Consider the following 72,089-nt stretch of genomic DNA (forward strand, 5'->3'; position numbering starts at 1 on the left):
TTCACAATATTACGATTTTTCCCCTAGGCTCGTAAAATCATTTTTATTCAATTTCCTTACATTTTAGGCCTAGATGAACCATTTTCACAACTATAGCAGTCCACAATACTCACTTATTCACACACTTGTGACATATTTTATAACTTTTACAAATTAATCCTTTTAGGCATTTTCATCGAAAATTACTTAGTACAAATCGTTTATCACACTCCAAACATTCATATTCTTCCATAAAACATCAAAATACATGCATATCATTCATGGGTAAATTTTTAAACACAAACCCTAGTTCAAAATAATGGTAAAAATAGGCAAATCTTGTTACGAGGATTTCAAAAATGTAAAAATCATTAAAAACGGGGATAGAACGGACTTACAATCGAGCTTGGAAGCTTGAAAAACCCTAGCCATAGTTTCTCCATGAAATTTTTGGCCTAGGGGTTGAAGATGGACAAAAATTGGCTTTTAATTTTTTTTAAATTCATTTTAATAACTAAATGACCAAAATGCCCTTAATGAAAAAATTTGGAAACATGCCTAACCATACACATTTTTGTCCACCAACTTAACCAATGGTCTAATTACCATATAAAGGCCTCCAATTTAAAATTTCATAACAATTGGACACCTCTAACATATAGAACTCAACTTTTGCGCTTTTTACAATTTAGTCCTTTTGACTAAATTGAGTGCCCAAACATCAAAATTTTCGAACGAAATTTTTACGAAATCATTTTGTGAAATCGTACACCATAAAAATATAATGAAAATAAATTTTTTTCTCGTCGAATTTGTGGTCTCAAAACCACTATTCCGACTAGCCCCAAATTCGGGTTATTACATGCTTTATTCAATGTGGAATTAAATTAGGTGGTCGTGAGAGTTTTTTAACTAGAGAATTTGATTAAATAATTTTCTTGAAAAATTAATTTGGAAAATCTAAGTGATTTTTGTAAAAATTAAGTTTGATCAAGTAAAATTAAATTAATAAAATTAATTAAAATTAATATGATATTTTTATAGATTAATTTTCAAGTCAGAAAATTGGTCCAATGGGTAATTGAACTTGAAAATTGGACCTGAGATCATAAATTGGACCTGGGAGCCTAAAACTGAGACTAAGACCCAAAAACTAGTCAAACTGGGCCTAGTATGTGAAACCCGGCCGACGGTCCAACCGGTGCCTAGATCGGACTGATCGAATCGTCACTGACCTAGACCAAACCGACAATAGCCGAATTGACTCAAGGTGTCGTAAGTGTATCGCACCTACACCATCGGACACGACGGTGTCGGTAGCGGTTGGTCTTCGGTGGTTGAGCAATGGTAGAGTTAGTATCCTACTAGGACTTTACTAGAGAATTTGATTTCAGATTAACTATTCCAAAATCATATTATTTTAATAATTTAATATTAAATTTAATTTAATACTTATCTTTATAATATTTTATTAATTTAATATTAAAGTGATTATCTTAATATTAAATTTAATTTCATATGATATTGTAGATAAATATTAAATTGTTTTAACAAGATTTAATATTAAATTAATATAATATTTATCAAGATAAATATTAGATAAAACGATTAAGTTTAATCATAGTTGAGCTCTCTAACCTCTCCCTATATAAATAAAGTCACACACCTGAATTCAAGAGAAAGTTATAGAGAGAAAATTATAGAGAGAAATTACGTGAAGAGATTATTTCATAAATTTCTAGAGATATTTTTCTTATTTACAACTAGGCCTAAAATTTAAAGAAATTAAAAAATTACCCCACTTGTATTTTTTGTGAAAATTTTATTCGAAGCGAGCCCACACTCTGCAGATGTGAGCTTGAAGGTAGCAAAGAAGACTACTCGATTGAAGCACTCACCCTAGACGAAAAGAAAAGGTAAAATTTTGATTATATGTTTATTACTTTATATATCACAACCAAAATCTTGTTGGGAAAATTTTTTTAAAACTCTGTTTTCCCTAAATTTATTTTTCGCTGCGTTTTTCAAACTCATTTTTTCCAACAATAGTCATGTATGACATGTATTAAGTTTATCAGTAACAGTAGTCATGCTGATCATGCAATAAAAAAACACAGTGGTACTAGTAATAGTAACAGTGTATCAATAATCCAATGATAGTAAACATGTATCAATCACATATCATGCATATATAATAACAATTTAGTCAATCAGATCATGGATTCCAATATTATTCATAATATTATGGACTCAATTGAAAGAGATAAAATAGTAAAAATAGTTCGGGGACTAATTAGGGACTAAATTGAACATTTCTCAAAATTCTAGGTAAAATAGTAAAATAGGGGGCACACGGTCGTGTAGTCAGGTCATGTTTGATGCTTCAAGCTGTGTGGAGGGATTACACGACCGTGTGACCAGGTCGTGTAACAGACTGTGGCCGTTTAGAAATTGAAAAATTAAGCTACAGGGGAGGCACGACCGTGAGGCAGGTCGTGTTGAATTTTCTTGGTATATTAGTATGGTCCACACGTCCATGTGGCCTATTTCTAGACACGGTTTGCCCAGATTTGATTGTAAGAAAACACACACCTTTCGCTGGGAGTCTAATCGACGTTCCTTGCGATCAAATCTGATTCGATTCACCTAAATCGGGTTCTTCAAATTGGGTATCAAGATTCAACAATATTAACAAAAGATTTTGGAAAAAACCTTAAAATATCATTTGATCAATCGCAAGAATATCCTTATATAGAAATTATATAAAGATTCGAGATCAAACATCAGGATTAAGTCATACTTACTGATTCTTGGAAAAATTTAAGGTTTTTACTAATACAATTACAAATCTGGTAGAAAATGATTCAAATGGTAATTTATTTTGTTTAGTTGCTAATGACAAAGATTAAGGTTGTTACTAATGGCAATAGCGAGAAAATATTATGCAAAGAAGAAGATGGAAAAGAATAGGTAAAAGAAAGCAAAAATATAGTTTAGTTTGGAAAGGGAAACCATACTTCAATTGTAATTAGGAAAATGGGCTAAATACCTAGGGTTTTCAAACCTTAGGGGGTTGCATGGTAATTTACCCCTACTTCCGAAAATAAAATGGATTTTGGGGATTTTGGCAGTTCAAACTCGAGTATGAGAAGGCGGGATGCATACGTGTAACCATTAGGCCTAAGGCCTATTTCTTGTTAAGTTTTCACTCTGAACAATATATATTTTGGTGTGGTTTTTATCCTAGTTTGCTAAAATTAGAAAGAAAAGAAATGGGAGAGGAGTGGCTTGAACCTAAGACTTCTAGAGAGTGATCTAACTAATTAACCATCAAGCCTAAGCCATTTATTGGTTAATTATTTTAATTAATCTCCTATATTTTGGGGCGTGATAGGTTATCCTATGAGGGTAACACACTTATGATAATGTCATTGGACGAGAAGTGATCGAGTTGCTTTTGTAATGTCATGTCATTAGAGAGAGCTCAGTCATGACACTACAGTGGAATGACTTTGTGACTAAATGAGTTTATAATTAAAACACAAAAAGATAAAACTTAATAATAAATCATTTGAGCGCTAATCGCATATCTCTAATTGATCCCTCTGCTACTTCGTTGAAACCAGAAATGAATTGCATGTTGAATCAAATAAATGAAAAAGGATGGAAATGGTAAAGTTAGAGAAATGTAAAAAATTTGGAAATGAATGTGGTTTTCTCTAAATGGAAACAACCTACAAATTAATTTGTGGTTTTTCGAATTATTACTTTATTAATTGAAGTTCGAAAATGGAAATAAATTAATTGGTCAGAGTGAATCCCTTAAATGTAGAAATATTAAATATATTTTCTCATAGATTCTTTTATGATAACATCATCATGGTTTTAACGGAATTAGAATTAGGTTGAGAAAATTATTTAATTGAGAGTTTAATTTATTTAAATTAATTTAAGATGTTTATTTTGGAAAATAGAAAAACAAGAATTGGGTTTGATTAAATTATAAAGTACTAAGCTAAATGTAACATCCCAAATTTTAGCTTAATGAGAATATAGAATCATATAAAAAAAATAAGGAATTAGCTAAGTGGTTAGCTGTTAAATGTGAAAGCATGAAATTAAATGAGGTCTTAAGTTCAAATCCTTTTTGTTTCAAAATAATTAAATTTTTTTTTTGCAAAATCCCTTGTTTTTTTTAAAGTGTGTCGTCCATGCCTTATTAATATTATTTTTACACAAATTGATTTGCCTTTATTCTTTTTTCCCTAACCCTAGTCGTCCTTCTCCTCTCCTTTCTTCCTTGAATTTCATTTTTTATTTCTTCCTCCATTGTTGTCGTTGCCCATAACAGCTAGTTTTATCATCTTTTTCTTTTTTTTTTGCCACAAGATTTTGCATTTTCTCCTGCATCACCTTGCTTCCACTTTTCCCTATTTTATTCAGCCTTAAATCTGAAATCTTGAACCTCCAAGATCGATTCCTATCGTTACCAAGAAATGTCATTTTCGCTTTTAAACTTGAAATTATATAGGGTTTTTCTATATTTTTTACCAAATTTTTACTTAATTATTATGTTTATCTCGAGTAATTATTATTGAAATAAGAGAATTTTACTTAATTAGTAATTTTAGACATGAATTTGAAAAGTATGTGAAATTATGCTTAATTACATGATTTTCAAGCATATTTTATATTAATTCATGTTAATTTATTAATGCATGTATTTTTTTTCACTATGTAGGTAGGCTATTGGAGACATGATTTAAATAAATAAAAGATGGCCATGCACAAATTATCCATGTGGACGGTAAGACCATGCAATTTTGGGCATGGGGTTGACTACTTGACCCAGTAAAGAAAGGTAGGGGTGTTCATTCGGTTAACCGACCCGAAATTACTATAACCGAATTAACTGACCTTCCAAAAATTTTAACCGTTAACCGAACCGATTTTTTAAAAAAAAATTAATCGAACCGAAATTTTTTCGGTTAATAAGGTCGGTTAACCGAATTAACCGAAAATTATGTATTTTTTATTTTTGGTTAAAAATTACCCGAATTACCCGAATTAACCGAATTACCGAAAAATACCTGAATTACCCGAATTTTTTTATTTTTTATTATTAAAATTTAAAAAATTTATAAATTATTAAAGTAAATTGGGTTTTAGACTTTAGTAAATTGGGTTGTCTTTTAGTTTTAGTTTTATTGGATTTGGTAATTGGGTAAACTTTAGTTTTAGTTTTATTGGGTTGGGTAATTGAGTTTGGGCTGGGTTGGATAATTTTATTTATTAATTTTTTTGGTTAACCGAAAATTTTCGGTTAACCGACCGGTATCGAACTGAATTAACCGTTAACCAAAAAATCATAAAAAAATTAACCGACCCCCGACTGAAAAAATTCGGTTAACCGACCGATTAACCGAATTCAGTCGGTTAACCAAATTTTTTCGGTTTTACCCGAATTATCCATACCCCTAAAGAAAGGTGATAAAAGATGGAGATGTCTATTAAGTTATTAGACTGAGAAAACCGTCCAACAAGGGAATTAAAACCCAATTTCGGCACTTGATGTTGGCTACCCAAAATGTGTTTTGAGATATTTAATTGAAGATCTCTGTAGTTGGAAAATAATCAAAACTCAGCCTGTTGAAACCGTCTACTCTATAACAATTTTTAACTTGAAATTTGAATTCAAATTGAGAAGACTTGTTAATCCCTTTTCCTTGAAGCATGGCCAGCCACATAAGAGAGGAAAGGAAAGAAATTTAAACCTATTCTTGGTAAACTCAAACCCTTACTTTCACCTATAAATACCTTGCCAATCCTCACTTTTCCATCATCCTTCATCACTCAGCATTCCTCTCTCACTCACATTAGTTTTCTCTCAATTTCTTTTCCTTTTTTCCCTTGCATAGCCGTCCATCCCCTCTCCCATCTTTAGCCTCAAAAGCTTTGTCAAAAGCACTCTTTAGCTAGCTACCTATTAAACCCTTAGCAAAAGAAGCTTCAAACAAAACGGATGAGCACTTCAATCAGAATAGATCTGAAAGGCTGCTGAACTGAACAAAGTTGAGCACATCAGTCAGAATAGATCTGAAAGGCTGCTGAACTATCCAAACTCTTTCCTCTTGTCATTTATTTTAAACATGTTTTCTTTGTGTTTTATGTTTTTGAGATCAACTATGAAGTTTTAACTCCTATCTGCTAGGATGATTATATTAATTTAATGAGATTTATTTAATTCATGTTAACATGTTTTGTGCCTCAGTCAATTATGTTTTCATTTAAGATCATGATGTATTTCATTCATACGTGATTGGGTGCACTCAGATTAGCTGACCGTTCCTAACTAGACGATGACTAGTAGAAACATAATTGAAAAGTGTAATGCTTAATTTATGTCATTAAAACCGACTAATTTAAGGTTCATAATATCTTTAGTTAGCTCTATTATCTAGCATGATTTTTAGATTTATGTAATTAAATTGTTGCAAACGTAAATGTCCCTATGACTTTGCATAAATTGCACTTAGATTAGAAATTGCATTAGGGATCACTCTTGCATTTAATTAATCTAATCATCACTATCCAAATTTATTGAGTTTATTGCATCAAATGGTTAATGGTAATTTTCCAATTAATTGTTTAAGCTTATACAGTCCCTGTGTAACGCCCCTAACCCGTATCTGTCGCTGGAATAGGATTTCAGAGCATTACTGAGTAACCATAATCTAAATCATTCATTTCAAAACATTTCAAAAATCATAATATAATTCATCATTAACATGCATAAATTCCCTTATTCAAGCCTTCGAGGCCTAAAAATCACTTTAGAAATGATTTGGGACTAAATCAGAAACATTTGAAAAATTTAGGAAAAAGATAGAAAAATCTTAACTGCAGGGGTCACACGGCTGTGTAGCCAGGCTGTGTGACTCACACGGCCAAGTCACAAGCTCGTGTGTCTAGCCGTGTGGGCATTCCAAGTAGGGACACACAGCCGTGTCCCAGCCCGTGTCCATACCCGTGTAACTCACTGACTTGGGTCCACGGCCAAGCCACACGCCCGTGTGCTGACACACGGCCAAGTCACACGCCCGTGTATCTGGCCGTGTGGACCTAAAATGTACCTTAAACCACAAGTTTACCATTTCCTACTTGCTTGGGCATTAAGCAACTCAAAAACCATTCTTTTAATCTATTCAAAACATGATCAAACACACTCAAAACAGGCCAAAACAATCATTCTAGGTGCCTAACCAATGTACCCTTATTGGTACCACATTTATATCATCAAAATATATCATCAATGCATCATTTAAATAAAAATTTTAAACATGCCAAAATCTATCAATTTGGCCCAGTTCATATCTACCTAAAACATCCATTTATATTCACATATACATGAAAAGCATTGGTTCAAAACAACATGCCAAATTATGGCTTCAAACACAAACATACATTTATATACTCAAACCAACATTTCACTTATAACTTCATTTACAATCTATCCACAAAATAACTATCAACTAGACATCCTAGGTACATGCCAACACAAAAAGATAAGCATCACCACATTTGAGATCGGGATCGTTGCTGGATGTTGAATCGACAATCAAAAGAGAAGTACCTAACCTACGCACGGGAAAAATAAAATCGTACGCTGAGTAAAACTCAGTGATATTTCTATAATTCGAACATTTAAAGACAAGAGAATACAAAATGCACAATTGAATTATAAACACATATTAATGTCTAAAACCACAACTACCATATGCCAACCTTTTGAATTCATACATAATAGCATATCATTTCATACTATATTCAATTTACACATGTTGTCATATTTCATTTGTTTAACCAATGTTCCAATTCACACAATTGCTATATAAATAGCTTTTCACATGTCAAACCACATTTGTTTATACAATGGCATTATCCATTCAATATTCAATTCATGAGTACCGTATGTATTTCATTTAATCACAACATATCTCATTTTTTCATGTTTCAAATCACTATCTCATTTTCAATTCACATACAATATAATTCGATATCTATTACAGAACTTTATTATTTGATTACCCCTATTAACACGACTCAAACTCGGACGGATACACGGATCCAACCAATACACCAATTTGGCACCCAGTGCTTCATCGGATAAGTCCGAAGTAATAACTGCGCCCAGCACTATATAAATTGACACCCACTTTCTCATCGGTTAAACTAAAGTAAATTGGCACTCAGTCCTCATCGACTCAAAGTCGAAGAAATACCTAAACTCTTCCTACCTTATGGCATGCCATCTATATCCGACTCAGCCCGATACAGTTAATAGGGTTCCAATTCACTTTCCAAATACAACCAATATCCATTTATCATAATTGCACATTATCACATTTACACATATATTTATTTCAATTCAGATAATCAATACATTCATAATATATATACTAATTCAATCCATTTCAATCAACTATAATTTCAATTCAATATCAAAGTGCCAAAATACTCACCTCAACCACTTACCATATGCATTAAATCAAAATATAATAATTAGTCACTAGGTTCGGATTATAGAAATACAAATTATGGATTCCGAGCTATTCGACATCAATTTTATCCTTCTCCTTTTTAGTCGAGGATTCTGATACGACGTTAGCTATGGAATTACAACAATTAAAATATATCAATACAACACAATTTAATTTCATATTGAAAATTTTAAATTTTTACTCAATATTTCCTTAAATTCTAATTTAGTCCCTAAATCGAGACTAATTTTTATTCTTCACATTTAATTCTATATTTTCATACAAATTTCACATTAAATTAAATTTAACTCCCTACTTTCAATTAAATCCCTAAATTTCAAATTTTTCACAATTTATTCCCCATTACTCAAAATTTACAATTTGCTCTACAATTTAATCCTTTGTCATTTCTAACTTAAAAATCTATCAATTTAATCCCTAATACTAAAACTTTTTAATAATAACAGCATTTAAAATCTTAATCAATGCTAAAATTACAACATAGGTTAGATAGCCCTAGTTACCGACATTCCAAAAAATATAAAAATTACAAGAAATGAGACTAAATTGACTAACCAATTAAAGTTTGAACCTTAAAAGTCCCTAGGCCGTGCGTGACTTCCTTTCTCCCTTTCTTTTCTTTTTCTTTCTTTTTTTTTTCTTTATTTTCTTTCTTAATTTGTATGCCACTACTAGTTTTATTATTCTTTTATTCCATTTTCTTTTGTATTTCATTTTATTATACTATAATATTATTATAATACATATACATAATTTTTATTTTTATTTATTAACCAATAAGTTTATATATATACCATTAGTGTCGTCCACCACAACAAGGTAAATATATATTTACCATTTTAGTCCCTCTACTAATTTTAATTTATAATTATACTTCTAATACTTATGCAATATAGTCCTTATATTATAATAACTCTTAATTCAAGTAAATTCGCTTAATCAGAACCTAATTATCTACACAACTAACTTCGTAAATATTTATTAAAAATATTTACAAATTTGATTTACGGGAACGGAGTCCCGGGAATGCACTTTCCGACACCCCTGACTATAGGGTCGTTACACCCTGTGGAGACGATAACTCATTTTTACTTATTACTTGAACAAATACGTACACTTGCGTAAACACGTTACAATTCGGTACACCGCCCATAGCATCTAGCTTGTGTAAGATATTTTTTTCTTTCAATTTCTTGTTAAATCAGTTAAATAAGAACCTAATTTCAGATCTGGAATTTGGGGGATTTTTAAAAATTTAGTGGGTATTTTTTAAGCTTTTTAATTGACTTCGGAAGTGGTTTTAAATAAGCCCCAATTTGACCACCGCGTTGGTGGTGCGCGTACCTATGGGTAAGAAAAGGGGTTGTTTTTCTTTAATTCTTTACCATCTTTTTCTAGAATGATCTTGTGTTCTTGAACCCCTCCTAATCAGCCTTGAAACATGTGTTAATTAGGGAAAATCGATCTTGATCAATTGACACTTCAAATTTGACCATTTGGGAAGCGTAAGTGTAGGTAATTGTAAGTTAGTGAATAGATTCAGTTTAAAAATTGGGAAAAGTTGTTAATTGATCAAATAAGGAATTTTTAATCATAGATTAGCTACTTATTTTTCAGTAATAAATTGTGTTAGGTGCCGACATAAACACCTCAAATTAGCAATAAAGCCGAAAGACGTTCGCATGTACGATTCGCCTCAAATCAGTGTAAGAAATCTAACTAGTTTGGATTCGAAAAATAGTTGTAATTGTGACAATTGGATTGAACCCATAAGTGGGTGTTTATGGGATATCTAAGAGGTGTATTAATTGAGTTCTATACTACTTTTTTTAATTTAGGTCTATTTTAAAGTTTATTAAAGAAACTACAAGATTTGTTAATGTGCTACTGTAAAAGAGCGTAAATAAGGTATGGGACCTAAACCCAATAACTTGTTCGATAATAAAAATTATTATGATTTAATTGATGGTTTAGCTTGTTTATTGGGCTTGGCTTAATAACTAAGAAATTAAATTTATAAGTGGCCAAATCAGGTACGTTTCAGGCCCTACCTATTTGGCATGGTAGCATTATTACTAGTTTGACTGAATGATTGAATGATTGACATTGTCATGAATGTTTGGTTAATTTGATATATGTTTGGGTTGTATGTATAGCATGATTATGAATGAAATAAGGTTTATGCTTGATATATTCATACAAGTGATTTGTTATAATATGTTCGAAAGACTGCGATACATGCACACAAAGAAAAGTTGTAAATAAACATGAAATTGTGATTTGTTGAATGATACCATTTTACTGGTAAATTGAAAGTTGGAACTAAAGTATTTGATAATTGAGGGCATAAGTTGAAAATGACAATTAAACGTCAAAGTATTGATTTATGGCTATGTATGAGATTGTATGACATATTGCATGTGCACTGGGGTGGGTTATTTTTTGTGGTTGATGGAGGAGTTCTGTAGAGTAATGGCGGCATATTAAGTCAAAATTTATACGTAGTCAGTGCATTGTACCTGGAGTAATGAGGGGATGATGATTTTATCGTATTATATGTTATTTGGTAGATTTTCTACATTTATGTTATATGGTGGTTTCTACCATATCGAGCTTTGCTCGCATACGTTAGAGTTTGGCAAACGGGTTCTTGGGAACACGTGGTGTGTAGCGGATGGTTTGGGTAGGAACTCAAATGTGCATTATGCCATGACCATGTTACCTAAGAATGTTGTTATTGATGTTTGATTGTGTTATTTAGTTCTATGAGATAATGCTTGAATGTAGGTAATATGCTTGATTGTTTAGGCTTACACTGAGCTTTTTAAGCTCACCCCATTCTTCAACTTCTCAGGTAGTGAACGAAATTAGAATCGGATTTGGTATGCGGACATACGAAGGACTTCGAACTCGTTTTCACACTATTATTTTTATTTTATTTCTAATTAAAATTTTCTAGCATTATTTGGGTTTTGGATTGTAAAATTATTTGAACTTTTGTTTGGGACTGTTTTCATTTTGGATTTTTCATGCATGCATGGTTTCATATTTGGGATTGAATATTAATTATATGTTGAAATTGGATTGAGCATGTCACTAGGGTAAACTTATAATTGGGAATTTTATTCATTTTATCACTACAAACAAGATAAAGAAAATGATTTCCTCCTAAGCAATGTCGTGCAATGTTTTTTAAAAACCACGCAAGTTTTGCTAACTTGACTTAATAAAAGTTTGTTTAATTAAATGAACATTTTCCTAAAATTAACAAAGATAACCGCAGTTTTATTAAAAAAGAGTGTTTTGAAGGTTTCAACTATTGATAGAGTAGGATCAATGCTTAGGTGTCCAATGTGAATTTCACGATTTGGCCATAACGTTTAGTTCGAGTTTGGGAGGTTGCATTTAGTGGTATCAGAGCCTAGGTTCAAAATCTTATACTGAATTTTTTCAAAACGAGTCTACATGCATGCATACATGAAAAGGGTATATTTGGGAAAAACAAACCACAATATTTTAAAAAGTACTTTTTACAGTGAACGACGGAGTCTAAAGTTCCGATGCCAAGTCCGTAGAAACAGTAATGAAACTTTAGTAAGACTATATATATTATTGCATAAAATGTTAATGAAAGAATTATAGATTGAAAATGCATTAAAAGATTAAACAACGTACTAAAGATACTCTTACTCTTGAATTGTAGAATTAAAACACTGAAATGAATACTCGTGGAATGATCACTTATGGTAGAAAAGGCTGTAGGGGGTGATCGTAGGGGGCGACCTCTAAGGGCTCCAATTGAGTCGGCTGCGTCTTTAGAGCCAAAACAGAATAATGAATAGAATGAGGTTAATAGTGAACCCACTACTGAGGGTGGGAATATGGAAAATAGAGATAATAATGACTACGATGGAAATGATCTTGTAACACAGGCTTTATTAAGGGCTTTGAATCGGGTTGCTAGGGCTTCGATGGGTGGTGTTAGTCGTGGGACGATTGCTGAGAGGCTCTGCTCTAGTGTGGCATAATTGTTTAGGGGTATTGCTGAAACTACTACTACAGTGGCTAGGTACTGGATGGAAATCATTGAACAGATTTTGGATAAGCTAGACTATACTCTTGAGCAGAAACTTAAGGGTGTCATGTCCTTGTTAAGGGATGAGGCATATCGATGGTGGCAATCGGTGGTTAGGGGTACACTGCCAAAGCATATTAATTGGGTTTATTTTCTGGAGGCCTTTCAAGGTAAATTTATGGGTCCTCGCTATGTGGAGGCCTGACGGTTGGAATTTATTGAGCTTAAACATGATGATAGGACTGTTTCTAAGTACGAGGCAGAATTTATGAGATTAACCTGCTATGCACCTAGTATGGTGGCATCTGAGTAAGAGAAGAGTTTACGTTTCCAGGAGGGTTTGAGGTATGACCTTAACGTTTAGGTAGCTCCGCACCAAGAGCGTGTGTTTGAGGCTTTGGTCAAGAAGACCAAGATTATAAAGGAGATTAAGCGTATGGAGTACGAGAAAAGGGGGAAACAAAGGGATTAGCCCAATAGAGAGATGGGCCCTACTAGTCCAAAACTAGTGACCTGTTAAGCGAACCAGAGACGCTAGACCACCGTAGAATAAGATAGAGTGGACCCTTGAGAGGGGTAGATCCTAGTTATCAACGTTGTCAGAGGAATCATCCGTGTGAATGTTGGAGAAAAATGGGTGCTTGTTTGGTTTGTGGCTCGATGGAGCATAGGATTAAGGATAATCCTCGTTGGAGTGATCAGGTATAGGCTCCGGTTCAAAATCAGGGCCAAGTGAGGGGTCCAAATCAGAGGGGTAATCAGGGTCCTTAGAGAGGTCGTAATCAGAACTGAAATGGGAATGGTAATTAGTGTCAGAGAGCACCAGCTCAGGGTGTGGATACGACTGAAGCTAGGCAACCTGCCTTGGTTTATACAACTATACGCCGAGAGGATAGAGATGCGGTTAACATTATTGCAAGTACCTTCACTATTTACTCGGTACCTTATTTTGCCTTAATTGATATAGGATCTACCCATTCGTATATTTCTTGTGATATGCCTGTAAAATTGGGGATTGGGGTAGGTAAAACTAAAAAAAATGTTACGGTAGTCAGTCCTTTAGGATCCTCTATACTTGTGAATTCAATTTATAAAAGATGTCCTTTAGAGGTTCAATGAGAGGTATTTCCAGCCGACTTGATGAAACTTCCTTTTAATGAATTCAATCTAATTCTAGGGATGGACTGGTTGGTTGAGCATCAAGTCTGTTTGGATTGTGCATTGAAGAGGGTAACTTTAGTGATGGAGACTGGAAAAGAAATTATTATGGTTGGGGAACGTCGGAATTATTTGTCCAATGTGATTTCTGTTATGGTAGTCGAAAAAGATAGTGAGAAAGAGAGGCAAAGTGTTTCTGGCTTATGTCCAAGATAAAAACATTGTTGATCCTTAAATTGATAACATTCATATAGTAAGGGAATTTCCCGATGTGTTTCTCAAAGAACTGCTAGGGTTACATTTGAAGCAAGAAGTGGAGTTCGGTATTGAATTATTGTCAGGGACAATACCGGTGTCCATCACTCCCTACCGCATGGCACCTAATGAAATTATGAAGTTGAAGTTACAGTTGTAAAAACTATTGGATAGGAGTTTCATTAGACCAAGTGTTTCGTCATGGGGCACAACAGTTTTATTTGTGAAGAAGAGCGATGGTACATTATGGTTATGTATTGACTACCGACAACTGAACAAGCTAACTATCAAGAATAAGTACCCTCTACCAAGGATTGACAACCTATTCGATCAGTTCAAAGGTGCAACCATCTTTCCAAAATTAACTTGAGATTTGGGCATTATCAACTCAAAGTAAAAGAATTGGATATTCCCAGAACTTGTTTTAGGACTCATTATGGAAATTACGAGTTTCTTGTCATGCCTTTTGGGTTGACTAATACACCAACGACCTTCATGGATCTTATGAATTGAGTTTTTCAGCCTTTCCTTGATCAGTTCATCGTTGTATTCATCGACAACATCTTAGTATATTCCAAGATAGAAATTGAACATGATGGACATTTGAGGGTGGTCTTACAGATACTTCGTGAAAAACAACTTTTTGCTAAACTCAGTAAGAGCGAGTTTTGGTTGAAGAAAGTTATGTTTTTGGGTCACGAGGTATCAGCTGAAGGTATTTGCATAGATCCCAAAAAGGTTGAAGCCATCTTAGATTGGAAGTAACCAAAGAATGTCTCAGAGATTCAGAGTTTTCTAAGTCTTGTCGTGTATTATCGAAGGATTGTTGAGGGTTTTTCCTTAATAATAGCCCCATTGACTAATCTATTGAGAAAGAACACTCCGTTTAGATGGGGCAAAGAGCAGCAAGCTAGTTTTGTAAAGTTAAAATCCATGTTGATAGAAGCTCCCATCCTAATTCAATCGGAATCTGGAAAAGGAGTATGTTGGGTACAATGATGCTTCGCATTTCGGGCTTGGTTGTGTTTTAATACAATATGGTAAAGTTGTAGCTTATGTCTCAAGACAGCTTAGACCACATGAATGTAATTACCCCACCCATGATTTGGAATTAGCAGTTGTTATCTTTGCTCTTAAAATATGGAAACATTGTTTGTATTGTGAGAATTGTATTATTTACACCGATCACAAAAGTCTAAAATATCTTCTTACGCAAAAGGAACTTAACTTGAGGCAACGTGGATGGATTGAATTGTTGAAGGACTATGATTGTACGATCGAGTATCACCTCAAAAAGGCTAATGTAGTGGTTGATGCCTTAAGCAGAAAGGCAATGACTGATTTGAAGGCTATGTTTGCTCGCTTGAGTCTGTTGGATAATAGGCGTATCTTGACTGAATTGCAAGTAAAGCCTGTTTGGGTTCAGGAAATCAAAGATAAGTAGAGTTTGGATAAAACTCTAACACCTCGATTTAAACAGGTTGAAAATGGGTCGACTGAGAACTTTGGGATTAATTCTGATGGTATTTTGTGTTTTAGATAGAGGTACTATGTGCCCAACGATCAAAATTTGGGATATTATATACTTCAGGAAGCACATAGCAACCCTTATGCTATGCATCCTGGTAGTACTAAAACGTATCGTGACTTGAGAGAAGTGTATTGGTGGCCGGGTCTTAAATGTGAAGTAATTAAATTCGTATCAAAGTGCTTAACTCGCCAGCAAGTTAAGGCTGAGCATCAGTTTCCATTAGGGTCGCTCCAACCAATTCAAATTCCATAGTGGAAGTAAGAGAGAGTAACAATAGACTTTGTTAGTGGGTTGTCACTGACACGCACTAAGAAAGATTCGGTTTGGTTCATAGGGGATAGGTTGACGAAGTTCGCCCATTTTGTTCCTATTTACACTATTTATTCTCTTCAAAAGTTGGCTAAACTCTATATTTCCAAGATAGTGAGATTGCATGTTGTGCCAGTGTTGATTATTTCTGGTCGGGATTATTGATTTACGTCTCAATTTTGGAAGAAATTACACGAGGCCTTAGGTACTTAGTTAGATTTTAGTATAGCTTTTCATCTACTGTTTGGTGGTCAATCAGAAAGGGTTATTCAGATTCTGGAAGATATGAGGAGTTGTATAATTGACTTTCAAGGTAGTTAGGAAAAATATCTACCGATGGCGGAGTTCACCTACAATAACAGTTATCAGTCAAGTATCCAAATGGAGCCTTACGAAGCTCTTTATGGTCATAAGCATCGCTCACCTTTATGTTGGACTGAAGTGGGTGAAAGAAAGTTGATTGGTCAAGAATTAGTCACGAAGACCAAAGGTAAAATTCAGTTGATTTGAGATAGGTTGAAGCAACTTCTGATAGACAGAAGTCGTATGCTGATTTAAAGCCTAAGGGCATCGAGTTCAATGTGAGGGATTTGGTTTTCCTTAAAGTCTCCCCATAGAAGAAAGTTCTGAGGTTCGGTCGAAAGGGCAAGTTAAGCCCTAAGTTCATTGGTCCTTATCGAGTGCTTAAAAGAGTTGGTCATTTTAATATATTAAAATTAATATTATCTCTTTTACAATTATATAAGAAATTATTTAATATATAAATTAAAAAAATACTAAATAATCTAAACCTTAAATCCCTAACCTCTATCCCCTAAATCCTAAATCATAAAACATAAATCCTAAACCCCTGACCCCTAAACCTTAAACCCCAACCCTTAAACCATAAACCATAATCCTTAAACCCATAATCCGTAACCTTAAAATAGTAACTCCTAAACCTTAAACCCTAAACCATATACCCTAAACCATAAACCCTAAACTATAATGATAATTAATTCAATATTTTAAAATTAATACTATCTCTTTTATGATTAAATAAGAAATTATTTAATATATAAATTAAAAAACAATCAGTCATGTACCCAAAAAACTTTAAAACTATTTTAAATAATATATTTTAATTTTTTTTCATTTTTAAAAAATATTTTCTATATTTTTACATTCAAATTTTTTTCTAGGTGTCATTATTTTTTTCTGAAGAATTTAAATATTTAATTAAAATTAAATTATATTTTAATTAATATAAATAAACCAGTTAAATAATAAATAGACAGATAAAAATGTTTTTTACGGCGTTTTTGATAAAGCACCACTAAAGCTCGATCTATAGCGGCGTTTTTCAAAAAGCGCCGTAATGCTCGATCTATAGCGGCGTTTTTCAAAAAGAACCACTAATGCTCGATCTTTAGCAGCGTTTTTCGAAAAGCACCGCTAATACCACTAAAGCTCAACATAAAACGACGGCGTTATGCTTAATAGTCGACCTATAGCAGCGTTTTTCAAAAAGAGCCGCTAATTCTCGATCTATAGTGGTGTTTTTCAAAAAGCGCCGCTAATTCTTGATTGATAACGACGTTTGGATAAAAACATGTTTTGCTGTAGTGACTCTCCAATAATTACTATAAACCGAGTGCAAAATACAAACAAAAGATAATATCGAATACTCAAAGAAATGTATCACACGCACTCTCCCAAAACGTGTATAGATCCAAGCATATGTGCAACATATTTATAGGCTAAATATGATAGCTTCTCCAATTAGCTTTGTGTGAATAAAAATCATCATTTATGTTGCAATATCAACCATGATAAAGTCCTCCAATCTTTATTAGTAAACTGATAAACTTAATCACTAGTAAAAGGCTTAATGATATTTAATGATACCTTTCCCATCACATCATCCATGATACCTTTCCAATTATTTAATGATATTTCAACAATTTTTTCCATGTCATTGACACGTAATTTTGATTTTTTTACAGGGTTCGGTTCGAGGTAAAAAAATCAAAATTACGTGTCAATGACATGGAAAAAATTGTTGAAATGTCATTAAATAACTGGAAAGGTATCATGGATGATGTGGTGATTAAGTTTATCAGTTTACTTGGATTAGAAGTGATAAAGGTTAGAGGACTTTATCGTGGATGATATTGTAACATAAATGATGATTTTTATTCACACAAAATCTTAGGTTCAGGGTTTGAGGTTCAAGGTAAAAAAAGTACCAAAATTATGTGTCAATGACATGGAAAAAATTATCAAAATGTCATTAAATAATTGAAAATGACCATAAATGATGTAGTGGAGAGAGTCCATAAAATAATTTTTCAAAAGATAAAGATAAATTCTTTGAGATAAATCAAGTCAACCATTACTCCTCTTTCACACCAAAATACAATTAGAATTATTTGGAAAGAACCAAGCCATAGCCTTAAGATCATTTGCAGACAATATAATGCATCAAAATAATCCAAGTAAAAATGCCAACTTCTAAATTTATCTTGAGTTGTCTTGAAGGCATGTTCAGACTGCTATCCAGAAAACTATCTAGACAAGCTAGTGACCATTAAACAGTCTAAGGGGATGTTCGAATATGAGATAAAACTTCAAAAACTGGATAACTAAGGTCCCAATGGGAGATATTCAGCTTGAAAAACCAATGGGTAATTCTTCTTTTCATTATTGCGATCACTTTGCTTATAATATTTTCCAAACCTGTTACATGAACATTGAAGAATAACGTAAGTGATAGGCTAGCTTTGCTTGCTTTGAAAGATCAACTTGTTAGGGATTTTCATGGAGTTTTGACTTTATGAAATGCTTCCTTCCATTGCTATAACTTGAAAGGTGTTCAGTGTAAACGTTGGAACTAGAGGGGAGCCTTATTAAACATGAGTGGCTTGGCATTGGCCGACTTCATATCTCCCGTAATCAAAAACTTAACCTTCCTTAAAGAAGTTGACTATTCTAGTTTCCTTGGGAAACATTTCCACCTTGATGTAGCTAAAAACCAATTACATGAGAATATTTCGCAAAAAATAAGTTATATTTGTCCCAAACTTGAAGGGATTTTTATTGAACTTAATTAGCTTACTAGAGAAATTCCAATGTCAATGTCCAACCTATCTAACCTACAACTATTTGACATTGCCTTAAATGGTTTCACTAGATTAGTTCATGAGAATATAGAAACCTTAGGAATCTTCTAGTGTTAACCATTTCAGGCAATTACCTTGGAAGTTGGAAGTTGGAAGACTTGTACTTTCTCTATTCTTTAAGTAACTACAGTCAATTGCAGCATTTGGGTATAAATTATAATCTCATTTATGAAATGATTCTAGACTTTATAAAAAGTTTCTCAACTTGACTTGAAAAACGTTACATGGGAGATAATTAGATCATTGGAAGTATTCCTCAAGGAATTGGTAATCTCATTAACTTCGATGTTAAGGAGATGAAGGGTACTTACATTGTTAGTGGAATTGCCATTAGAAATTTCTTCATGCAAAAAATGTATGACTTAAAGGTTGAGATAGTACCAACATCTTAGAGTTCATAAAAGAAACGTTTTATTTTTGTTTAGAAGAAAAGAGAAATGAATGAAAAAGAGAGAGAGAGAGAGAGAGAAGGGTCAGTAGCCCTATGTCTTAGGCAGGTGCGAAACTAGGGGTGGCTCCCAAATAGTTTTTCATTTAGGCTCGTAAAGGTAAAATTATACTTTGTGTACAACCCAATATTTTCCCAGTACCCAAAACAAAGACCCAAACCCACCAAAAAATTAACCAAGACCTAACCCATTACAAGCCCAAAACATCCTGGCCCAATACTAAACTAGGAACCTTAGTAGCAAAACAAAATTTTCAAACCCTAGGTGCGCCGCACCTAGGGCTCTCTGTTAGCCGCCACTGTCCCATCGCCGCTCACCTGCCCTCTGCCACCGCCACCAACTCTACCACCGCCGCACCTGCTTCGCCACTTGCCTGCAGAGAAATGACAAGCACCAAAAATAAATTAAAAAATGTTGTAAGAATGGCTATAAAGCCATAACAGAAATTGTAAAGGGGGTTCGACCCTTTTTGGAGAAAAAAATAAGAAGTAACAAAATTTCTAAAGTGATATTTTCGTTATTTTGTTTAGTTATATATTTTTTTCTTTTTCTTCTTATTTCGAAATAAAGCATAAAATAAAAGAAAGAGAAGCCTTTTTACCTTTTTTTTTACCGTCCCCGGAGTGTTTAGAGGCCGAGGGTTTACATCGGAGAGAAAAAAGGGAAATTTTTAGGTTTCCCGCCGCCGTAAGAGCCGGCGGCCGGCACGGTGGCCAACGGCCAGATCTCTGGCTAGTTTTTGGGGAGAAGAGGGGATTGGAAAAAGTGTTCTAAAGTTTTTTTTAAGGAGGGGAAAAATGAAATTTTTGCAAAATTTTTGGAATATATAGGGGCGTGAAACAGCGCCGTTTTGGCCTAGCCCCAGAACGTCCAAAACGACGCTGTTTAGGGATAACCGACCCAAAATCGATCCGACCCGATGAAGGTCCGCGTGTTTTCATACCTAAAGGGTTATTTTCCTGCTTGGTCCTTCTGATTTTGCATTGTTGTGCAATCTCGTCCTTTTTTTTTTAATTTGGCCTCTCAATTTTCTGCGTGTTCCATCTTAGTCCATGATGAAACACTGTGCATTAGGGCTGGGGATATTGCCCAATCAGTCCCTCGTCCTTCAAGCTCGCCCTTTTTCATTCCTGGGGCACGATTTTTATTTATTTACAAATTTAAACCTCGACTTTCATTTTAAAATTTAATTTAGTCCTTTTGGTTATTTTGTTTACTTTCTTAATAAATTTAATATTATTACTTTTATTATTAATTATTGTTGTTGTTATTTGCTCATTTGTATTTTTTAATTATGAAAATTCCGTTATATATATATACATACATGTGTTTTTATAATATATATATACATGCGCATATTTTTATAATTTATCTATATATACACATATATACCTATATATATTTTTACATTTTATAATTTATACACATATCTATATATTTTTCATTTTCATAAATGTATATATATACTTACATATTCTTTATACTTCTAAAATATATATTTTGTATATATTCTTTATATTTTATGATTCATATATACCTATATATATACTTTTAATATTTTATGATAGTTATATACGTATATATGTATGTACATACATACTTACATATATTTTCATGTATAATAATTTTAAAATATGTATACATGTATATATTTTCATATTTTCATAATTTTATACACATATATATCTTTTATATTTTTATAATTTTATTCATTTTATTTATTTATATGTCTATTATTTTTTTTATACTTTAGTTTTTATTTGTTTATTACAGGTTATTGTGCATACATGATTGATTTATATATATATTTGTCTTCTTATTTATTTATCTTTTTGTTTTTGCTTGTATTAGCCCTAACGTATTGGGTTCCAATTTTCTTCATTGAATCTAAATAATCGAGAATGCTCTTTAATCAAAAATAAATAAATAAAAGCTCATTATCGGGAATTCAATACATTGTGTCCTAATGCATTGGATAAGACATGTTGTTTTCTCGAGATGAGGATTTTTCTAAAAAGTAAACAAAGGCAATATTCAATGTTTAGAATTTTGAGAAATTGTGCCCTAACGTATTGGGCCATGATTTTTTCATTTGACTTAAACAATTGAATACCCTTTTAAATTTTATTGCATGAGTTTTTGGACAAGCTCATTTTTGAGGAGGTGAAATATTATGCCCTAACTCATTGGGTATGACATTTTCTCTCCCCGAAATGAGAGGGTCTTAATGGCTAATTTGATTTATACAAGTTTTTTTTAAATACAATGATCGTATTTTAAAATCTTTGCGCATTTTTGATATTAAGACACTAATTAATCAACTAGGTACCAATTTTGGGCGCATCGAGGGTGCTAATCCTTCCTCGTGCGTAACCGACTCCTGAACCCGTTTTCTGGATTTTTGTAGACCGAAAAATAATGTTTTAATAAATCAAACTATTTATTAAAACGATTAAATTGCGAGGTGATCCGATCACACCTCATTAAAAAAGATTGGTGGCGACTCCCGTGTTCATTTTTAATTTCAAAATCAAAGTCGACCTCGTTTTATCAAAAAAATGGTGTCAACACTTTGACCTCCTAAAAATATAAAAATTTAGTTTAATCTTTTAAAAGTTATAAAGATATAGACTATTAAAGTGGTGAAATTTCATTTTTGCTATCGTAAAAATTACAATTTAATTTCGGCCCCTAATAATATTTTCTGGTTTCACCTATGGAAGGTAACGACTTAACCACCAAATGTTACACATAAATAAAGTTAGTAATCATTTCGTAATAAATTAAAGTTTGATGACCAAAACCTAATTTAAACAATACAATCAATAAAATATTTACGGTATAAGATTTTGGAAAGAGACGGATTTAACAACTATTGTTTGGATCAGGACTGAAATTTTAAAGTTGAAAAATTCCATGGATTAATAATACCAAATTAAAATACAAGGACTAAATTCATAACAAACACATAGTATAGGAACTAATAATGAATTTGACCTATTTTTTAACATGGGACTTTTCTTTTAACCGTTTTTTCGACCTTCACTCCACCGCGCTGCATATTTTGTTTGTTTTGTTCTTCACTCATTCTCTTTTGATCTTCTTGGTTTCTGTGTTTGGCGTTGTACGGAAATACTTTCTCCATAGCAATGCCCGAAACGACTGAGGAATCCGAACTTCACAATGGACACCAACCACAAGCAGAACCGGAACCGGAATCAAAAGCGGAATCTCAACCCGAATCGAAAACGGAGCCAGGACCGGAAAACAAACCGGAGGAGGCACTGAAGCTGGAACCTGTTGTAACCGGTGCGGATCCGAACACGAAGGAGGAGGACAAAGAGAGCTCGATCCAATCCAATGACGCGGCCACGCCGTCATCCACTGACCAAAATGCTCGGCCGCAGCTGCGAAAAGATGAAGGGAATCGGACTTTCACGATGAGAGAGTTGCTAACTGAATTTAAAAGTGACGAAGAGGAAGTAGGCTCTCCTTACAGGTACATTTTTTGTTTTTTTTTTCGTTCTGGATTTTCGATTGAACAAGCAACGACGCTCTTTTATTTTATAATTGGTTTTAGTGAGATTATAAAAGTAGAAATTTTTGGATCTGTGGAATTCTCTGCTGATTCATCTCCTTAATTACATATGTGAAATGATTAATCGTAAAATTAGGCTGTTTCTCGATTATATCCTGAATAGACAATTTGGAGAATTTTACCAAATGCAATTGAGGTGTACTCTTGCTATTAAACTACAAGTTAATTTTCGTTAGTTGCATGGATGAGCAACTGTTCTCCAGTGACGGTCTTCCACTGTCCTGGATTCATTATCTTTAAACTTCAGATGCAAGAAATATATGTTTATTTCAGTCCTTCAATTGGTTTTGGATTTCGTTTTTTTGCGTTCATTGTAGTCTTACTTTATGTCTAACTTGATGAAGGAACCCCTAGTATCGGGATCTTTCACTTCTAGAATTAAGTTTACATTCTTTTTCATGTGCCACATTCATGTAAAGCTTAAGCATGCTATATATTGTTCCTGCTTGTATTTCTGGTTCTTCTTCCGCTTGTAAAAGATATTTTTTTCTTTTCTGTGATTTGTATGTTCCAGTCGAGAAAGCACGCAGAGACAATCCAACCAAAACAGTGCTGCAATGGAGTTGGTCAGTAGTGTCACCGGTGCTGATGAGGAGGGCCAGTCTCGCCAACGGGTTCTTGTGTATGCTGCCAAGAGGTACTGTCAGTCTTATTTTCTTACACTATTCACAATTTACTTTGATACTGAGCATGATATGTTTCTGTTCCAGAGTCCTGATATTCCATAGTAGTGATTTTCAGTTTGGCTTTGCAGGTATGCTGCTGCTCTAGAGAAAAACCCAGAAGATTATGATGCTCTTTACAACTGGGCATTGGTTCTTCAGGTTTGACATATTGGTTCATTTTGATTATTATGTCAGCATCATTCAGAATTATATATTAATAAGATTCAATCATTATTTGGCTAGGACAGCCTTCATATCAGGGTCAAGCTTATCATAATGTTTGTAAAATGTTGCAAATTGCTCATATCATGTCCACACTGTTCTTATTTGGCTTACAGGAAAGTGCTGATAATGTTAGTCCAGATTCTACTTCACCTTCTAAAGATGACTTGCTAGAGGAGGCTTGTAAAAAGTATGACGACGCAACTCGTCTTTGCCCGACACTTCATGATGTATGTATGCTTGGTCTTGTTGCATTCCTATGGATTTGTGATTTTTTTGGTTCACTTTCAACTGCCAAAGGCATGATGACTGCTCAAAATGCATAAGTCACATAAGAAGCTGAATACACAAGAAATGAGTTTAGAGCTGCATAAACGCTTCTATATATACACGCACTCACAAAAAGAGAAATGAGTCTATAATTTTTATATAGTTTTTCTGATTTTCATTCACATGACTCTGATGCTACGTCATTACTTGACAGGCTTTCTACAACTGGGCAATAGCAATATCTGATCGAGCGAAAATGCGTGGTCGGACTAAGGAGGCTGAAGAACTATGGGAGCAGGTTCTGACTATATAATTTTGGTATTTCAGTCACGCTAGACATTTGTATGAATAACACTAGTCCTTTGTTGGAAACTCTTGGTGTCTTGTCATGGAAAACCTTTTCCTTGGATGGATAAGATCTCATTTCCTGTTTCTGTTTCATGTTAACTGCATACTTTTATATAATCTGTTTCAGTAAGGCCAGAACCATGGGAGTTGGTTTTGACTGTGGAACCTTGATATATATTCTAGAATTAGTACGGAAACACGTTGTCTTTGTGGTGGTGCTGTATAGAGATCCTTAATAAATAAAAACCTTGACCTTGAGTTTGATGGAGCCTAATCTTATTGTTATGGCTTTGTAGGCTACAAAAAACTATGAAAAAGCTGTCCAACTCAACTGGAATAGCCCTCAGGTATATTTGAAGTAGTTATTTGCTTTAGTCTTGTAATTCTGCTATCTAGAGTGACTCCATTTTTTTTTATTCTGTCAGTTATTATAATGATGCTAAAATCTTTTTCAGGCGCTAAACAATTGGGGGCTTGCACTTCAGGTAAATTATGATTTAGTGATGTGTAATGTTGATTAGTCAGCTTTATTTATTTCCATATCTTTTAAATTAAAATTTGAGTCTATTTGTATGGTCTCTGAGAATGCTTTACCTACTTTCATGTCTTATCACATATTCTTTAGGAACTCAGTGCAATTGTTTCTGCACGAGAGAAGCAAAAAATTGTGAAGACTGCAATTAGTAAGGTACAAAAGTCATTTGGGGAAATCAGAGTGCTTGGATGACTATAGGAACAAGCAGCAAAGTAATCTGACATCTGATATGTCCTAAAAGAATAGCTTATAGTTTTCTTTTCTATTCTTATAATATCCTTTACTTCTAATGCAGTTTCGTGAAGCAATTCGATTGCAATTTGATTTCCATCGAGCAATATACAACCTTGGAACTGTCTTGGTAAGTACCTAGTTCTTAGACTGGAAACTTCACCTATGATTATTTCTTTTTGATATAAATGAGATTAGTTAATGGCTTCATTATGTAAACATTTCTAAGTGAAGCATATCAAAACTTGAAATATCTGTATTTTTAATTGCAGTATGCACTAGCTGAGGATTCAGTACAAACCGGTACTACAAATCCTAAAGAAATGTCCTCCAATGAGCTGTATAGCCAGTCTGCTATATACATTGCAGCTGCACATGCATTGAAACCAAATTATTCTGTAAGAAATCTATATTTATTTGGGACTAGAGAGTTTTCCTAACTAGATAGAGTCAGTTTCTGGTTATATAGGTGGCATAATTATCGGTTGATGAAAAATTTGCAGCATAAATTTTGACTTTCTGCTAACATAAATTTTGCCAGAAAGCTAACGTTATACTTCTTCATTTTCTCTGAATGTTTGAATTTTTAGAATTGTGCAAATTGACTTTAAAGTTCCCATCTTAGTTTTGTGGATATATTTTGTTATTTTAAAATGTCCAGGTTTTGAGCAGTGTGTTTCTTGGACATCAGAGTTTTACTGACTAGATGTAGTCTCGGTTTCTGGTTATATGGGTTGCATGATTATTGGCTGATGAAAATTTTGTAGCATAACTTTAGCTCTTTGTAGTCATAAAATCTATGAGAAAGCTAATGTCATACTTTTTCATTTTCTCCTAAATTTAAAGTTTCAGAATTGTACAATTTGACTTTAAAATTCCCATCTTAGTTTTGGGGATATGTTCTTATTTGGTATTTTTGAACGTCCAGGTTTACAGCAGTGCCTTGAAGCTTGTTCATTCAATGGTCAGTATTTAATCTTTCAACAATATTTTTGAGGTTTTAATTTCTAAATCGATTGAATCTTCTGTTAGCAATGTTGAGTCCTTAGCTGCGAGAATAATCTCTTTTTCTTTTTTCCTAGTTAAGTAGCATTGTCATGGATCTTTTAATTTATAGGAGTAATACTTTGGGGCGTGATCCATGAATTCCACATTTCTTTCTTGTCGGTAAATTGATGCTGTTTTTTACTTTTAATTATCACTGCACTATAACCGAGTCCTTGAGCTGCACAAGAAACTGATGCAAAATTACAGAGAACTATGTAAAAGGCCAAATCTAAGTTAGGGAAGGCCATTAATTTGGAATCTTTAGTTAGCGCTTGGATTACGCTTTTATTTCTTTCCTTGGTCTCTTGATTATGGTTTTATTTCAATTGTTTTATTTCCTTCTAAGACTAGGTTTCCTCTTTTATGTAATAAGATTGGTCTTTATTTAAAAGAACTTATGAAATAATAAAACCCTAAACAGAATTTCTTAAGAAGAATCCTAAGAGATTTGGGTTTATCTCTAAAGAGTCCTAAAGTTTCAATTTCTCTTTGGTGAGTTGAAGGTTTTAGTCTCCCTTTGATGAGCTGAACTATCAATCCCAAACGTGATTGTAACAGTTTGGTATTCAAAGCCAACGATCCTCAGCAATGGCAGATAATGGTCGACAGAATGGCAAGCAAAAATACATGAGGCTTGAGCTTATGCAAACAAAGATAAAATATATATTGGATCATACGTTTCAGGATATTCATGAAAGTATTGCTCTAACCAAAACCCAACTTTTTGATGAATTACATGATGGAATTTATAAAATAATTTCTGGTAAATAGGTTAGCAAGTCTATGATAGATACAAACGTACACCCTCTAACTGACCTAAACCAAACCATGGCTACAGATCTCTCTTTGTTATCCTATGCATCAAACTCTCCTAAACCCATCTCAATAAAAATCATATCAGTTACAACCGACTTTAATTGCTTGTCTTATTCATTAATCCCCCCCCCCAACTCATATCCGACAGCCAGCCATTTTCTTTAAACCTGATCCCCAAAACCATCAACTCCATACTGGAAAAGTTTAATGGGTCTAAACTTGCTGGGTTATTCTTGAAAATATTGAATGCTGGTGGGAAGTTTGAATATATTTATTCAGGGTTGCTAGTAAATGAGAATAACTTTGTAGGGGTCTATGACCTCTATCGCTTTTGACTATTAGTAACAAAAGGGACATTCCACCAAGTTTATCCTGATTTCGAGCTTGAGGACAAGCTCTTTCTCTAGAAGGGAGTAATGTAACAGGCCAAATCCATGTTAGGGAAGGCCATTAACCTGGGTTTTTTTTATTATGTTTTTATTTCAGTTGATTTATTTTCCTTTTAAGAATAGGTCTCCTCTTTTAAGTAATAAGATTGGTCGACTTATGTAATAATTAAACCCTAAGCAGAATTTTTATCAAAAAAAGATTAAAAGATTTGGGTCTCTCTTACGAGTCCTAAGGTTTTAGACTCCCTTTGATATGCTGAATTATCAATCACAATAATTCGTAACAAACTACATGCCTAATCCAATGTTTTTGAGAATTTTACTTTGGCTTGGATGTAAACATATTCAATGATTGACCACCCACGGTGTCCCTAAGAATATTCATTTCAGGTGTTCAAATCATAAGAACCAAAATTTTATCAGAACATTTAATAGCAAATCGTAAGAGCCAAATTTTATGATAAGAAGCAATATTCAGAGTAGTGATCTTGTGTTCAAATCATAAGAACCAAAATTTATTTAGAACATTTAATAGCAAGTAACTGCATCCCTATTCTTTCACCCTCTTCTTCTTTTCAAAGTGCCTGTGTGTTAGGGATATTGTTTTTTCTCATTAGTTCATTTCATGTTTAAATCTGGCACTCACCTGGTGAAGAGAACTATTGAATCTTTATACTGCTGTGGTGGTCATCTTCTGTTAAACTTAATTGAATTTGGTGGGCAAATTATTTTATATTCTGACAGAACTAAATTTTTGACAGCTACCTTTACCCCATCTTAAAGATGGGTATCTGACTGCACCACCATTCGGAAACACATTTCCACCTCATAGTGATTGGAAGAGAACAGAGTTCTTTCTGAATCAAGAAGCACTTCAACAGGTAAAAAGCTGATTGGTTTTCTTGCTGTCCACAGTAAATAAATATGAAGTTTCTTTTTCATTTTTGCCTGGGATTGAGGGTTCATTTCTTCAAATGTTTTTTTATATTTAGTGCATGAAGTTATGTTATTGCACGTCTCTTTTGAGAGGAAGGAATGATAGAGTATGACAAAATACATCATATATATGTTTTCTGTAAGCTGTTTTCAATTTAAATTCCAGGCTGTTATCTACAAAAGGCAAAAGTAACATAAATTGCTACACGAAGAATTAATACCTTTCTCCATGTCCTCTATTTCCCATTGACCAGGTCATCAAAGTTGAGCAGAAACAAGTTTCCCGAAGCCTCTCTGGAAGAATCGTGGATGCAGGAAATACGGACAAAAAGGCTATCAGAGTTGATATTCCAGACATCATTTCTGTATCAGCCTCTGCTGATCTAACTTTACCTCCAGGTGCTGGCCTCTGCATTAATACCACATCCGGTCAAGTTTTCTTGGTAAGCATTATGCTTTACATTTTTGTTCTAATAGCTTTTTTCTTAATCATAATGAAGGAACGATAACTTCCATGCAGATCAAAAACTTGACAATTATTTTATGCCCATGTTTGTCATTTGGATGAAATGTGAGCAATATATGCATGGCAATCTAGCTTTAGTGAGTATTGTCTTCTCTTTGCTTCAGGTTGCTGATTCGTGGGAATCCCTAGATGGGTGGCTTGACGCTCTCCGCTTAGTTTACACAATTTATGCACGAGGAAAAATTGATGTTCTAGCGGGTATCATCGCCACCTAACCATTTCTTATATGTTGAGCTTGCATTCTTTCTTTTTTCTCATTTGCATTTGTTTTCAAATTTGGTTGGATATAATTCGACTCTTATATTATCAAAATTTTTGGAATACTAATCAAATTATTCATTAGGTATCTACCGCAGCTAATGTCATATACATAAACAAAAAAAAAGTAACTTTTTTACCCTTTAATAAAGGAGCCAAAGCAATGGAAACTTGAAGGCAACATCTGGGGTGTGCTCATCTACCCTGTCTTAACTAAGATTGGTTTATTTTGCCAAAAGATGAGTATATATATCTAGTAATCTACTACTCTGAGAATTGCTGGAACGAGCAGCTTGCTTCGGACTTTCCTTCAAACTTTTTATCGTTCTTCATGCTTGAACCTTTTTTTCTAAGAAGGCAGGAATTTCATGCAAATGGGAGGATTAATTTTGGCCAAGGCAAGAATTGAAGCTGGGAGAATCCATAGCCCTTCCCCACATATTAGCCCGGAAGCAACGGCTGGAACCATCAACTCAGCCTTCTTTGCATTTAGCTTCTGCCAAGCAAACATGACCAAAGTTCCCAAGCACATATCGATCGCAAAATATCCCCCAACTAAAAATGGCACTGCCATCGCCATTGGAAGCGGCATCCATTTCCCTATTTTATGCGGTGAGACATCTCTCACAAAATTCACCAACACTGCAAAAGCAAAGAAGCCATAACAAAGTTGCAAGCAATGCCGAGGCAAAGCCGAAAATCCTTGCACACCTAGAATAGCCATGTTTCTATATATCAAAGCATATGGTGCTTTGAATTCTCCATATGGGTTTCCAACATCGAATGATTTGTAGAAAAGGAAGAAGCTGAGAGGCGTTACAACGCAGCCAATAGCCGTCCCAATTGCTTGGCTCAAGAACATCGCTCTTGGTGATGCGAGCGTATAATGCGCTGTCTTGAAATCTTGCATTAAAATGCAAGCAACAGAAACAACAGACTTGATGAGTCCACATCCGGCAAGCCCTGCTACAACACCGTTTTCCTTGCCTGTCAATGCTGCCAACACGAAAAGGGCTACTTTCCCATAGTTATAGGCCATATTCATGTCGGTAAGACCCGCCCCATAAGCATTGCAGAAAGCCAGAGATGGGGCCAGAATGTAAGCTACAATCACATAGTACCATTTGAGCTGAGGGAACATGATGGGGATCACAACAACAGTCACGATAGACAATACCACATATCCAACGACCCCAATCGACATGGGGATGGTTTCTCTGAAGAAAAGTTCGTTTTGTTTTCGATCCTCAGCTGTCTTCTTCCGATCATCCTCCTCATCTACAAGGACAGCATAGGTTGGTTAGTCATTGCCAAAAATTTCATTACATTTCGGCCCTGAAAACTGAATATGAGAATGCTGCTCTGTTACCTCTATTTCGGGCCTTGTCCTTCAATCTACCACGGATGTTAATAAGCGTGAAGGACAGTATCTTGAGGAAATTGTAAAGGCCATCACCAAGAATGAGAGCAACAGATACAAAAACCTAACAACCATGATATTTTAGATTATAAACATTTCCGAAGAAGATTGGAACCATAAGGGAGTGGACGAATAGACAAAACAAGAGACCTTGTATCCATATAGACTCCTCATGCTGCTTTCTTGTAAATCCTCAGAAAACCATTGTCCTTTAAGGCGATTAATAAGTGGCCACATTATTCCATATGAAATCACAGCTCCAAATAGCAGAGACAAATTAACCAGGTGAGAACAGATCATTCCTGCCCCGACATAGGTCAGGCTAAAATCAAAGAAGAATCTGCAATATATATATATTCAACAACAGCCCAAGAAATGATTAGGATTATTATCTTGTTCACTAATGGATGATGGCATGTATCTCTATGATGCAGTAAAATAATAATAAAAAAAGGACACTTGATAACATGTTGGACCCGCGGACGTACGTTTGCTTCCAGGCTTTAAGTCCGAAAGTAGGGAACTGCTTGAAACCACATTCTTCTTTCCCAGAGAAAAACCATTGAAAAAATCCCCATAGGAAACTAACTGAGAAGTACCTCAGGAACCCACGCACCTGTTTTCTGCAATTATGTTTTAATCATATCATTATTATCTCATAACTTTTTCTTCTTCTTGTTTGATCCTTATAATATATTTTGCTTACTTGGCTGACTTATTGCCTTGGCTATGGAAGCCATTGATGAGAACTGCAGTCGCCAAGCCACTTGGATAAGTCAACTTGAGGTCCACTATCATGACCTGTAAAGAAGAAGCACTTTTTTTTAATTTTATCTTCTTTTTTATTATTTATTTCTAAAAAGAAATCAGAAAGCCTCAAAAAGGATGTCCTTAACTTTCCTGCTCTGATTCTTTGATTAGAGAAAGCATGTTTTGTTATTTTTCTTTGGAGTACATACATCAAAATTTCAAACAATAATTTTGTGGAATATATAATTTTTATTAAATTAGATATTCTTTAAATAATGGACCTTTTATGTAGGTAATAATACCTTAAAATTGTAATATAACATAATATTTTAAGTGGATTATTTTAGTAAGCAAGCGAAGGTTACCTTTCTTAAAGGAATTAATACGAAAAGACCAACAAAGCAAACTACAAAAAGGAAGCCGGTCATCCACCCAAGTCCTGGTTCTTTTATAGCCTTTGCAGAGTTCCCTTCAGTGTCTACTCCGGACAATTCATATGTCTTCCTGTTTAATCCCAACAGATAAGATGCAAACCCACCTGCACTCCACATCATCATTCATCAATATATGTTATGTTATGTTAAGGGGAGAATTGAAATGAGCCTGAAAAATAAACCTCTAACCTCCAATAGCTATGCTGTAACATGCAACTGCACATGTCTGAATCATGGTGTTCTCTTGTCTTGTAAAAGGTTTGGCCGTATATCCTGCCTTCTCAACAACTTTTGTCCATGTCCGGATAAAAAGGAAGGCAATAAGAGCAGCTGAGACATTCAGGTTAGGGACCCAACCTGTTGTGAGGTTCAGTTTCATGGCTATCACACTGTAAACCGTCCCAATCAAGATGCTTACAATCACTCCCCTCACAGTTATTTGCTGAGTCCATGGTTGTATTGTCCTTGAACCCTCGGTTTCTTCATGCACCTCTTCCATGTCTTCCCTCTCTTTCTCTTTCGTATCTGTCACCTCTTCCATGCTCTTTGTTACTGAAAAGGGTATATTCTGAAACCATTAAACAAGAAAAATAGCTTATATCTATATCCACACACACACACACACACACACACACACACACACACACATATATATATATAACTCACCTTGACTTGGTTGGTCTTCCGTGTAGGTCTAATTTCTTCAAGCTTTTTGGTAGACAGAATAGATCAGGGATTGAAACAAGTTGTCAAGTGGTTCTTTGTCTGGTTCTTTTAAAACATACATAAAATCATTCTCAATGAACCAGACACCAGTATATATAATAGCTAGAAGTTAATTTAATACGCAAAGATCCTCAATTTAAGGGGATAAGAAAAGGCACTCAATCTCTTCCCTAGCATTCATAAAATAAATGATTGCAGCCAAGCCAACAGCGAAAAACATGTATAATATTTGTTTCAGAATCTACTTGGTTACATTCAGTGGTCAAAGTGACAAAGCAGAAATGATTTCTCACGCAATAGGAGGAAAGAGAACATGGAATAAAAAATGGTTGATATGAAGTGAGGGTAGCATTAGTAGCATTATAAAAATATATATATATTTTTAAAAAAGCTGAAAAACTTTTAACAGCTTGTTAACGAGCATTGGCTTGATTCGATGACCTCATAATTGACCTCTCCTCTTTATTTCTATACCATTGAGTTGGTTACGATAGTGTTTGTCGATAGAAGAGATTCTTTTCCTCTTTTTTCTTCACAAGTGTTTAAACATGATTCTGGAAGATTGTTGACTTGTTTTGTTGTGTGGGTCACTCACTTATTGGAGCAGTGAAATTGATAGATAATATGTTCAATGTTAGAGGTTATAAAAGTTAGTGAAGTCACTCATTTGAAAAATATGGGTGAATTCAGTTCGAGGAGCAAGCATCAAGCTTTGAATTTCATTAATGGTCTTAAATTTAATTAATCTCGACGAGACTGATGATATACCCTAACTCTGAACTAGTGTCACGGGGCTAGAGTTTTCTCTTGCGATCCGTGCGGCCTTAAGCGATCCGTTCGTCCAAACTTGCCTAAGTCAGCCTTAACTCAAGTGAGGATTCCCTAAGAACTCCTTCAAGGCACCAATTGAAGAGCGGAAGCGATTTATGCCAAAAGAAGCTAAACAAAAGAACAACAAAAAGAGCGCTCGCAAAGTGTTTGAGTAAATGCTCTCAATTCTCTTATTCACAAAGAATAATGAAACAATGAATGGAATAAGTACAATTGGGGGGGAGGCTCTCTATTTATAGTTGAGCTCCCCCAAAACCGACGGTCAAGATACCTTTACATTGATGGACGAGATTAACCATATCCCTTAATTTTAGGGATTTACAAGATATGCCATATCAAATCTAATCTAATCTTTTACAAGATATGATTCCCTCTATCTTCTAAGATTAGTTACCATATTAGCCTAAGTTGCCATCTCTTCATTATCGGGCCAACCAGGCTTCAATCTGACAGGCTTCTCCAATAGCTCTTTCAATCGGGCCAGTTCTCGTGGGCCAAATGATCCCCATCTGAGCAATAGACCTCCATTGGATGCATTTGGTGTGATGGTCCCGGGCTTTAAACTGCGGCCCGTGACATTCTCCTCCACCCATTCTCACAACGTCCTCGTTGCGACTTCCGAATGGCACTAACTTGATTCGCCTCAGTCTCGTCTCGACGCCTTAGCTTTTCCCTTCCTTTGGGACTTTTGCTTCGGCTTACGTCGCTTCTTCACTCAAACTGTCCTACTCGTTTGTACATCTCGATGACAAGAAGTTATGTCACTCTTTTGTCCACATTCTAACTTGACTCGAACAGAATCCTCTTGATTCACTACACTTGGCTTCGCTTTGCCCACAGTCTCTCAACCTCTTTGCTCAATAACTTCGAAAGGGCCCCTACGTTCTCGCCAAGTCAACAAGTTAGAATGCAACACACTATCAAAGTGTTCGGAATGTACCTTTGCATTTACTCTGGTCAACTGTCCCTCATGCATCACTTCTTTTTCCTTGAAGTCCGATGCACCATCCACCTCTCCCATAGGTGGAAGCCTTGTCGATGACTCGGCCAACTCCGACGCTTCACTCAACTTGAGCCTTATTGATCCCAGCTTCATCGTTTTCATCGCAACTTTTTCCTCTAAGTTCGATGACAAACTCATCTCTTCCTTGGGTGGAAGCCCCTCTGATGATTCACCAAGCTCAGACGTTGTCTTTCTTTTGACTTCGGTTTACTTTGGACAGTTCCGCAACTCATGCAGACCACAGCACAAGAAGCACTTTACTCGCTTCTTTTTGCTCCTCTTTGCCCTATTGGCTTCGGCTTTTCCCTTGTTTGAACCAAACATCTTGGGCTTCTTGTCTGCTCCATCGTTCCCCTCGATGACAGACTTTCTCGGACACTTCCGCAACCTATGCTGACCATGACACAAGAAGCACTCCACTGGCTTCTTCTCGGTTTTGGCCTCATTGGCTTTGACACCCCTTGCGCTCGAACCAAGTACCAAGGCCTTACCCATCGGCTAAACCTTAAGCGCGAATTTCTTCAGACATTTCTTCAATATGTGTGGACTGTCGCAGAGAAAGCATTTTAGCTTGTCTCTTTTTCTCTTGGGTTTCTTCTTCCCAACTCGTGGTTTCCCATTACCACCATTTCGTCATTGCCATTGCCATCAACAATATCTTCCTTGTGATCCATTTCACATACGCCCCTTTCCTCGGATTTGGAAGACCCAAGCTTGTCTTTTCCTAAACCAAGCTTGACCATGGACTCAGCTACCGTCATGGTTTTCGACAACTTTTGGACACTTCTTTGTTCCACCTCCTGTCTGACCCACGGCTTCAAACCATTCTGAAAAGTAAGCAATGCTTCTTCCTCGATCACATCTCTAACTTGGAGCATGAGTTTCTTGAACTCTCGAACATACTCCCCCACTGTACCCCGTTGCATTATCCTTTGTAACTTTGCCCGAGCTTCTTCCTCGACAAACTCTGGGTAAAAATGTCCCTTCAACTCGCATTGGAACTCTTGCCACATCCTAATCTCATCTTGCCTTTTATCTGTGGTCCTGCCTTGCCACCATAAAAGCGCAATGTCAGTAAGAAACATTGAAGCAGCGTTTACCTTAACCGCATCGTCCACGATGCCTTTGGCACAGAAGTAGTTTTCCATCCTCCACAAGAAATTGTCCACATCGCATGCAGACCTTGTCCCCACAAACTTTTTCAGCTTCGGGACATCCTCATTACTGAGTGCTGCATTTGCCACTCCTTTCCCCATGGCTGCTCGACACAAGGCTAACTCTCCCTCGAGCTCCTCTAGCCTTGTGCCCAAAGTCCTTGTCGTGGCCATTGTTTCCTCTTTCAAGGCCATCATCATGGCCTCGAGAGCATCGTTCCTCTCCGTCAGCTTCTTCCTTTGGGAATCTAGCAACTCTTGCACGCTATCCCTTTGGGAAGTGAGACACATGGTCAGAAAGAGCGCTCGCAAAGTGTTTGAGTAAATGCTCTCAATTCTCTTATTCACAAAGAATAATGAAACAATGAATGAAGTGAGTACAACTGAGGGGAAGGCTCTCTATTTATAGTTGAGCTCCCCCAAAACCGATAGTCAAGATACCTTTACATTGACGGACGAGATTAACCATATCCCTTTATTTTAGGGATTTACAAGATATGACATATCAAATCTAATCTAATCTTTTACAAGATATGATTCCCTATATCTTCTAAGATTAGTTACCATATTAGCCTAAGTTGCCATCTCTTCATTATCGGGCCAACCAGGCTTCAATCTGACAGGCTTCTCCAATAGCTCTTTCAATCGGGCCAGTTCTCGTGGGCCAAATGATCCCCATCTGAGCAATAGACCTCCATTGGATGCATTTGGTGCGATGGTCACGGGCTTTGAAATGTGGCCCGTGACACTAGAGTAGTCTCCCTTTACCTAAATTTTAGTCTAACATAAAAAAATAAAAAAGTAAAAATCAAGTACTCACATTTCATGTGCTGCACCTTATCTTATTATTGTTGACTACTCTGTGCCTTTGCTTCACTGTTAAATTCATACTACTTCAACACCCTACCATTACCTTTTATTTGTAGTTATGCTGTTATGTTAAAACCTATTTTTACCCGTAATTTTTTAAAATTTTTAAATTGAAAAAATATATATATACTTAAAAGCACGTTCGAGTTAACTTCATCCTAGTGGTTACAATAACAACAATGCATTTTAAATCAGCTTGATTTTGTTAATTATTGCTGAGAGGTTAATTTTTCTGAAAGAAGTCTTTGAAGTATCGTTTATTGGATAGTTAACTGGTCCTCCAACCAGTGGCGAATCTAGAGGGATCTGGCATGGGCCCCGGCCCCCCTAAAATGTAAAATTACTATTTAAGCAATTAAAATTTTTAAAAATTTTAAATTAGTAAAGGTAAAATTATACTTTTTCCCCCTAAAATTATAAAAAATTGATTTAATCCTTTAAAAATTATAAAGATATAGACTATAAAAAATTAAAATTTCATTCGCCTCCCTAACAGATTATTCTGGCTTCACCCCTGCCTCCAACAACGAAAGGTATCATCCCCTAGTGGAGGTTTTGTCTCTCATATTGTGCCAAGAGCTAACGTGTTGAAAGCACGTACTTGGTGGGCCTAGTTCACAAGGTTAGGAGTGCCTCAATTGGTGGACCTATAAAGCTTAAGAAAGAGGAGTTAGTATAGGGCATGAGAATAATTATTAGGTAACTTGAGCACGAGTTGACTCGAACCACTAACCTGAAGCTTATAATCCACTTACCTACAACTATAGCACTGCGCTACGTAGCCCAAATAGTACTTTCAATTGTTGAGGGATTGATCAATTATATGATGAATGACACTTTAAAACATCTCTCAAAATAATTGACCCTAAGAAAGAAAAAAGAAAAATATTATTTCTCTATTAAGCAGTTCCTTTTGTTGTTACTTGTTATGCAAATCATCCATGATAATTGTATATAGATGGGTAGAACTCTCAGCAAATAATCACATTCAACCATCTATCATCTATGTATTGACAGTATATATTTTGGGTGCATAAGTTTATAGTAAGTTAGTAACCTTAAATTATATAAAAAGGTTTTTTTACCAATGAGGTATTCAATCAAAATCAAATGAAAGTGAAATTCTAATGACTATACTTCTAAAAGAAACCCTTAAACTAGTTAACTTTTGTTAAATAAACCCCTATTGTACCCAAATATGCCCTTATCCTTTGATTTTTTTTACTTAATTTAGTTTATTCAAATAAAATTTTGATTTATGTTAAGACTTTATTGAGGTATAAATTAAAATTAAAAAATGTATTAAATCGAATTTAGAGCTTATTTGGATACAAGTTAAAGTTTTGGAGTTTATTCAGTTGTAATAAAAGCGTATGGACTTACCTAAATAAAATAATAAAAATTTAAGGGCCTATTTAGCATTTTAACCAATTATAATTGATAAAATCCATTTGTTTTTAGGCTAAAAAATTTCCACTTCCACATTATTATCCTGCTTCACATTGACCAACTAAAGAGAAGACTTTGATTTGTAGAAAGGGATTCATTTCCACACTTAAACTTTACTCGCTTAGTTCAATTTTCTTAAAAAAAATTTAAAAAAATATTAAAACTTACAAAAATCAAGAAGAAATATATTTACAAAAATAACCAAATCACAATGAAAAAAAGAATCTAAAATATTGTGTTATAAAAATCCAATTTTTTGGTTCTTAACTGATTTTTTTAATTCTCAATTTTTTTAAAGCATTTTTTTTCCAAATATTTATTCTAAACTAATCAATTTGAAACAATCTTTTTTTCTTAATGAAAACTAAAATTTAAAATTAGTATACGTCAATAATCTGAGACCCGAGTCCTAGAAAGATCCGAGCCTCCAACCCATGACTCAACTACGAGAAGACAACAAGGCAAACTAGCTCGCAAGGCAAGGCTATAGATTCAGCTCGTGGGAACCTTGTACGAGCTCATAGGGCAAGGTCGTAGGACCAGCCCCGGGTCCAGCTCGCAAGGCAAAGTTACAAATCCAGCTTGCAGGAACCTAGGGAAGATTGCAGTCTCACTTCGCATACACCCAAGGAACTCACTGAAAGGGCCATGTACTCCTTAGGCAATCTAGACACGTGTCTATTAAGTACGAAGCCAGTCTAGAGTGCCAGTCCTAGGAGCGAAAAGGACCGCGTGCTTCGTAGACACGTGCCTAGCAGACCTGGAGTTCGTAGAGAATGCTAGTATTAAGGGTGAAGTGGGGCCCTATCATGGGCTATAATAGTACCTGTAACAACATGTATAAATACCTGAATATTCATATCAATAAGACACAAGAAAAATATTACTCAAAAATTGGTGTGGTGAGTGTGGAAGTATTTCCAATCATCAAATTTTTTCGAGTTTGATTAAGTTTTCTTTTCGAAGCAAATGGCTCACCCAAGTGACAATTCCCCCTTTAACTCACCATTAGGACAGGCCAGAGTATCAGGCTCTGGTGCCCAACATGACAGACTAGACTTGTTCGCTGGATGGTTTGCCAACAAACCAGAAAATTTCTTCATTACGATTTGTCAGGGAGCCTCCATCCCTTTGGACTTGAACCTTTCCACCAACCAAGGGTTGTCACTTCCTTTCAACCAAGAGGCTTCCCCCAACAGTTCCTAGTCCTCTAGGAGCAAATGAAATTCATGAGGGACCAAATGGTTACCTAGGAAGCACGGTTCGCGAAACAATAGGCTTTCTGGCAAGAGTTGTTAAAAAAGAACGATGAGTTACGAAGGAAGGTTCAGGTTGACAACTCCGGTTCCCAGGGCAACATGAACACACAGGATGAAACCCCGATAAGAGAGTGGCAAAATGAGATGGACGAGCTATGAAGAAAAGTACGGGCATTGCACCTCAAATCACAATACATGGACTGGTTATTTTATTCTAATAACTCGTTGGGCCCCGAAATCGCGATAGTAAGCTTACCACGTGACTTCAAGGTGTTGAAAGATATGTTTAAAGGAAGAAGAGACCTCTGAGCTTACTTGAAGCAATATAAAGACTATATGAACGTGCTGGGGGCATTAAACGAGGCGAAATGTAAAGCTTTTTCCACAACACTTAAAGGGAGTGCAAATGACTGGTATCTCTCCCTCCCACAAGGGTCGGTCTAAAACTTCTCACAGTTAGACAGATTTGTTTGGGTAGATTCAAGGCTCATAGGGCAATCATGAACACACTTATGGGTCTAATTTTGGTAAAGCAAAGGGAAGGTGAGTCCCTCTAGGACTACGTAAAAAGATTCCATGCAACTACCCTAAACAAAAAAATTTGGAGGACCAGTGGGTCATAGACAGGCCCCAGAGTCTAACTAATTTGTCTGAGCGAGCTCATAAGTTCGCTAAAGCAGAAGAAATCAAAAGGGCATCTCGTGCCATATTCCAGAGAGTAGATAGATAGATCGGAATAAAGAGGGACCTCGCAGCCGATAGGATCACCTTGGTCAGTCATTACGGGTAAGAAACGACAGGTTGCAAAGAAGTCAGACCTGAAGTGATACCTACAAGGCCCTCTAGATATCCCAACAAGAGAACACCAGAAGATACGCCCCAAAGGAAGGTTGGAAGCTTACACCCCCTGAATGCTATGCGTACTTACATCTTTAGCCAAGTGAAGAGCCTCGGTATCTTGCCCAAGCCACCCCCTATGAGGAGTATGGAGAGAAGGATGAACTCGAGAGATTGATGTGCTTTCCATAACGATATAGGGCACAAGACCGAGGACTGCTTCACGTTAAAAGATGATATAAAAGAAGCAACCCAAAAAGGTGAGCTCATAGAATATGTGAATCATAGTGGTTTGTAGCAAGGTAAGGCTTGCGCGGTGACCCTAAAAGCAAGCAAAAAGTTCAATGTACCATCATGTGATCATAGGGATAGGCGACGAATGGGGGGTTCTAACACAAAAATAAGGGCACACATGAGAAGTGTGATGTTAGTTAATACTTCCAAGAGGCCACGTCAACATGAAAAAGGGAGTGTTGAAGTTGGTAGCGACAATGAGGAGTTGGTCCACGATGAAGAGGGAAATGAATCGATGGTAGTCTCAGTAATAATCATTGGTTTGGAGGTCAAGAGGATCCTGGTTGAAAACGAAAGTGCAATGGAGGTGTTATCTTGGGAAACGTACCAAAAGATGGGATTAAAGGAAGAAATGTTGTAGCTAGCCCATTGTATGGTTTTGTGAACCATCCAATCAAGGTGAAAGGCTTAATCACCCTACCAATCACCTTAGGGATTGAGAGCACACTACTACTGAATATGTTTAGTTCTATGTGGTGGACCACCCAATGGCATACAATGCCATATTCAAAAGATCGATAATGAGGATGGCAAGGATGGTGGTCGTGACGTTTTGCATGAAAATCAAATTTTCAACAAAGACTAGGTTGGTTTCCTATGATCTGTCAGCGCACTACAAGGTAGTGTCACATGTTATTTGTTAAGCAAGCAAGAGAACTTATAACCAAATGGTAGAATTTGAAAAGGTTGAGTTAGTAAATCAAACTCTGGATTTGGATAGTTTAGATGTAAAGGACAAGTACAGGAGCAAAAAACCTGAGGCCACGGAGCATACTGAGACCCGCAACTATTCCATGACAACAAAGAGAGATCTGTCAAAATCTCTTCGACATTGGCAAAGGAAGAGAAAAGCATGTTGGTCAGATGTTTGTGGAAAAATGCGGATATTTTCACCTGGTTAGCAGTGGGCATGCTAGGTGTAGACCGTCAAGTGATAGTACACCAGCTGAACGTGCTCCTAGATACAAAGCCAATAAAGTAGAAGAGACGAAAGTTCACACCACAGGTGGTAGAGGTAATGAGACAGGAGGTTGCTAAGTTGCTATTAGCAGGGTTCATCAGAGAGGTGGAATATCCAGATTGCGTTTCAAATGTTGTAATTGTGAGCAAGGACAATGGAGAAACAACTTTCTCTCTGGTCTATAATGCAGAAGTTGTAATCCCTGCAAAAGTTGGTTTAAGGTTGCATAGAACATAACACTTCGATGAGGAGGCTAATCTGGAGGCTCTTAGACTCAACCTCGATCTGATTGATGAACTTAGAGAAGCAATCGAAGTTAAAAACGTAGCGCACGCCTAACAGGTAGCTCGCTACTATAATTCCAAGGTTAGAAACAAACAGTTCAAAGTCGACCTTGTCTTAAGAAATATTGAGGCTAGTCTACCCTCTTCCTAACAAGGAAAAATGGCTTTAAATTGGAAAATGCCATATAAAGTGATAGAAAAAATTAGTTACGGAGCGTATAAGCTAGCAAGAATGGAGGGCACAGTTGTATCACGAACTTGGAACGCCCGACATCTCAAAAAATACTATGGTTAACTTCTTATCCTGCAAATGAAAAATTTTCCCTAACAGCGTTCGTGTATTATTCAGGTTTAAAGGTAAAGAGTTGCAACCTCCAAAGCAGTTAGCGAGAGCAAAGCTCACAACTGTCATATCAAGGCTCGCAGGCAGTAACCTCTAAAACAGTTAGCGAGAGTAAAGCTCCCAGTTGTCATATTAAAGTTCGTAGGAAAAGAACTACAACCTCCAAAATAGTTAGTGAGAGCAAAGCTCCCAACTGTCATATTAATGTTCGCAAGCGAAGAGCTGTAACCTCCAAAAAAATTAGCGAGAGTAAAGCTCTCAGCTGTCATATTAAATTTCGCAGGCGAAGAGCTGCAACCTCCAAAATAGTTAGCGACAACAAAGCTCCCAATTGTAATATTAAGGTTCACAGGTGAAGAGCCACAACCTCCAAAAAAATTAACGAGAGCAAAGCTCCCAACTATCATAATAAGGTTTACAGGTGAAGAATCACAACCTCCAAAACAGTTAGTAAGAGCAAAACTCCTAGTTGTCATATTAAGGTTTGCAGACGAAAAACCAGAACCTCCAAGATAATTAATGAGAGAAAAAATCTCAATTTGTTTTCTTTTAAAATTATGAAACAGCTCCCAGATAAACATTCTCAGTTTGTTCCCTTTCAAAACTTTCTTAAGTATGGAACAACTTGCGAATTCTCATCTGTAGCTTGTTATCTTTCAAAATTTTCACAAAGTATAAAATAGCTCGTGGATTAACACCCCCAGCTGTGTTTTTAAAATTTTCGTTAAAGATCGTAGCTAATTATCCTCAAATACCACATAGTTGTGCAATAAAAATGATTAAATTTGCAAAGGAACAAAAGTAACAACTACAAAATTAAACATATTCTCATTGGAAATAAACAACAAAGTATAGAATATTAAAAAAACTAAGGCATGCTATCCTTATCTACACATTGGTCCACATCATCAGAAGAGCAACGTCGTTGTTCGTAGTAGAAGGGGCCACATCCTCGTTCGTAGCTGGATCCTCCTTTTTATAAAAATATAGATAGCTCCTCCATGCAGACATGAAGGAGTCCCAGGCAGTACCCAATGGACATAACATATCGAATCCTAGCGAGCTCATATCCACCCCTTCAAGAGCATTAAGATCCACTTTGCAAACATCAAAGGGACTACCAACACTTGGGCGTGGAGCAGATTGTTCATCTTCAGCTTCGAAATAGAACTTAAAACATTCTCAACTGTCTTTTTTTAAAATCCTCAAAGACTCGAAGTTGTTCCTTAATTGTGCCAGCTACTTGACCTTAACACTCTCGGATAATCCTATCCGTTTCAGTTGCGTGCTCTTCTATAAGCTACTTAAACTTAACACTCTCAGATAATCCTTTCCCTTTCAATGGCCACCTCATGCTCTAAGCCCTCCGCTTTAGTCTCCACAATGGCCAGACACTCCGTGAGATCTTCATTTTGCTTAATGATGACCTCATTCACCTCCATCATCTTACGGTGCTACTCACAAATTCTTGCTACCTCTTCCTTAGTATCTGTGAGCTCCCTCTAATGGGCCTTCTCATACCTTAATCCAACCATATTGGCCTTAGAAAGCAAAAATCACAGAGAGCAACACAGGTTTGATGCTGAAAGTAGTTGTGCATTGCTTGGTCTAACAGCTTATGGCACGGAAGCTTGTCATTCGAAGGCTATGAAATCAGGGTTATAAAGGTACACTTATGCGTTAAAGTCCCCAAACCAAGGAAATGAACCTCCATTACCCTCAATCGGTGTTTCTCTAACAACGGGTATAGGAGTAAAAACATGAGCTGCTAGTGGAGAGTATCCTCAGCAACAGTGATTGGCAAACTAGCAAGGGCTGTAGAAGATGGTAAGTTCGTTGATAGAAAACTGGAAGGACTTGAAACTCCAACAACAACCCCAACAGGATTGGCTATTTTTTTACTGCGATGCTCCAACTATACACTGTTGTAAACTTGAAACTATATAGGGTTTTTCTATATATTTTTATCACCTTTTTACTTAATAAATGTGTTTATCTTGAGTAATTATTATTGAAATAAGTGAATTTTACTTAATTAGTAATTTTAGACATGAATTTAGAAAGTATGTCAAATTATGCTTAGTTACATGATTTTCACGCATATTTTATATTAATTCATGTTAATTTATTAATGTATGTGTTTTTCACTATGTAGGAGGTCCATTGGAGACATGATTTAGATAAATAAAACATGGAACTGTACAATTTATCCATGTGGACGGCAAGACCATGCAATTGGGGCATGAGGTTGACTACTTTATCCAATAAAGAATGTGATGAAAGATCAACATGTCTACTAAAGTTTTGGACTGAAAAACTATCCAAAAAAGGGAACTAATAGCCTAAATTCGGCACTTAAAGGTAGCTGCCCAAAATATGTTTAGGGATAATTAATTGAAGGTCCTTACAGTTGGAAAATAATTAGAATTCAGCCCAACAACTTCTCTATTGAAACTGTCCACTCTATAGCTATTCTTAGCTTGAATTTGAAATTTAAATTGAGAAGACTTGGTCATCCCTTATTCCTTGAAGCATGGCTGGCCACATGAGAGAGGGAAGGAAGGAAATTTAAACCTATTTTTAGTAAACTCAAACCCTTACCTTCACCTATAAATACCTTGCCATCCCTTCATTCATCCATCATCCCTCACAATTCATTTCTCTTCTCTAATTAGCATTTTTCCACATTCTATTTCCCTTTTCCTTCCCCTTGCATAGTTGCCCATCTTCTTCCCATCCTTTAGCCACAAAAGCTGTGTCAAAAGCATTCTTTGGCTAGTCACATTAAGAACTCCTTAGCAAAATAAGCATTGAGCAAAACGGAGGAGCACATCAGTTAGAATAGATCCGAAAGGCTAATGAATTGAATCAGTCAGAATAGATCCAAAAGGCTACTGAATTGAATAGAGCTTGCTCTTTCCTTTTGTTATTTATTTTAATTATGTTTGCTTTGAGTTTATTGTTTTTGATATCAATAATGATATTTTAAATCCTATTTGCTAGGATGGTTATGTCAATTCAATAAGATCTATTTTATTCATGTTTAACATGGTTAGGCCTCAACCAATCATGCTTTCAATTAATATCAAGATGCATTTCATTCATACGTGATTATATAACAGCCTGAATTTGGGGCTAGTCAAAATAGTGATTTCGGGACCACAAATTCGATGAGAAAAAAAATTATTTTCATTATATTTTTATGGTCTACAACTTCACATAATGATTTCTTGAAAATTTCGTTCGAAAATTTTGACGTTTGGGCACTCAATTTAGTCAAAAGAACTAAATTGTAAAAAAGTACAAAAGTTGAGTTCTATATGTTAAAGGTGTCCAATTGTTATGAAGTTTTAAATTAGATGTCTTTATATGGTAATTAGACCATTGGTTAAGTTGTTGGACAAAATTGGGTATGGTTAGGCATGTTTCCAAAGTTTTTCATTAAGGGCATTTTGGTCATTTAGTTATTAAAATGAATTAAAAACAAAATTAAAAGCCAATTTTTGTCCATCTTCAACACCTAGGCCGAAAATTGTATGGAGAAACCATGTCTAGGGTTTTTCAAGCTTCCAAGCTCGATTGTAAGTCTGTTCTATCCCCGTTTTTAATAATTTTTACGTTTTTGAAATCCTCGTAACATGATTTACCTATTTTTACCATTTTTTTGAACTAGGGTTTGTGTTTAAAAATTTACCCATGAATGATATGCATGTATTTTGATGTTTTATGGAAGAATATGAATGTTTGGAGTGTGATAAACGATTTGTACTAAATAATTTTCGATGAAAATGCCTAAAAGGATTAATTTGTAAAAGTTATAAAATATGTCACAAGTGTGTGAATAAGTGAGTATTGTGGACTACTATAGTTATGAAAATGGTTCAGCTAGGCTTAAAATGCAAGGAAATTGAATAAAAAAAATTTTACGAGCCTAGGGGCAAAATCATAATTTTGTGAAACTTTAGGGGTAAAAACATAATTTTTCCAAAGTATGATTTTTGGACTAGAATGAATAGTGCGAATGTTATATAAGTTAAATGTATGGTTATAAATCAAGAAAGATGAGAAATTGAAATTGATCGATAAAAAGAAAAGTGAGAAAAAGTGAAAAATTCTCGAATGAACCTTTGGAATAAAAAAGGATACGAATGAAGTGACAGAAATGATCACATGTGTGGCACATATTTTGTGTAGACCACTATGTAAAAGTGAAAGTGATGGTCATGTGTGTAGTACTATGTGCAGGCTACTACATGTACCGGAATGATAAGTCGCATGTGTAGTACTATATGCAGGCTACTATGCGTACTGGATAGTTTCGATCACGTGTGTAGTACTATGTGCAGGCTACTACGTATATCAGATGGTAATTGTTACATGTGTAGTACTATGTGCAGGCTACTATATGAACCGAACATCATTGATTAGTAAGGTGGTTGCTATGTGCTGATTCCACCGGACATCATTGATTAATAAGGTGGTTGCTATGTGCTGAATCCACCGAGTATCTGTTATTATTTCGAAGTGTTCATCGGGAAAATGACTAAGTGTAATTGAATAATGAATATAGGTGTGGAATTGAATTGAATATCGACTTAGAAATGGAAAAGTGAATTTTGAATTGAATTGTGATTAAAAGTGAAAAAGTGAAATTATGAAAGAGTACATTTAGCAATAAAACAGTTTAGACAGCAACAGTTGTGTGACTTTGAAAAATCACCAAAAATGGTGGAGAGTTAATTAGAGATAGGATAATATATGAAATTGAAGTTGGATGAGTCTATTTTCACATAAAAGAAACAGAGCAAGAAAAAGAGTTATATATTTTGAGATATATGAAGTTTAGTTAGACAGAGTCAGAATGAGCTTGGAATCCCCTGTTCTGATTTTGGAAAATTGTCAAAAATTTTTAAAAAATAATTATAGGATAAAATTTATATGTTTAGAATCCTCAGTGAATCTATTTTCAAGGGAAACAAACAGAAACAATATCCAAATTCTGTACAATGAGATAATTAATTTTTAGTGAAGAGAGGTCATAACTGTCGAGTAGTGAAATAGGGGAAACTTTAAATAACAAACTGTACTATTTGGCTAAACCAAAAATTCTAAAAATTTTACGGTAAGAATATATGTGAATTTAGTTTTGGGGAAAATTTTCAGATCTTAATTTGGAGTTCTGTAGCTCCGGGTAAAAATAATTTAGTGACTCTAACTCGAATAGACAACTTTGAATATACATGTGAGTGAATAGTGAAATTGTAGTTAATGTTGTTTAAGTGTGTTATACACATTAAGGATATGGAATGGAGAGGAGGAGGAGGAAAATTGGAAGAACATATGAATGATTTGTGTATAATTGGCCATATGCTCCATTATAATCGATAAACGATTGAAAAGAAATGATATTTATAATTGTGCATTATTAGTTATAGTCAAAGTTCATGTGAGAAAATAAAGTTTTATAGTATGTGTATGTGGTATACTTGGTATATGATTTGGTATGTAGCAATGTCTGAAATGGTTTATGAATTAACTTATGTTGATAAGTTTGATACATAAATAAATGTGGTGCTTATCCATGCTTATAATGCTTATACTATATGTTTATTTGGCTAGCATGTTTGGTGTGTATGCTTAAGCTTTGGCCAAGTTGTGGTTAGATTACGCCACATTAAATTTATAAAATTATGCATTGAGATGGTAAATGTATAGATGAAAATATGCTTGTGATCATAAAAGGGTGGTAAGGTTTAAAGTTTGTAATCTTTTTTTAAAATGGTTTATCATGTGGTTAGTCTTCAAAAAGACTAGCTTGCGACTATGGTTTAGTGTAATGTTTATATCTTGTGTGATATGCATAGGAAACGGGAGTGGAAAGGAAATGAAATACTAGGTTCATGCTTGAAGTGTAAAATGATGCAAAAAGGGGACGTTAAGTTAAACGATAAATATGTATTAGTACTGAACTTAATGAAATTGAATTGTACGTGAATTAAATGGAAATTGCAAATGATATGATTTGAATTAAATGAATTATTGTGGTATTGAAATGTATATTGGATTGAGAAATTGAATTGAATCATGAACATGAGAATCATGAACTAAATGAAATGGAAATGAAGTATTGAATTGCATGAGTATGCATTGGGTCTCAGAAACCCTATTTGTTACAAATATAGTATTTTGAAGTTATAACGTGAAGATTTATAAAGGCATGTTAAAAATTTGAAGAGTTTAAATTTGAATGAAATTTTATAACTCGGTTTAAAATGTTAATAAGTGTATGTGTTCTGAAAATGCCTCATACCCTATTTCGGCGTCGAATACGGGTAAGGGGTGTTATAATGTGACATCGCCAGATTCGGTCATAACGTTTAGACCAAATTTGTGGTGTTATAGATTAGGTGCTCTCATATTAGCTAAGCGATTCAAACTAGACGATGGCTAGTAAACACATAATGACAAGTGTAATGCTCAATTTAGATCCTTAAACCCGACTAAGTTGAGGTTCGTAATATCTTTAGTTAGATCTATTATCTTGCATGGTTTTTAGGTTTATGTAATTAAACAGTTGCAATCGTAAATGCCCCTATGACCTTACTTAAATGCTAAGAAACACTTAGTTAATATGATCAGTAAAATGCATATTTAACTAAGTAAAAGACTCCAAAAGGACTTAATTTGGTTTCCAAACTCATGAAAGATCGAGTTGCCGTGGAAGTATTTCCGAACATTTCTAAGCATGATAAAGTAAATTAAATTGATTAATATAATTATCCTAGTTCATTTAATGTTGATTGTTTTTTTTTTTGCTAAAGTCATTCATTCATACATTTAGGTAAATTGCATCTAGATTAAAATTGCATTAGAGATCACTCTTTGCATTCAATTAAATTTAATTATCACTATCCAAATTTATTGAGCTTTTATATCAAGTTGTTAATTATAATTTTGCACTTAATTGATTAAGCTTATACAGCCCATGTGGAGAAGATAACTCGTTTTTACTTACTTATTACTTCAACTACTACGTACACTTGTGTAAACCGCGTTACATGTTTTTAGTGCCGTTGCCTTAATTAATTTTTTGACTTTATTTTTACAATTTTGTGTTTATTTTTTATTTAATTTTTAAAATTACTAATTTATTCTTTATTCTTTATATTCAGGTATTTTATGAGCATAGATCAAATCATTGATGTATTACCTGTGGACCCTGAAATCGAGTGAGCTTTTGGACAAATAAAATGTGAGAGATCTACTCAAAGACAAGCCGAGATGGACCTTGGAAATCAAAATGATGGACAAGGTAATGGAGTAATCATACGCACAACCCAATCCTTCAATGAGTTAAATCCGAGAATTAAAAGGTCGGATAACGAGGCACCCCAATTCGAATTCAAACCAGTAATGTTTCAAATGTTCCAAATGGTGGGCTAGTTTAGTGGTATGCCCACGGAAGATCCACACTTACACCTTTAATTATTCATGGAGGTAAGTGATTCATTCAAGATAGCTGGTGTGACTGGAAACGCACTGAGGTTAAAATTGTTTTCGTACTCATTGCGAGATCGAGCACGAGCATGATTGAATTCATTTCCACCAAGTTCAATATCTACTTGGTAAGAAGTAGTAGAAAGGTTTTTGGTAAAATATTTTTCACCAAGTAAGAACACAAAGTTGCGTAATGAGATAACAACTTTCCAACAATTGGATGACGAATCTGCATACGAGGCGTGGGAAAGATTCAAGAAATTACTTCGTAAGTGTCCTCGTCATGGGATTTCTCATTGTATCCAGTTGGAGATGTTTTATAACGATCTCAATGCACATAAAAGATTAATGGTAAATGCTTCTGTGAATGGTGCAATTTTGTCTAAGTCTTATAACGAGGCTTATGAGATCTTCAAGAGGATTCCAAGCAACAATTACCAATGGCCGACAAATTGAGTAGTTTCAGGAAGACATGTAGCTAGAGTGCATGAAGTGGATGCACTAACCTCACCCTCTACTCAAATATATTTTATTTCCTCTATGTTAAAACAGTTTACCACTAATGGTTTGAATAATTTTGCAGCTCAATCGCCAAGTGTAATACCCCAAAAAAATTTTACAGTAAGATATTATCTTTGATTTATTAAAATAAGGAAATAAAGAGACAAAAAGGAGAAATTTTGAAGTTATGTCAACATTGGGAAGTATATTATGACATATTAGTTCAAGAAAGGATTAAATTGCAAAAGTGAGAAAAGTTTTGTTGCCCAAGAGTAAATACTCAAAATTTAAGGGGTTAAAGTGTAAATATGAAAAGTTGAAGGACCAATGGTGTAAATATTTTAAGGGTGGAATGATCTAGAAACTAAGGAAAATGGATGGATTAGGAACAAATTGAAAAAGGTAAAGAATTTTGAGGGACTAAATCAGAATTTTATCAAATTAAGTGATGACTCAAGGATGGAATTTTAAAAGATCATAAAGGGCAAAATGGTCAATTAAAAGAGAGAGAAATCTAGAAGATAATGATGATATTGGAGATATTTTAGATTAATTAAATAAATATTAGTTTATTAATATTTTAATTTGATTTTTAAATGATATTTTATTATTTTATTATTATTTTATTTAGTATATATATAAGAAAAGGAAGATGAATAATCATCCAACCCACCATTTTTCCCATGCACCAACATGAGAAAAAGAGAGAAAGAAAGAAAGTTTTTCTTTCTTTACAATTTGGTCCTTCCACGAAAAATTCACCATTTTCATCTAGAAATCAAAAGAATTTCCATATCCATCAAGAGAGAAAGATAACAAGGAGACTATGGGGAGCTAGAATATCAAGTTAGATTCAAGAAATAGAAGCTAGAGAAGAGAGAAAATCAAGTTAAAGATTGAAATCAATATGACAAGGTAAGAACATCAAGATTTTAATATATTTTTAAGTTTGATATTATTGAAAAAGTATGGAAATGATGTTAATGTAAAGTTTTTGTATATATGGTCCTATGTTCTTGATATGTTAGTGAAGAGAAAATAAGAGAAAGTGATTAGAAATAGTGTAGAGAAAGAAAATAAGGGTGTTATAAACATGGTAATAAACATCTTGCACTAAAATAGTTTTGGACACCAATAGTAGGCTAAATTTGAAAACTCACCATAAATTATGGAAATCTAATTAGAGGATGAAAAAAATATGGAATTAAATCTTATTAAGTCTAGTTTCTCATAGAAGAGATGGTGTAAGTAATGGAATTTTAAATTATGAGATATAATAAATTTTGTGACACAAGGTTAGAATGAATTCGGGTTCCCCTGTTCTGAATTTAGAAAATCATCAAAAATTGAATAAAAATAATTATAGGCTTAAATTTATATGTTTAAAATCCTGAATGATTCTATTTTCAATAGAAACAAACGAGAACATCATCCAAATTCTGTACAAAGAGATAATTATTTTTTAGTGAAGAGGGGTTGGAACTTTCAAACAGTGAAACAGGGGAAACTTTAAAGAATAAACTGTACTTATTGGCTAAACCAAAAATTTTAAAAATTTTATGGTAATAATATATGTGAGTCTAGTTTTAGAGAAAATTTGTGGATCTCAATTCGAAGTTTTGTATCTTAAGATATAATAAATTTAGTGACTATGACTCAAGTGAACAACTTGGTATGAGTAAACAAGTAAATAGTGATATTATGTATATATCAATGATGTGGAATGGAGTGGAGGAGGAGGAAAAATATATGTGAATATTCAACTAATATTAATTTATTTTAAAATAGCGAATTTACATGTTTTAGGTTCAGGGACTAAATTGAATAAAAGTAAAATTTTAAGGGTAGTTTTGTAAAAATGTCAAAAATGACCAAATTGCATGAAATGAATTGTTTTATTATTTAAATTAATAAATTGAATGAAATATTAATTTAGATTAAGATTGGGTGGAAATTCGAGGAATATGGAAAATTTCTAAAATGTCCCTGAATTTTTATATTTCTGCAATTTAGCCCAATAAGTTCGTGTAACTTGAATTATATTCTTAAATGCTTGAAATGTATGTTATTGATGTGAATATGATTTGAATGTTCATTGTATGAAAATTGATGAAATATTGATATATTTCATAAAAAGGGGAAGAAATCTGGGTTGAATGGAAGGAAAATTTGATGGATCTCTAAAAACGAATTGATGGTAAAAAGGATCTAGCACGAACGGGTGATCCTATCCTGATATAGCCCTCTTGAAGAGTATGTGGAAAATGGATTTATTCCGGACAGGTAATCTGAATTAGGGTCTGAATTTAGCTTGGAATGGTAATTTAGATCCAAGCTCATTAGAGTAATTGTCATTGCAGGGGATTTAGCCTGGATTGGTAATCCCGAAAATACTCTATGAGTTTATATTATAGGGGATTTAGCCTGGACTGGTAATCCTGCTGTAAGGATGAGGTTCGCAAGAGTGTGCTCTCTTAAATGGAAATGTACGCATATGAATATGAATTGACGGACCCAGATTTAATAAAGGTAATAGAAAGATAACATGAAATATATTATCGAATTTAATTCCCAGTTTGGATTGAACGCGGGATTGAGTACAATCGTTTTGTGCCAAAGGATGAATTGACGGATAAGACCATAACTGGGTTATGGCATTACAAATGTAAAGGATGAATTGACGGTAAATTACCCAATTAAACCGAGGTTCAACATTTGTTGCGGGCTTTCGTGTTTACTATCTGTTTAGCTCTCATGAGCTTAAGTTCAGCCTTTGGGCTTCTGAAAACGATGTACTCATATCCGTAAGTTGTTCTTCGAAAGGTAAAATATTGGGAGTTGTCTTGAATGGTAATATAATTATTTATATGATGCATTGAATTGGAAAGTATTTAAGTGAAGATATGCTACTGCTCATGAAAAAGTATGAAGGTTTAAATTAAGCAATTTTCTTATGAAAGGACTTATCATGTGATCAGTTCGGGAAAGGCTTTGGGTAAATGCACTAGCTTGTGACCATGGTTGAATGATATGTTTATAACTTGTGTGACATGCATATGGAGCAAGCATGGAAAGTAAAGAAATGAAAATGAAAATAAAGAAATTATCAAGAGTTAAATTCATATAAAATCCAACTAAGCTTGGGATAATATGTTTAAGTGATACTGTCGATTTATTCACCTTGTAAGTTGATGAATATAGCTTTATGGGTATTGTGGTATCAATATTGGGTTATCCTTGATATGTATAGATTTCGTATTTTAAAAGAACTAATATGATTAAAGACTACATGAGCTTACTAAGCATTCATTACTTACATATTTGTTTTTTTATTTACCCTATAGATTATCGGAAGCTCGATTGGGTTGGAAACTTTTCGGAGATATATCACACTATCTATTGGTTTTATCGATAATTTTGGATGATTTGATTCTAGTTATAATGACATGTATAAGTTAATTTAGCCAACGTTGGCTCATTAATATTTTGATTTTGGTTGGTTTCAAATATGAATGCTAGATGAAATGAAATATCTGAAAATTAATTTGTAAATTTTGATAATGATCCGTAACCCTATTTTGGCGATGGATTAGGGTGAGGGGTGTTACACCAAGTCAGTATGAAGTAGTTTCCTGTGTGTATTGTAAGGATGGTCATTCTTTTAAGAATTTTTCTTCAAACCCTGAGTCAATTTGTTATGTAAGGAACCAGTATCAAAATAGAAGTGGACAAGGACAGCAGTCTAAGTTCTACAATCCTTCATGGTAGAACCATCCGAAATTTTCTTGGACTAACCAAGGAAATGGACCTTAAAACAATCAAATGCAGCATAAACCCAACCAAACCCAAGGGTTTACCCAACAAGCCCCAAAACCACCCCAAGCTGAATCATAAAACAGTTTGATGGACGTGTTGAAGGTGTATATGGCGGAAAATGACACCTTCACCCTAAGTCAAGTAGCAACAATCTAAAGCCAAGCAGCAACACTGAAGAATCTAGAGAGCCAGAGGGGTCAGTTAGCTACTGAGCTTCGTAGTAGACCACAAGGAGGCTTACCGAATGAAACAGAAAATTTGAGAAATTTGGATTTACCTCCTCAGAAAAGTTGCTCGTATCAACCTAGAGTTTCATATCTTTAAAGAATTCAACAGAACAAGCAGAAACAAGAGGTACAATTCAAGAAGTTCTTGGATGTTTTAAAGCAATTACACATCAACATCCCATTGATGGAGGCTTTAGAACAATGCCAAATTACATGAAGTTTATGAAGGATATCTTTTTCAAGAAGAAACAACTTAGTGAGTATAAGATTGTCGCTTTGACAAAGAAGTGTAGTGCATTCTTACAGAACAAGCCACCTCTAAAACTGAAGGATCCTGGAAACTTTACAATACCTTGCAACATTGGTGAACCATATTGCGGTAAAGCTTTGTGTGACTTAAGAGTCAGAATCAACTCGATGCCCAAATCCATTTTCAAATTGTTGGGAATAGGTGAAGTAAAACTCACTATTGTGGCACTCCAACTTGTGGATTGATCATTAGCATATCCCGAAGGAAAGATCAAGGATGTTTTGGTAAAAGTTGATAAATTCATTTTTCCTGCTAGTTTCATTGTTTTAGATTTTGAAGCAGATATAGAAGTTTTGATCATCTTGGGGAGACCTTTCCTAGCTATGGGAAGAACGTTGATAGATGTGTAAAAAGGAAAACTCACGATGCAAGTTCAAGACAATAAGGTAACGTTTAACAATCTGAAGGTAATGAAATTTCCCGATTCAATGGAAAAGTGTTTAATAATGGAGGAATTAGAAACCTTAGTTTCTATGGGTAGTAATTCTGAAGAAGACTCGTTGGAGAACACTTTAGAGTTTGAACCATTTGAAGATGAAAAAGTAATGAAGGTTTGGCTTTGATGGAAGCCAATCCGAGGAGTTATATTCAACCACCATGGTTCGAACCGATAGAGTTGGAAGTTCGGGAATTTACACAACCCAAGTTATCAATTGAGGAACTGCCTAAACTCAAACTAAAGGTACTTTCGTCTAACTTAAAATAAGTTTATCTTGGTAATAGTTCTACTTTTCCTGTGATTGTTTTAGCGGACTTGATAGAATATCAAGAGGAACAATTGATTGATGTTTTGAAGAAATTTTAAAAAGTAATTGGTTGGACCATAACTGATATACTAGGTATAAGTCCTTCCTTCTGTATGCATAAAATTATTTTAGAGGACGGTGAAAAAGGTAAAATTGATGGACAAATAAGAATTAACCCTATCATGAAAGAAGTGGTACGGAAGGAGGTGATCAAATGGTTAGATGCGGGAATTATTTACCCCACCTTAGATAGTTTTTGGGTAAGTCCGGTACGATGTGTACCAAAGAAAGTTGGGATCATGATCGTCAAAAATAAATAAAACGAGTTAATCTCGACGAGAACTGTCAGGGGTTGGAGAATCTGTATTGACTACAGAAAACTGAACAAAGCCACTCATAATGATCATTTTCCTTTACCTTTTATGGATCAAATGTCAGATCGACTGGCAGGTAATGAATTTTATTGCTTTTTAAATGGATATTTGGGATACAACCAAATAGTTGTAGCCCTGGAAGACTAACATAAAACTACTTTTACCTATCCGTATGATACATTTGCTTTTAGGCGAATGCCTTTCAGCTTATGTAATGCACCTACCACATTTCAGCGATATATGATGGCAATTTTCACTGATATGGTTGAAAATTATGTTTAGGTTTTCATGGATGATTTTCTGTTCTTGGTAACACTCATGATGTTTGTTTGAAGAATATGGAAAAGGTACTAAAAAGATGCTATAAGACAAATCTTGTCCTCAACTGGGAGAAATGCCACTGTATGGTTAAGGAGGGAATTGTTTTAGGACATAAGATTCCCAAGAATGGAATTGAAGCGGATAAAGCAAAGGTAGACGTAATTGAAAGATTACCACCCCCAGTTAGTGTGAAAGGAGTTAGAATTTTCTTAGGCCATGTTAGTTTTTATCGTAGATTTATTAAGGATTTTTTAAAAATTTCTAAACCTTTATGTATGCTTTTAGAAAAAGATAATGTTTTTTTTAATTTTAACAAAGCATGTTTAGAAGCTTTTGAAGAATTAAAAAGTCGGTTAATTTTTAGCCCCAATAATTGTTACACCTAATTGGAACTCACCTTTTGAGTTGATGTGAGATGCAAGCGATTTCATTATTGGAGCTGTGATGGGCCAAATATGGAACAAAGTGTTTCACCCTATCTACTATACAAGTAGAACTTTGACAGGAGCCCAGATCAATTATACAATAACTGAAAAGAACTCTTTGCTATAGTTTTTACTTTTGACAAGTTCCGTTCATATCTTATAGGTACCAAAGTTACAATGTTTACCGATCATGCTACCATTAAGTACTTACTCACGAAGAATGATGCTAAACCAAAGCTAATTCATTGGGTACTTTTACTCTAAGAATTTGACCTTGAGATCCAAGACAGAAAAACCGTTGAAAATCAAGTAGTCGATCATTTGTCGAGGTTGGAACAAAATAAGGTAACTTCTTCACTTGTTCCAATTAATGATAATTTTCCTGATGAACATATCTTCGAGGTAAGCTGAATCTATGAAACACCTTGGTTTGCTGATTTGGCCAATTATTTAGCATTTGGAATAATTCTTCGAGAAATGACGTACCAATAAAGGAAGAAATTCCTTCATGATAGTCAGTACTATTTCTGGGAGGATCTATTTTTGTTTAAACAATGTGCAGATAACATAATTAGGAAGTGCGTAGCCGGAAGTGAGATTCATGAGATTCTGTACCACTGCCATTCATTTCCAAGTAGGGTACACTTTGGTGGTTCCCGTACAGTAGAAAAGATTTTACAAGCTAGATTCTTTTAGCCTACAGTGTTTAAAGATGCTTATGCATATATGAAAAACTGCGATCGATGCCAAAGAACTGAAAACACATCGAGGAGGAACAAGATGCCCTTAACAAACATTCTAGAGGTTGAACTATTCGACGTATGGGGCATTGATTTTCTAGGCTCATTTCTTTCTTTGTATGGTAATAAGTATATTTTGGTAGTTGTGGACTATGTATCCAAGTGGGTTGAAGTCTAGGCGTACCCAACAAATGATGCTAAGGTAGTCATGTGATTCTTACATAAGCACATATTTACATAGTTTTTGGACTCCTAGAGCTATAATTAGTGATGAAGGATCTCACTTTGTAAATAAGCGGCTCAAGTGGCTGCTTGAGAAGTATGATGTGAAACATAAGATTGCTACTGCCTATCACCCACAATCGAATAGGAAAGTTGAAAGGGTGAATCGTGAAATTAAAGGTATACTTGAAAGAGTAGTGTGCCCTAACAGAACATATTGGTCTCGAAGGCTCGATGATGCTCTATGGGCCTATCAAATTGCTTTTAAGACACTATTACGAATGACTCATTATCGATTAGTTTTAGGAAAGGCATGTAATTTGCCGCTTGAATTGGAGAATAAAGCTCACTAGGCTTTGAAATAATTGAATTTTGATATTAAGCAAGCCGGTGGGAAAAGGGTGTTACAATTTGATGAGTTGGAAGAGTTGAGGTTATTTTCATACGAGAATGCCAAGATGTGTAAACAAAAATATAAGGGATGACATGATAGGCATATTCAACCTCGTCAGTTCAAAGAAGGTCAGAAAGTATTGTTGTTCAATTCAAGGCTAAAATTATTTCCTGGAAAGCTTAAATCCTGATGGATAGGAACCTATATCATCCACAAAGTTTATCCATATGGAGTTGTAGAATTGTACGACAACCATGGAGGTACGTTTAAAGTTAATGGTCAACATCTCAAGCACTACTGGGATGGTGAAGTTGAGCGAATTAAAACCTCGTTCAAATTATTAAACCCTTAATTTTTCATAAACCTACTTTTTAATAAAAAGTTAGAAACTATTTTCTTAAATTAGTACATTTAATTAATTCTATCTAAGGAGATTGAAACTTAAGCGAGACTGTTGTGACCCCTCCAACCTTTCCTGGGATTAATTTAATGTAATTTTTTGAAAAGAAAATTTCTAATTAATTTCAAAAATTTTATTTCTAGTTTTATTTTTATTTTCCATTTTTTTTCTTTGTCTTTAATTCTAATTTAATCTTAATTTTAATCTTGGTTTTTAAGTTTAATGTTAGTTGTATTTATTTTAATAAAGGGGGGTCAAATTGGCCCAAGTACTAATCAATTTATTTATTTTTAAGCAGTCCAGTTATTTAAAGTTTGGGGTCAAAACTTGAAATAGCAAAGAGGAGAGATTTAACCCATTGTTCTCGTCCATAAGGGTTCCCTAAAACCCTAAATTTTGCCATCATATTTTCCCTCTATCTTACTTGCCGCTCAAGTTACTTGAATTAACTAAATTTTAGCTACAAAATTTCCCTAATTCATCACTTTATAAACCCCTCTCTACATTCATAATTTTCATAATCTTTCAAGCTATTAGCTTAAACCCTAAACCACTCATTCTTTTCCTTCTTAGCCATCGGCCTAAATCCCAAAATTTCTGCCAAAATTTTTTCCTTGTCGAAAGCCCCTAATACTGCTGCCGCACGACTTTTTCCAGAGCAACCCTTTCGCCCTTTCATCTCTATCGCCGCCGCATTCTATCGCCATCGCAAGCTTTGATCCACCGCAAGCTTGTCATTGCCGCAAAGCAATTGTCACTATAAAACCTTACTTTCAACCTTTTTCGATTTGTTTTTCATTCCTTTTGCCAGAATTTTGCTTAATTTTTGAGAAAAATGTCCAAATCTCGCAAAAGAACTAGATCTTCCAAGATCTCTACCGAAAATCCCATTGTGATTCAAGATGAAGAATTGAAAGAAAGGTTTGATTCCATATTCAAAAATCAACCTATGATGCCTGAAAAAATTTTCAACTAGGAAAACAATGATAAGATGGTTGTGCCTTTATCGATTCGAAAGACAATTGATGCCCTCAATTGGAACTATTTTGGCGATGCACAATCATTGTCCGATGAGGAGTTAGTTCGAGAGTTATATGCCAATTTGAATAAGAAAAAGGTACCCTTAACTTCTAAGTCAATTAATGATTTGTTTAACCTACCTAATGTTGAAAAAGATGAATACTTTGCCATGATGACAAACATAAATTAGGATTTTCTTCAACAAGTGCTTAATATTATGACAAATACGGGATCCCAATGGATTATAAGAAAGTATGGTAGTCATTCTTACCAAAGGGAATATCTAAAGCCATTGGATAAGGTATGATTTTATTTTGTCCGATATAGTTTCATGCTTATCTCACACATTTCCGCCATCTCAATGGAGTGAATTCTTTGTTGTATGTAATTATGACAAAATGGTCTATCAATGTTGGGAAAATCATTCTCAAGGAAATCCATGATTGTGCTAGAAAGAATACCGAAAGTCTTGCTTTCCATCATTGATAACTTCACTTTGCTTAAGGGCTCAAGTTAAAACAAAAGCAAACCTGAAGGGACCGTATGTTCAAGGTTGCATCACAGCCCATAATCTTGAAAGGTTAGTGGAGAATGTCTATAAGCTAAACACACAGAGTGAAACAACAAAACTAGAAACCGATGAGTCATCAAACAAATCTAAAACGGAAGCTAACTCAGTTACTGAGACAGGAGAAGTGTAATCTGAGGAAGAACCGAGCAATCCAAAACCAATAAAGGAACCAAAAGTCTCTAAACCAAGAGAGGAGCCGAATAATAATGAACCACTTAAACCAAGTGTTGATCCTGAGTTGACTATTCCTATGCCCACTTCTTCAATCACTGTGAAGAAATTGAAATTGTCAATTATGATGGATATGATGAAATTTATGCATAACCAACAACAGGCTTATTAGAAATATGCAACAGTTAGGATGATTTTGTAAGAAATACTTCTAAAAATATTTATAACAATTTTGTTCCTGAGTTCCCAGATTATATCTTCGAGTTATGGAAGGAAGATAAGAATGCAACTGAGGATGAAACATCAAAGGAGGAAAACGGAGGATAAGTCAAATAAATAAAAGGGGGTAATTTCTTATGTTTAGTTTTATTTCTTTTTAGGTGTTTATTTTTATTTCCTAGTTAGAATTTTTGCTTTCGCATAATAAAATAGCAAGCATGAATAAATAAGCTCAATGCCTCTTCAATAGAAAAAATAAAGTGATGTGGTAATGGGAATGAAAATGTCTAGGATTGGATTGTGGAGAAAGACTTGGTACTTAAGCAGTCTTTATGACTCACCTCTCTTTTCTTGCAACCCTACCTGGTTTTCAGTTTTCATTCATTACTTTGTTTTCACAATGAGGACACTACTTCTTTTTGAATGGGGGCTAAGGCATTTCGCATGAATTTTTAATAAGGTATTTTGAAAATTTTAATGTATGTTTCGATCTTTTTACTTAAGCATGTTTAAAGAAATGAATGTTCAAAAAGAATTTTTGTTCAAATTCAAGCATGATTTTTTATTTTATCTAAGTTATTCATATGTTATCTTGAGTGATGGAATGCTTGTGTGATCTTAGTCTTATGTAGGATTTGCCTTGAAATTTTGATTTCTTTAGAAATAAGACACGTATGAAGGTTTAACTCTTTAGAATTAACTTAGTAACTTTCTTGAGGTAAAATCCTAGAAGGTATAAAAATCTAATATGATATAGGCACACTTTCGTTGGATCGTTTGAGCCTTTCAAGTTAACCTTATTAAATTAACCTTTGAAACTTAATTTTTGAGCTTAATGGCCTATTTATTGCAAAGTGCCTACATTATAAGCCACGCTATCATATTTTATATTTTTATCTTATTTTTTTGCAGCTACCTTAATCAAAATTTGTCTTGGTGATCAAAGTGGAGGAAAAATACAAAAAGATGTACAGGCTATTCACATGTAAAAAAAACAAAAGTAAGTTTGTTAAAAAAAATGAAAAGCAAAGAAAGATTTCTCCAAAAAAAATCTCAAAAAAGAGGAAAGTTTGCCCAAAGTCTAAAAATAGTAAAAGTTGAGCATGAGTTCGACATAAGTTTGGGGGTGTTCCAAAGACTCAATTTTATAAAGGTTGTGACACAAAAAGATCCAAGACAAGTTAGGGTTAAGATGATTGAACCTCAAAATTCACTTCTCTTTATTCCTACCTTAAGCCTAGCCCCATTACAACCTAATAAAAGAACTATTGATTGGATGATTATACCAATTACATTAGTGGAGAGGAACTACTAAACTCAACTTATTAATACCACTAATTAAACCTTCGGTGTAACCACCTGTTTTCAATAAAATAGAAACAGTGGTTTCTGGACCACAAATCTAAAATAAAAAAAATTATTTTTATTATTATATGATCTACTGTATGATAGAAATATAGTATAAAAATTTCATTAAGAAATTTTACCGTTTACATACCTAATTTGATGAAAATGACTAAATTGCATTAAGTGCAAAAGTTAAGTGCTAATAGCTAACGGTATTAAATAGCTATAGAATTTGAAATTTGAGGTCCTTATATAGTAAATAGACTATTAAAGTGCTTAGTGGTTACACATAAGTAGTCATCATTGGAAATTTAGTAAATTATTAAGAGTAATTTTGGAAATTAGTAGGTAAAGTGACATTAAATAAAAAAAAATCTATTATCATCATCTACCACCAAATAAAACAAAAGAGAAGAAAAACTAGCCATGCAAGATTAAGATATTAGCAAGCTTAATTTTTTTGAATTAGGCATGTATCATTGTCTCATTTTTAATGATTTCTATGTTTCCGAGATCGTAGTAGCTTAAACTAGCTAGCTCGGGGATTAATTTGTAAAACTGCTAAAGTATTAGGCTTTTCCATTGATGAGTATATTTGAATTAAGAAGTTTTATGATAGAAAATGGAAGGTTATTGTTAGATAAACAACTTTTATAAAGAGAATTTTGATAAAATTATCAATTAGGGATTAAATTGAAAAGATGATAAATTTATGGTAAAATTGTGAAATTGTGAATTATGTGGGCTGCTATTAATATGTATAAAAATTGACTAGGCTTGAGTAAGGATTAAATTGTATGAATTTCATTTTCTGAGCTTAGGGACTAAATTGTAATAAATTAAAAGTATAGGGGTAAAATAGTAATTTTTCCAAAAATATGTGTTGGACTAAATTGAATATGAATTATATTGAATTGAGTTAAATTCATTCGTATAGATCTGATTAAACCTAGTACGGAGTTAGATCGAGGCAAAGCAAAAATATCGGATTAGTCACCTTCGTATCTAAGTAAACTCGTTGAGGTAAGTTCGTGTGATTAAATTGTACATTAATATGTGTTAGATTAAATTATTATTTCTGAATTGTACAATTTCCATGAATAAATACCGGTTGTATATTTGATGATTTTCGAGTCCCGTTTAAACCCTATGAAATTCGTAGGATACAAATGACATGTCATTAGGGTTACCGATTTGGTTGGGGTCCTACATGTGTTGTGGACACACCACAGCTCCTATGAGCTTCCCGTTATTTAGCTCGTATGAGCTTTCCATTATTCAGCTCACATGATCTTCCCATTATTCAGCTCGGAAGAGCTTGCTATTTACAGCTCGTATGAGCATACATAAATATGAATTGACGGATTACAGTTTAGTACACCTCGTGTGTACTACCCGTGTATCCAACGATATTCTAAATGGTTTAACGGGCACAGTTCTGTTATAAAATCATATGAGTCTGATATGAGCTATTATCGGTATATACATGAAATATGATTATTTGATGAATTCAACCATGTGTGTTGGATTTTATACGTGATTTTCACGGCTAATATGCTGTGATCATGTGTTTAGGCTTTTGGCCAAATTGATTGAGATATGCTATGTTTACTTCCCTATTTATGGAAATATGGTAAGTTAAATTTTGTATTATACGAACTTACTAAGCTTAAATGCTTACTCTGTATTATTTTCTATGTTTTATAATAATTCGGAAGCTCGTTCGAGTTGGTAGCTGGTCGAAGTTATTTCACACTATCCATTGGCTCTTTTGGGTACTTTTAGTAAATTAATTCCGGTTATAATGGCATGTATAAGTTAATTTGGCCAATGTTGGCATATAATTATTTTGTTGAGGTTAATCACTTAGTTGGCTTGTGTTTGGTATATTTTGATGTATATATATGTGTGGCCTTATCATAATTGATGTGTGTTTGATATGGTTGAATGATGGAAAACTTATAGGTATATTTAGGATTGGTTTGAAATAGTATGTTTGGTACAATTATGCATTTATGTATTTGGTTATCTAGGTAAATTTGGATATTAGGTTGACATGTTATTAAGTTGTCTTTTGAGGTGCCTAAGGGCATATTGGTTGTATGTTGTGATAATACATGTTTAAGACTTGATTTTAGCTTGATCTGAATGCCTTGTTATGGCTTATTGATGTACAAATTGTTGTGTTTAGGTTGGTACCAAATTGGGTGAGAAATATGGCTTGGAAAATGACCTATTTTCTTCCACACGGGTAGAGACAGGGACCTGTTTCTCATCCGTGTATGACACACGGCCAGGTGACACGACCGTATGTCCCCTATATCTTTAAAATTGCGCAAGTTAGTATGCTTAACACAGCCTAGCACACGAGTAAGTGACTTGGCCGTGTGACCCAATTCAGAGAGTTACACGAGCATGGACACGGGCTGGGACATGGCGGCGTGTCCCTATTTTGAATACCTACACGGCCTGGGATACGGGCGTGTCTCCTGACCGTGTGAGTCACACAGCCGTGTGTCCTTTGTAACTTTGAAAAATTTTAAATTTTTTTGAAAATTTTTTTGAGTACCCGATCTAGTCTCGACTTGTTTCTAACGTGTATTTTAGGCCTCGATGGCTCGTATAAGGGACAATATGTTTAATTTTGATTGGTTTCTGACATGAATGCTATATGATATTAAATGTTTGTTTATTTGATCTGTAAACTCCAGTAATACTCCGTAACCTTGTTTCAGCAATGGATATGGGTTAGGGTGTTACATTTATTGGTATCAGAGCTACGGTTTAGTCGATTCTCAGACTAACGTAGCATATACGAGTCTAGCTATACATGTCATTGTTTAACTTGTGATAATGTGATATCTCCTAACCATTTTAAAACATGTTTTCATATAGCAATGTCATCCAACTGAGCTAATTCTGATGAAGTAGAGAGTAACGCTCAAGCCTCCGTTTAATGAGTAGCTGAGGGCCAAAGAGGAAAGGCTAAAGAAGCCTTTTTCCAGATGATGAATGAATGGTTCATCGAGTTCGTACGAACGAACCCGGTTGCTCAACAACCTCTACCCCCTCCTGTTCCTCAACTGGCTCCCGTTATTTCTCAAGGTACAAAATTTATCAGAGTTGGTAAGCCTCTTGTTAATAAGACCCGCAAGTACGATGCTGAAGAATTCTAAGCTACAGCTGAGGATGATCCCGAGAGAGTTGAGTTCTGGTTAGAAAATACTATCAGAGTTCTTGATGAATTATCTTGTTCACTTGTTAAATGTCTTAAGTGTGTAGTGTCTCTATTAGAAGATTTAGCTTATCAGTGGTAGAATACATTAACTTTCGTAGTGCCAAAAGAGAAGATTACTTGGAAATTTTTCAAATTGAGTTCCAAAAGAAATACATTAGTCAGAGGTTTCTCGACCAAAAACGTAAAGAATTCTTGGAGCTTAAACAAGGTCATATGACAGTGTCTGAATATGAACAAGAATTTGTTCGATTGAGAAAATATGCTCGAAAATGTATTTCGACTGAGATTGCAATGTGTAAGCGGATTGAAAATGGCTTAAATGAAGATATAAAACTATTAGTTAGGATCCTTGAGTTGAAAGAATTTGTTGTATTAGTGGATCAAGCATATAAAGCTGAAGAGCTAAGGAAAGAGAAAAGACAAGCTGAGACTGAAGCTAAAAATTCAAATAAGAGATTGACGGGAAAGTCATATCAGTCTGCATCGAAGAAATCAAAAAGATATCGTGACCGTTCTACTATTTCTGCAGGATACTCCGATAGAGATAGAGGTACCAAACGCTCTAGTCCTAAATCTAAGGCTACATCTGTAGCGAGTGTGGGTAATACTAAAAACACCAAACCTAAGTGCAAACACTGTAACAAGCTACATTTTGGTGAGTGTCGAATGAAGAGTGGAGCTTGTTTTAGATGTGGTTCCCTTGACCATTATCTTAGAGGTTGCCTGGAGAAATCTGAAAAAGATAATATTCAAACTTCAAGGCCGAGCAACACAGCTGTGAGAGGTAGACCACCTCGTAATCCTAGAAATGTGAGTGGTAGCCATGGTGTGAAAAAATACTCTACTGTAAGGTTTGAGGCACAAACACCAGCTAGGGCTTATGGTCTTTGTGCAAGCGAAGATGCTTTTGTGCCAGATGTTATTACCGGTACTTTTTCTTTTATTGATACTGATGTAACTGCTTTAATTGATTCTGAATTAACTCATTCATATGTTTGCACAAAATTATTGTCTAGTAAAAATTTACCTGTTGAGTCCACTGAATTCGTGGTTAAAGTATCGAACCCTCTAGGCCAGTATGTGTTAGTTGATAAGGTTTGCAAGAACTGTCCGTTATTGATTCAGGGTTACTATTTTCTGACTGATTTGATACTATTACCGTTTGATGAATTTGATGTGACATTGGGCATGGATTGGCTAACTCTGCATTTTGCTATGATAAATTATAAATGAAAGCTTATTATATTTAAATGTTAGCATGGTTGATGCTTCATATTGAATCAGATAAATTGAATGAGTTGTCTATTATGATATCAGTTATGTCAGCACAAAAATATGTGAGAAAATGTTATAATGTTTACCTTGCTTATGTATTGGATACTAAAGTGTCTGAGTCAAAGCTTGAATCAATGGCAGTGGTTTGCGAGTATTCTGATGTGTTTCCAGAGGAATTACATGGATTACCGTCGGTTAGAGAAGTTGAATTTGCCATAGAACTTGTATCGGGAACAACATCAATATCGATAGCACCATATAGAATGGCTCTTCCTAAATTAAAAGAGTTAAAATTACAGTTGCAAGAATTGACTATAGGGGTTTTGCTCGACCTAGTTTTTCACCTTGGGGTGCATCGGTTCTATTTGTTAAGAAAAAGGATGGATCGATGAGATTATGCATTGACTACTATCAACTCAATAAATTTACAATCAAGAATAAATATCCACTGTCTCGCATTGATGATTTGTTTGATTAGTTGAAAGGTTCCACAGTGTTTTCGAAGACTGATCTTCGTTCTAGCTATTATCAGTTACGAGTGAAAGATTCGAATGTGCCAAAAACAACATTCAGAACCAGATATGGGCATTATGAATTTCTTGTAATGCCGTTTGGTTTAACTAACGCACTTGCAGTATTTATGGATTTGATGAATAGAATTTTCAAACCATATTTGGATAGATTTGTTGTGGTATTTATTGATGATATTTTGATATATTCCCATAATGAGACTGAACATGCCGAGCATCTAAGAATTGTTCTGCAAACTTTGCGAAAGAAATAATTGTATGCTAAATTTAGCATATGTGAATTTTGGCTTCAGAAAGTTGGTTTTCTAGGACACATAGTATCAGTTGAAGGTATTAGAGTTGATCCGAATAAAATTTCAGCAGTTGTTAACTGGAAACCACTGAGAAATGTATCTGAAGTCAGATGTTTTCTAGGATTAGCTGGTTATTATCAGAGATTTGTAAAAGGGTTTTCGATAATAGCTACATCGATGACACAGCTATTACAAAAAGATGTGAAGTTTGAATGGTCTGATAAATGTTAGCAAAGTTTTAACCAGTTGAAAGCCCTATTGACTGAAGCACCAGTTCTGGTTCAGCTTGAATCGAGTAAGGAATTTGTGATTTTCAGTGATGCGTCATTGAACGGGTTAGGCTGTGTTTTGATGAAAGAAGGTAAAGTAATAGCTTTTGCTTCCAGACAGTTAAAGCCACATGAAAAAACTATCCGACAAATGACTTAGAATTGGTAGCTATTGTGTTTACGTTGAAATTTTGGAGACACTATTTGTTCGGTGAAAAATGTCACATATTTACCGACCACTAGAGTTTAAAATATGTGATGTCGCAGAAAGATTTGAATCTGAAACAGCGTAGGTGGCTCGAACTGTTGAAAGATTATGAGTTAATTATTGACTACCATCTAGGAAAAGCAAACGTAGTGGCTGATGTTTTGAGTAAAAAGTCTTTGTTTATTCTACGAGTGATAAATACTCAACTGTTACTATCTGATGATGGCTTGATTTTAGCCGAGTTAAAAGCTAAACCGACGTTTTTACAACAAATCTGTAAAGCTCAAAAATGTGATAATATGATGATAACTACACGGGTACAGTGTGAGTCGACTTCTGATTTAAACTTTCAGATAGGACGTGATGATTGTTTGTTATTCAGAGGTAGAGTTTGTGTACCGAAGCATCCAAAGCTTATACAAAAAATTTTACACAAAGCTCATAGTGGTAGCATGTCTGTTCATCCGGGAAGTAATAAAATGTACAATGATTTGAGACAGATGTACTGGTGGTCGGGAATGAAACGTGATATTTCTAATTTTGTATCTAGATGTTTGATATGTCAGCAAGTTAAAGTTGAACATCAGGTACCTTCAGGACTATTACAGCCAGTAATGATACCGAAGTGGAAATGAGATAGAGTTACTATGGATTTTGTATCGAGGTTACCCTTATCTCTGAAAAGAAAGATGTCATTTGAGTTATTGCCGATCGTTTGACAAGTTGGCACATTTTATTCCTGTATGTACGGATTTCTCACTTGATAGATTAGCTGAGTTATATGTTTCAAAGGTTGTTAGACTACATGGAGTACCAGTCTCCATTATTTTAGATAGAGATTCGCGATTCACATCGCGATTCTAGAAAATGTTATAAGAAGCTCTGGGTACGCAGTTTCATTTTAGCACCACATTTCACCCTCAGACTGATGGTCAGTCTGAACGTGTGATTTAGATTCTTGAAGATATGCTTTGGTGTTGTGTTTTAGAGTTTGAAGGCAATTGGGAGAAATATGTGCCGTTAGTCGAATTCGCGTCTAATAATAGTTTTTAGTTGAGCATAAAAATGGCACAGTATGAGGCTCTGTATGGTTGCAAATGCCGAACTCTGTTGTATTGGACTGAGATCAGTGAGAAAAAGATACATGGGGTTGATTTGGTTCGCGAGACTGAGAAAAAAGTGAAAATGATCCAAGATAGCTTAAAAGTAGCTTCTGATCGTCAGAAATCTTATGCGGATCTTAAACATAAAGATATAAAGTTTCAAGTTTATGACAAAGTATTTTTGAAAGTTTTGCCCTGGAAGAAAGTTCTCCGGTTCGGTCGTAAAGGAAAATCGAATCCGCGATTTATCAGGCCGTATGATATTATTGAGAGAATCGAACCTATTGCGTATCGATTAGCTTTACCGTTAGAACTAGAAAAGATTCACAATGACTTTCATGTGTCTATATTACGATGGTACCGATCTGACCCTTCACATGTTATTTCCCCGATGGATGTCGAGATTCAGCCTGACATGATATACTGTAAAGAACCGATCAGAATTCTGGCACGAGAGGTGAAAGAGTTAAGAGATAAAAATGTAGCTCTAGCAAAAGTTCTCTGGCAACGACATGGAATAGAAGAAGCTACCTGGCAACCTGAGGAAACTATGATAAGGCAATACCCGAACCACTTTATAGGTAAGATTTCAAGGACGAAAATTCCTTATATAGGTAAAACCCTGACGAATCCTCCGAACCACGACCCTTCAACTGATACAAAAGTTGGAAAAAAATCGGTATCTCGATGCACTGACTACAATCGAGGAAGTACGTCATGGCAAGCCACTAGGAAAAGCTCGAGAGTTGGTCGGGAGTAATATTGTAGTCATTCAGAAGGCTGTAGAAGAAAATGTGTAGCGATAAATGAAACCCAGCCTCCAGCACGTGCAACGAAAACGCTAAGAATGAAGGATTTAGGGCTCAGAAGGATATCCTTTTAAAGAAGAAATTCCCTTCCTGCCTCTTAGACGATTCGTATGATCAAGGGAAATCAATGACCCAGATGCGAACAGACAAAAATGGTTCAATTTTCAACGGTCAAATATGCACACGTGAGAATCACTCATGCACGTGGCAAAGTGATCATTATGCACCACAAGCCGCACTATACCCAGCAAGCTGCATTTAATCCTGATGTAATGGACCTAAAGGGTGCCACTTTATGACACCCCTTAGGCCCACTTAGTGGGAGAGTAGATTGTTATACGTCAATAACTTGAGACCCGAGTCCTAGAAAGGATCCGAGTCTCCAACCCATGACTCAACCATGATGAGACAACAACGCGAACCAACTCGCAAGGTAAGGTTACAAATCCAGCCGGCGGGAACCTTGTGCTAGCTCACAGGGCAAGGTCGTAGGACCAGCTCGCGGATCCAACTCACAAGGAAAAATTACAAGCCAAACTCGCAGGAACCTAGGGAAGATCGCAGTCTCACTTCGCATAGACCCAAGGAACTCACTGAAAGGGCTACGTACTCCGCGGGCCATCCAGACACATGTCTAGTGAGTACGGAGCCCGCCTAGAGTGCTAGTCCCAGGAGCAAAAAAGACCGCGTGCTCCATAGACACGTGCCTAGCAGACCTAGAGTTCGCAGAGAATGTCAGTATTAAGGGCGACGGAGTTAAGATAAAATAGTGGGACTCTATCATGGACTATAATAATATTTGTAACAACATATATAAATACTCGAATATTCATATTAAAAAGACACAAGAAAATATTACTCAACAAAAATAAAATAAAAGATTACAAATTTTAAATTTTAATAAATGCATCGACCAATTAAACGCTGGATTTAAAGCTAGATTGATGGATTTCTCCATATATTTGGAAGAAATTAAGTTAGAAAAAGATGATGGGATGTGAAGGCAAGGGAGTTGGATAACAAAGAATAAACACACAAAAACAATACCAGAAAAATCCAAAAATATAGAAGTGGACAATCCATTTAAGCCCCACATATTATTTTGAAACTCTAACAATTTTATTCATTTATTTTTGTTTTTAATAACATGTTAGAGTCCATACATAAATTTATATACTAAATAGTATATATAAATTTATTTTTCTTTTTTCTTGGGGGAAGATCTATCAATAACAAATTTATTATTCTTTTTTTTGGGAAGATCTATCAATTACTTTCTTAATTTATTAATGTAGAAATAAAATAATTTTACCGACTTTTATAACTTTTTATACCATTAATCTTTTATCTAACTGTTAAATTTATCAATATAATTAAATTTATAATGCACAAAAATTTTTGAACCCAACCACTATCTCCATAATTTCAACTGAAAATATCATCTTTATATATATTTATTGATGAAATATTTTTTGCATTGAATAAATATGATAGTCGAATTATTAAATATCAATCGTACAAAAATTATTAAAGTGAGTAAAACTACATTAATTTTAACTAGATACCTCCTCATACATGCATATATATAACACTTATTTTAAGTGTTTTACGGGATGTGGTACCTAGTTGAATAGCACTAGTAAATCAGACACTAAGTTATAAAATTATTAAAATATCTATCATATACCGATTAAATTATATTTTTATTATTGTAACTAAGGAATCAATTAATTTTTATGTGAAGTTTTAATAAATATATTTGTTACATAACCCCCTTTTTAACCCATTTTATGGGTAGCATCTAACAAAATTTTAACTTCTTTGATGTACACCAATTATTTGAATATGTTTGTTCTTATCTTCACCACCTTGAAACAATTATCACTCAAAATGATAAGTGTAAGGGAAAAAGCTAACCAAATATTTCATGATGAAGAATGAAAACAAAAATGTTCCCTTAATTTCTTGGTAACCATAATTTGTTCTCCTGAAGTTGTAGTTCTATTTGGTAAAGAGATGAGGGAGAGAATAGAAGCAAAAATGAAAAAGACAGAAAGGGTTGACTTGTGATGGGTAAGTAGGGCATTGCATGAAAAGTAATGGTCATGAGCTCACCACACGCAGCAGCCATATGGTGGGCTCAGACAACGTGCACTGTACTGTTGGGGAAATAAAATATTATGGACACCCTTCGTTCATTTCCAAATGCCTTCAAAAAAGTTAAAATCCCATCACTTCATAGATTCTGGCCGAAAGTGAATTAAGAAAAACAATTCCTAATTACATTTATGAGTTTCAGGGTTCTTAACTTTTAATGGGATTTTTAATGAAGACTTATTCAGTCAAAGTTTAAATATCTAGTTAAGTTTTGGATTCTAATTCTAGAGAAAATAATACTTATTTAATTAGGATTTAATATGATTACTGAATACCGAAACAAAAAATAATATTAAAAAATGGGAAGAAAGATGCTTTGATCAGTTGGTGATGCTATAATCAGCCGAATATGTAGAAAGTTGCGTGAGGTCTCCATCTTTGTACATTTTAAAGAGCAATGGTCCTGGACTGAGTGGGAACAACCAAGCATTTTGGGCATATTTTTGTTAGTGGCAGATGCCAACACATTTTAACGATACCAACAATATGTTGTATATTGGGTGAAGTCAGAAATTTTTTGAGGGAGGGTTAAAATTAAGTTATATAGTTTTATAAAAGTTAAAATGTAATTTTATTATTTTAATAGTTTTATCTTTATAATTTTTAAAATTAAAATGTTGTTATTTTTAAAGATGAAAATATATTTTTATAATTTAAAACTTAAAATTTTAAAAATTAAAAACTAAATTTTACATTTTACATTTTTGGAGGTGGGGCTTTGCGAACCCCCTTCAGCCTCTCCTGTTTGGGGATCTGTCATTTATTTATTAATAATTAGGGTAAGAGGAGTTAATTATAAGATACAAAATTTTTGGTTTTTTTTTACGGAAGTAAGAATTAGTTGTTAATTGTGATATAAAGTTAAAACGTTTGGAATCGATCTAGGATGGTCTTGTATGTAGTAAATTTGATTCCACGTCAGTTTTGTTTTATTTAAATTACTACCTATTAATCAAAAAATTATTTTATTTA

At 34.6% G+C, this 72,089-nt stretch overlaps 2 protein-coding genes and 1 non-coding gene across 5 annotated transcripts; 1 reads left to right on the plus strand and 2 right to left on the minus strand.

The window, feature by feature from the left end:
- Positions 1–22,517: 22,517 nt before the first annotated feature.
- On the plus strand, positions 22,518–29,407 carry LOC121215464 (protein HLB1). Its single transcript, XM_041089995.1, has 14 exons — positions 22,518–22,977; positions 23,591–23,713; positions 23,831–23,900; positions 24,080–24,193; positions 24,448–24,531; positions 24,878–24,928; positions 25,037–25,066; positions 25,207–25,269; positions 25,412–25,477; positions 25,620–25,745; positions 26,276–26,311; positions 28,361–28,480; positions 28,790–28,978; positions 29,166–29,407. The coding sequence occupies exons 1-14, from the start codon at positions 22,628–22,630 to the stop codon at positions 29,274–29,276; spliced, it is 1,533 nt and encodes a 510-aa protein (XP_040945929.1). The 5' UTR covers positions 22,518–22,627; the 3' UTR covers positions 29,277–29,407.
- LOC107950728 (metal-nicotianamine transporter YSL1) lies at positions 28,646–32,994 on the minus strand. Of its 3 annotated transcripts, XR_005911292.1 has the most exons (9): positions 32,590–32,994; positions 32,113–32,491; positions 31,855–32,027; positions 31,446–31,540; positions 31,228–31,362; positions 30,890–31,079; positions 30,689–30,803; positions 29,460–30,597; positions 28,646–28,944 (listed from the first exon to the last, which is right to left on the minus strand). XR_005911292.1 is itself a non-coding variant. In XM_016885655.2 (8 exons), the coding sequence occupies exons 2-8, from the start codon at positions 32,462–32,464 to the stop codon at positions 29,669–29,671; spliced, it is 1,989 nt and encodes a 662-aa protein (XP_016741144.2). In that variant the 5' UTR covers positions 32,465–32,475; positions 32,590–32,994; the 3' UTR covers positions 29,433–29,668. The 3 variants fall into 3 exon arrangements, 2 of the variants coding, with proteins under 2 accessions (XP_016741144.2, XP_016741145.2); XM_016885655.2 differs by lacking the exon at positions 28,646–28,944 and having other exon boundaries at positions 29,433–30,597; positions 32,113–32,475; XM_016885656.2 differs by lacking the exon at positions 28,646–28,944 and having other exon boundaries at positions 29,433–30,597.
- Positions 32,995–49,614: 16,620 nt separating this feature from the next.
- LOC121215782 (small nucleolar RNA R71) lies at positions 49,615–49,721 on the minus strand. The gene has a single exon (XR_005911756.1). It is a non-coding gene; the product is annotated as a small nucleolar RNA R71 (small nucleolar RNA).
- Positions 49,722–72,089: the final 22,368 nt, after the last annotated feature.

The sequence above is a fragment of the Gossypium hirsutum genome, chromosome D03, assembly GCF_007990345.1.
Source record: "Gossypium hirsutum isolate 1008001.06 chromosome D03, Gossypium_hirsutum_v2.1, whole genome shotgun sequence".
NCBI classification, from domain to species: Eukaryota; Viridiplantae; Streptophyta; class Magnoliopsida; order Malvales; family Malvaceae; genus Gossypium; species Gossypium hirsutum.

Coding starts and splice junctions, on each gene's coding strand:
- LOC121215464 (XM_041089995.1), top strand. CDS start 22,628: ATGCCCGAAACGACTGAGGAATCCGAACTTCACAATGGACACCAACCA. Junction 25,067..25,206: donor ATTGGGGGCTTGCACTTCAG/GTAAATTATGAT, acceptor CATATTCTTTAG/GAACTCAGTGCAATTGTTTC. Junction 25,478..25,619: donor ACAACCTTGGAACTGTCTTG/GTAAGTACCTAG, acceptor TTTTAATTGCAG/TATGCACTAGCTGAGGATTC.
- LOC107950728 (XM_016885655.2), bottom strand. CDS start 32,464: ATGGAAGAGGTGACAGATACGAAAGAGAAAGAGAGGGAAGACATGGAA. Junction 32,028..32,112: donor TTACAGCATAGCTATTGGAG/GTTAGAGGTTTA, acceptor TGTGGAGTGCAG/GTGGGTTTGCATCTTATCTG. Junction 31,363..31,445: donor CAAGGCAATAAGTCAGCCAA/GTAAGCAAAATA, acceptor ACATAATTGCAG/AAAACAGGTGCGTGGGTTCC.